This window comes from Arachis hypogaea, chromosome 7, assembly GCF_003086295.3.
Source record: "Arachis hypogaea cultivar Tifrunner chromosome 7, arahy.Tifrunner.gnm2.J5K5, whole genome shotgun sequence".
Lineage (NCBI taxonomy): Eukaryota > Viridiplantae > Streptophyta > Magnoliopsida > Fabales > Fabaceae > Arachis > Arachis hypogaea.
The window spans coordinates 12,204,498-12,276,586 of NC_092042.1; the positions used below are offsets into that span (position 1 = coordinate 12,204,498).

Below are 72,089 nucleotides of genomic sequence, written 5' to 3' on the forward strand. Positions count from 1 at the left end.
AAACCACAACCTCCTTGCCGTACTTCGACCGCGTCGCTTACACCGTACAGCTCGAGGGGATTAAGGTTTCGGACAAGCTTCTTCAACTTCCCAAGTCCGTTTTTGTTCCCGATCACACCGGAGCGGGTCAAACAATGGTGGATTCGGGTACCCAATTCACGTTCCTTCTTGGGTCGGTTTATACGGCGCTAAAGAATGAATTTTTGAATCAAACGAAGGGGAAGAGTATGTTGAAGGTGGTTGAGGATCCGAACTTTGTGTTCCAGGGAGCCATGGACTTGTGTTACAGTGTTGTGGGTGGTGGTGGGGGTGTGGCGGCAGAGGTGCCGGCGGTGACAATGGTGTTTTCGGGGGCGGAGATGAGGGTTTCCGGTGAAAGGTTGCTGTATAAGGTGAATGAATCGATGTATTGTTTCACTTTTGGGAACTCGGATATGTTGGGGATTGAGGCTTATGTGATTGGGCATCATCATCAGCAGAACGTGTGGATGGAGTTTGATTTGGTCAACGCTCGAGTTGGATTTGCTGACACTAAGTGTGACCTTGCTAGTCAACGACTTTCTCTTGCTTCTTAACGTTTTTACATACCAAATACTTTTCTATCTAATTAACCGTCGCATTAGAGAACTTTTTCTTTTTAATATTGTATTACTAGAGGTGAAATTCTTCATTATGAACCAAACTGTGTGTTAAACACAACTATGGCCATTTACAAAACGTCAGTGACGTTTTGTATTTTTTTAATCAAAATAATATTTTTTTTAACAAAACGTCAGCGACGTTTTGTTCTTTCATGATCAAAAAATTTTTTTTATTACAAAACGTCAGTGACGTTTTGTATTTTTTTAATTAAAATAATATTTTTTTAACAAAACGTCAGCGACGTTTTGTTCTTTTATGATCAAAAATTTTTTTTATTACAAAACGTCAGTAACGTTTTGTACTACTACCACAACTGTGTAAAACACCAAAATGATCAAATACTTTTGTATTTCACATTAAAATTATTCATATATAAAAATTTTAGCCTCGCATTAGATTGTTTTTTTACTTTTCCTTCTTTTTATTATTATTATTATTTTTTAACTTAGTTATGAAACTAGTTTTTTGGAGCATTTGAAGTATAACATTGTTAGAAAGATTTAGTGCGGCAACTAAGATGACCACATGTTTAGCGTTTTAGTTAAGAAAGAGTATAGGAAATTAATTTTTGAGAAAGTTTAGGAGCAGTAAATTTTGTAATTTTTAATTATTAATTAGTTATTAATAATGTTTTTAATGATGTGAGATTGTATTTAATGGTATAAAATTATTTAAATTTCTTTTTTTACTAAAAAATAGGAAATTCGAACCTGCAACCTCTTAATTGAATATGAAAAAACTGTCATATGACCTATTACTCATTTAAATTTTTTTTTATGGTTAAGTACTTACTAGAATTTAATAAAAGTACTGACTTCCTAACACTCCTCATAAATTTTTAATAGATAATATTAATAAATGTTTTATTGTAAAATTATTTTTTAATTTTTATTTTAAAAGAAATTATAAATAAAATTTAAAATATATAATTTAATATTTATAATACTGATTTAGTTGAAAAATTAATTCCTTGATTATACTCTTTTGTTAATATGTACACCCTCTATATCTATAAAGTAAATAAAACATTTTTTCTCATTTTTTATACTTTTATTTAACTAATAACTTGTATTTGTTGAGAAAAAAGGTTTGCTTATAAGATTTAAAGACTTATCTCCAGGTAATCTCTTGGGAGTTGGGACATAAAATATCATAGTTAGTGGTCAAGCAAAAGGACAACAATATTTAAAAGAAAAAAAAAGAAGAAGAAAAGAAAACTAATCATGTTATTGACCTTTCTTAGATGTTTGGTAGTAGTAGTACTGGTCATATCCTCATATCTAACCCAAAAAAAAAAATCGTTTCAACAACCTTGATTGAAAAATAAATTTGATTAGTAAAATAAAAATGATTATATCATAGTAATTTACTATTTAACTTGATATATTTTTATGGGATCTAAGAACTTCAAAGATAATCAATTTGTCAATCATTAATAAAGATTTATAGTTAGCAACTTTAGCATAGTTTTTTTATTTCTTCTTTTTTTTTTCATTAAAAAAAGTCTACGATGGAATAGTACAGGAAAATAGATTCTCTCCAATTCTTTTAACATTTGAGAGAATAAAATGTGATCTCTCACCTTTAATTCTATAAGTGGGATTAAAATTAAATATGAGAGAAAATAATAAAGAATTAGATTTAATATTGAACACCATCCAATTTTTTTTATTAAAAAAGATCCACTCTCATAGTACACTTATATTTTACACACTCACACACATTACTATGAGTAGTATGAATTCTTAACCAACACGGATTTAAACCCGTGCATATTTTAAGAAAGCAAACATAATTGGGCTAATTTTTTTTTATGAAAAAAATATTGGTATTTTTATTGAAAATGGGAGTCTTTGGTTTTTTTGTGGGAAGTCAACACATGGGGGCGTGGTGCAACACGTGGGGGCGTGGTGCAACACGTGGCAGTATTCTGGCCAACACGTGGGGTGTGGTGAATACGTGACAGCATCTTAGCCAACATGTGGAAGTGTGTTGACCAATACGTGGAGGCGTGTTGAACACGTGGCAGCATCTTAGCCAACACGTGGAGATATGTTGAATAATTTCTACAATATTATAATACACTTTAAATATCAATATTTAACCAAAACACTAATTCTCTTTTCATATTAAAAATAATTTCTGACGTAGTTGCCTCTAAACCAAATTTTGTGGTGCAATGGGTTATGTCTCCAAGGTAGAGTTTTCTTTTTTTTTTTTTTTTTTGGTATTTGAGTTTTCTTTTGTTTTTTTCGGGGAAGGTAGAGTTTTTCTTTAAGCTTTTCGGGTTTTGGTGAATGGTCCCAGAGTTAATTAGTTGGATCCATGGTCCACCGGTTCCGGTGATCAATTTACCTTCTCATGGTTGTGTACTTGTTGTTTTTCTTTTGTGTCTTTTTTATTTTTTTTTTTTGGGTGTCTTTTCATGGTTGTCTATGTGAGATATGGGAGATAATTTGGTACCAAATTAAAAAAAACTTGTTTAAAATACTAGGAATAAAAATTTATTTAAGAATTAATTTTTTATTTTAAAACAATTAAAAATAAATAATTTAGATTATTTTGAGAATTTTAATTCTTATTTTTTTATTTATAAATTAGACCAAAAGAAGTCTGATTTTTAAATTCATTCACATATTTTTTAAAATTTAAATTCAATTTTATTGATATATTATAGTTATTTTAAATTATTGAGTTTTAAATAAAAATAAATTCTTTTTTAATAAAAATAGAATTTTTTTTCTCATATTAAATTATTTCCAAACAAGTTTTAAATGATTAGCCGTTGGCACCACCAAAAACATTTCAGTTATTTTGTAGGCATTGATTAATTTGATAAGTTTCAAAGGTAGGTGAACCTGCTTAAGTGGCTAAGGTGGAGGCTCTAAGGGAAAACTACATTGATTTAATTTGTTCAATGCTTCAAAGCAAAATGTGTTAATGATGCGTACCCATAAAGCATTATTAGATGAACTTGATCATCATGTTGGTTCGGTTCTCAACATTGACAAATCAATCAATCCAACAAAATCTATCACCCAATACAAGAATTTTAAGAATATGTAAACATGTAATCTGATTAGGAAATCTAGGCCAAAAACTAAAATTTACATAATTGTAGGAATGACTACATAATAGAGTGGGGATGAGAAACAATTTTTTTCTTCCAACCTCGTTTTTCATGGTGGAGAAATTTTCCTCCACATCCTTAATAATACTTAGAAGATATATAACTTCAAGGATTTCTACGGGATTATAAATAAATAAAATTTTAACTATTTATATAATTTAAGTTTAAATATTAAATGATTAAATTTTAAACAAAGTATTAGCACCGATATTTTGTTTAAAATTTAATTATTTAATGTTTAAATTTAATATATAATGTGTTATTATAAAAAATAGTTTTTGATTTGGCTCAATCTTCGTAACGTTATTCTTACGGCAAAATTTTGTTTGGGTCATGACTTAATTTTATCTAATATTTGTCATCGGTGTCAGAATGGTTCTGAATCTATTTTTTATTGTCTTCGAAAGTGCTCTAGTGTCAAGGAGGTCTAAAACTTTTAGGCCTGTATTCAGATAACTCAAATTTACGTGATTAGCTCTACAGGTACAAGGAGTGGAGATATTTTTCTTTTCTTTTTGACCATCGAGTGGATTTGGAGAAACAGGAATCATAACTTATTCAATACAGATGACTCTTGGAGTGCTAGTAAAGTGGTGAGTTTGATTCGTAGTTCAATAAAGGAGCTCCACACTATTTTTGCTGTGCATCAATCTTTGTCTTCTCTTTCGCTTTGTTTGCATTGGGTTCCACCTCCAGTTCATTCTGTTAAATTAAATTGTGATGCTAGTTATTTTGCTCTTTTTGGCTATGCTGGTTTTGGTTGTATCGTTCGCAATTTTGATCGATGTTGGTTGAAAGGTTGCACTGAAAAAGTCGAAGTGTGCTGTGTTCTTTTTGCTGAATTGTATGCGATTTGGAGATGTTTACTTCTAGCTTGGGATAGTAGATTTCGTGAGATTAGTTGTGAAACAGATTGTTTAGAAGTTCTTTTCTTAGTAAACCAAAGAATACTTGGCAAGAATATTTCAGAATGAAATTTGACAAAACAGATACATGAGGTTATGAATTGGAATTGGAGAGTCTCTATTCTTTTAATTCAGATGAATGCAAATAGTGTTGCAAATTGTATACCTAAAGCAACTGCTTCTGACACGGACATTCATTCGAATTGGAGTCAACTATAAAGTGAATTTTAATATCTAACAGATTTAGATATGAACTTAACCAATTAATTTAGTTTTGTCTTTTTTTTTTCTGTTTAGTCAACAAAAAAATTTTAAACAAAGTATGTAATGTACTTTTACGGATAAAAAAAAGTATGATGGATATTGTATAATTTTCATTTGAAAAATCAAGTATTAACGTATGTGAGAAATATTAGGTGAACAACATTTTTGTAATTAAGTCTAATAAAATTATTTTTTTAAAAGAAAAAGAAAAGACATAAATTCATATGCACATGTGAAAACTTTTTATTGTGGGTTAATGCTTAAATTTGTTTTTGAAAGATCGTGTGATCTTTATTTTCGTCTCTAAATGATTTTTTTAATCAAATTAGTCACTGAAAGATAAACTGTTAGTCAAATTAGTCCTTTCGTCAATTGGATGATAACGTATCACGTTAAGTGTCACGTGACATGCCACGTGGCAGGTCAGTAACACATGGCATGCCACGTGTCACTTGACATATAAAAAAGTTTTTTGTTAGTCAAAATAGTCCTTGAAAGTTCAGACGTAAGTCATTTTCATCCCTCAAATTTTAAAAATTAGTCAAACTAGTCCTTATATAATTTTTTTATTTTTTCTTCATAAAATTATCTCTCTCATTTAATTATTCTCAAAATCTCTCTTATTCTTTTCTATTTTAAAACCTTTTCCTTATATTACTACATTTTACTAGAATATATATATATATATATATATATATATATATATATATATATATATATATATATAATTGAAATGTATGTATTTATTAACCTAAACAAAGTTATATACTCAAAATCAAAATTTATGTATGTTAACCTAAATAAAGTTATACTATTGTTTTTTCTACTACATCTTTTTTTCCATTATGATATTACTTATATATAGGATGTAATAGTAGTGATACTTAGAGTCAAAATTCAATAAAATCCACAAATTTTGCTTCAATTCCAAATTTTACAAAATATTAAAAATTTGTTGGTTAATTATTATTATTATTATTATTATTATTATTATTATTATTATTATAAACGAATTGCTTCTTAAGGTGCAAACATCATAATAAATTTTTGTGTATTTCATATGTTTGAGATAGATTATATAATTTTTCTTTTAATTTCACAAATCAATGAGATAAAATGAAATAGAAAACATTATACCTATACATAACACAGGCTACTCCGCACTAGTACATTATATAAATAGATATGTTTCGTATTAAAATAAAATTTTTTTTTGTTTTAAATGAAATATTTAAAAAATTATATTAGAATATTAAGATTCAAAAAGTGATTCCATAAACCAGTTTTTCAATTATTGAGTTTTACTATATAAATTAAATGATAATAAAAATTATAATTTTAAAAAATTTAAAAAATTTAAAATTTAAAATAATTACTATATTATTTAGTAAAATTTAAAATATTAAATTTTTAAATATATAATCAACAATAATTTGATAAACTCATTTAAATAAAAAAAATTCACATAAAAAATTATAATTTGAAAATGTAAAATTTTAAAATACAAATGACAAAATAACTTTATAAAAATTTAATTATTTTTATTATTTTATGTAAAGAGAATTTTGTTTATTAATGTTTAAAAAATAATATTAAAATTAGTAGTATAAAAAATATTATAAATTTAATATTATAAAAAAATTATATAAGAACTAGTTTGACTAATTTTTAAAATTTGAGGGATGAAAATGACTTATATCTGAATTTTCAAGGACTATTTTGACTAATAGAAAATTTTTATATATGTCAAGTGACTGCCACGTGTCACTGACCTATCACGTGACGTGCCACGTGTCACTGACCTGCCACGTGGCATGTCGCATTATCATGCCACGTGGCACTTAATGTGATACGTCATCATCCAATTGACGAAAGGACTAATTTGACTAATAGTTTATCTTTCGGGGACTAATTTGATTAAAAAAATTATTTGAGAACGAAAATAAAGATCGCGTGATCTTTCAAAAACGAATTTGGGTATTAACCTTTTTTATTATACTAATAAATTATTAAACTAATTTAGTTAAATTTAGTTACTGAAATGACTTGTTTATATAATTACGGTAACATCTTTATTATAAAAATATTATTGCTACTCCAGTAGCTCTATATAAAATACTTAATAATTCAAGAAAAATGATTAGAGGTCTCCATTAAATTAACTAATATATATAGTTATATTTGCGATATAAATCCTTACAATTGGGGATATATAGGAGTGGCAAATGGACTTAAATTTATCAGATTAATTTGCATAATTCGTTAAAAATGTGGGTCGAGCTAAAAAATTGAGAACGTCATATATTAAAAATCTGTTTTACTCGTACCGTTTAAACTGTGAATTTTAGTGAAACGACTCAATATTTTTTTTAAAATGTTCTAATTTAGTGTTTTAGATTATATTTTACGTTTAATTGATTATGTTTTAAATTTGTAGATGTTTAATTATATATTTATTTTGTTATAGATAATATTGATTTTATTATTTTATTTCAAAAAATTTGATTTATGATTATATTTATTATATATTTATAATTATAAAGACTTTAATATTTATAAAATTAAAAATTATAATTTTTTTATAAATTATAAATTTATTAAAATACTTATAAAATTATATATTATTTAATATTTAATAATAAAAAAAGAGACCAATCTACTAATTTACTATTAAACAAAATAGAATGAGATTTTAAAACCGTCTTATTAAACAAGATAAAATAAACTTAATAAGATAAGATAAAGTAGACTTTTAAAAAGACGAAATAGACTTTTTTTTTCTTACTACTCCTAAAAATATAGTTGTCAACCCCATTCTATATTTCTTTACAGAGAGATCTTTGTACTTATTTTACATTTCCCCAAAAAATATTTCGCACCATTCCTATTTTCCTCTAAAAATATTTTCACGAATATCTACGTCTCCAATTATTTAGGTAGCATTTGTTTTGAGATATTGAGATAGAAATTGAAAAACTGAAACTCAATATCGTGTTTGTTAGTTCAGTGACTGGTACTAAAATTTTTATCTTTATCTCTAAAATTTCAGTATTTCAATACTTCCAAAAAATAGGGACACAGAAGACTAAAATTTTTAGAGATGAAGACTAAAACTTTAATAACATTTTATATTTAAAATACTTTCATTTCAATTAATTAATTTCAATTTTACCCTTTATGCAAATCAAATTAAAATTTCATTCTTGTTTCAATTCCTATCTCCCATTTTGCACTAAACAGAATACTGAAATTTATTTCAATCCCTGTCTCTTTAGTCTCCGTCTTTCAGTCTTAGTCTTGCCATCTCTATCTCTCTACCAAACACTATCCTAGAAACACCACCTAGAGACATCAGGAAGCACACAGCAAAAATAAAATAAATGTATAGAAGACGAAAAAAGACCATATCTAAGTTAAAAGATTAAGGAATTAAGGTTGCATTTAATTCTAAAAACAGAAGAAAATAAGATATTAAAAATAAATCATAAAAAATAAGAATATAAAAAATAATATTTTTATATTTTATTTGATAATAAATTAAAAAAATATAATAATAAAAATATAATTATAAAAAATTAATAAAAATAGTAAAAAAATAAATTATATTTTTTATTAATATTTTTATATTTTTTATTAAAATAAATATAAAATATATTGATTTAATATTTCTGTACACAATATTTTTATTTATATTTTTATTAAATATAATTTTATATCTCAATATTTTGATAAATCCAATCTAAGTTTACATATAATCAATTTAAATTAATCAAGTAGATAATTTATATCTTACTTAAACAAGTATAAAAGTTCAAAAAAATTTTAGGCGTCTCAAAAATTTTCCCTAGGTAGGGACAAGAACTAAATGATAAGTACATTTGGGCCAAGCCCACTTATGTAAGGTCAGAATGGGCCACTAACTAGTGCATTAGATATGGCCTCATTAAAAGTAACTGAGAAACGGAGCCCTAAAAGAAACGCAGCAAAAACAAAAAAGCAACGTCATGATCTTTGTTGGTGGCGAAGTAGAATTGAATCGACAGGGATACCACAATCGAATGTTCCGTTTGTGATCGAAACTCTGTTTTCCGATCACTGCCTCAAATCCAAATTTGTAAGTCACGTCTTTCGCTCTGATTTCTAATTCGCACGCATCATCGCATCAAAATGCTTCATGATGATTCTTTTGGCCAGTAGCGGTTTTTGTTAAGGAGATTTTTAAGATGTTCAATCCATCTGAATTGCGATCTAGGGTTTTTTTTTGTTTGTTTTAATTTTTTTTTGAAGGGGTTTTTGTTCTTTTCGATTTATCTTAGGAATCATATTTTCGGTTGTGGTCATCAGTGTTTTTGCTTCCTTCATTACAAGTATAATAACCCGGAAGTGATTTGCCATTGTCATTGAAAATCACGCCTTTAATTATGTCTGTTTCTGTAATCCGTGTGTGGATAATTAGTAGCTGGCACCTTTCTAGTTAGAGATTTATCTTTTTGGATAAATGTAATTATTGAGAAGAAAATAGGTGGAAATTTTCATGAAAAAAGGACAAGAACAAAATCTAGCTAGAAGGGGGAAAAAATGAAGCATAGCTTTCCAGTCTCTCAATATGAGACAGAATTTTCCATGAAAACACTGTGTGCTTTACATTAAACTATCATATAATGCTATTCCAAAAGTTGCTTGTCTAAAAAGCTATCATATTTTAGTGGTGGAGAATCTGTTTGAATCATGTTGATTTATCATTTATGGTTGGATTTCTTGTGGTCTGACTATGATTTGTTTCACAATATTGGCAGGTTTTAATTGTAGCTTTCTGTTTAGTCAAGTGGTGAAATTTTAATTTAGGTTTCAACTCCATAAAGCCATGAGTTTTGTATTCCGGGGAACAAGAGCTGACATAGAAAATGGATTTCCAGGATTTATGCCTGAGCGACGTGCATTGGTATGTAACTTCTATACCAATTATCTGCATATGGATGTCAGTGAAGCTGACTCTTGTGATGATTTATTGCGTCTTTGTTTTTTGAATAAAGGGCTGTCTCATTTTTTATAAAACATTAACTGAAACCAAATATTAATTCCATTGTTTCTTCAGCGTGTTCATCCAGCACGTCCTAGTAATTCCAATTCACTCACTTTCCTCGTCACAGGTACTAAACTTCCGTCATATTATGCGGATGTTTTTCTTTTTTCCCTTTAATTATCTGTATACTGTGTCCTCATTATCCTATTCTGATCATATTGCCTACATTATTCAGTTCTCTTGTTGTTCATGATACTTAACTCGCACCAGATGTCACCAAATTTTCTGGTATGATCTTCTAGAATCTAGATGAGAAATGCAAATGTTTTCCATGTAAACTCTGATTTTAAATGATTAAAGTGATTTATGCCGTCTTCTATTAATTTCTGTCTGCAGCTCTGGTTGGTGCTTGGTGTTTTCTTAATGGCTACAATGTTGAGGATGTATGCAACATGTCAACAGCTTCAAGCACAGGCTCAAGCTCATGCAGCAGCAGCTAGTGGGCTTTTAGGCCACACTGAGCTGCGGTTGCATATGCCGCCATCAATTGCCCTTGCCACCAGAGGACGCCTACAAGGCCTCAGACTTCAACTTGCACTTCTTGATCGGGAGTTTGATGAGCTAGGTCGTGAAATTTTATTCATTTTACCACTTAGCTGTTTAGAACCTTTTGAATCTAATTCTGCAGAACTTTATCAAGGTGTATATTTCACATGTACTAGAGTTATGTAGAATGTTTTATTCATGTAATTTTTTTTACTTTGTACAGATTATGAAACACTAAGGGCTCTTGATTCTGATAATGTTCCTACTGCACCTTCCATGACCGAGGAAGAGATAAATGCACTTCCTGTACACAAATACAAGGTTTCTGGTCCACAAAAGTAAGTAACGGTCAGATTAAATTCTATCTCTAAGAGTAATTCTAATTAGATGTGAACCCCAGTTGTGATAACATTATTATTTATTGCATTCTTCAAAACTGCACCAATTGTTTTCAATAAAAAATTCTTCTAATCTTTATATTTTTATTATTCACCAATTTAAAGGAGCCTGTGACATGATTTTGCAAGATTCTATATACGCTTCTTAGAAATTATAAATTTATAATTCTGGTTTCTTGACAAGAAGCTGCATTTGCTTACAGCAGTGGCACTGGTTCCTCAATGCAACAGGGGTCTTCTTCCACTCCTGCGGAGGTAGCAACTACACCTTTGGTTATTTTGTTTTATTTTGGCTAATTGGCTTAAACAAGTGACATATATTTGCATCCCTTGACAATTCCACTTTTTTCTAGGAGTGTTCATACTTAATATTAGTGCTTGCCTTTCCTGTGCTTTGACTATATTGCATTACCATTATGAACACATGTCAATATCCTCACATTTGTCATTATTGACAACTTTATTTGCCAATTTCTTTAGATAGGTAGTATTTCGTGTATATAAAGTTATTAGGGAATGAAAATCCACTGCCTATATTGTGTATCAGTCTATATGATGCAATATGTTTTGTTCTCTTGTTTGATATATGTTTTTATATTTTTTATGGGGAGCTGATAACAAAAGCTTCTGATCACATGCTTTTCTAGCAAATCTCTATGGTCTGAGCTTAGTGTAGAGTGACAGATTGAAATAACTTATTGCTTCATTTGATTTGTGGCAGAAGAAGCAAGACAATTCAAATGTAGCTGGAAGCATGAAAGCCTCTGATGATGAGCTGACTTGCAGTGTATGTTTGGAGCAAGTTAACATTGGGGATGTACTTCGTAGCTTGCCCTGCTTGCATCAGGTTTATACAATCATCCCATATCTTTAATTTTTATTTGCATAGAAATTTTTTGTTTTCAATTGTATGTGCTTGAGTATCCAAGAGACAGAGAAAATGAGCAATCGGTCAAGGAGAGAAAATTCTGATCAACTGAAGCTGATACTTCAAAAATCTTGTTAAGAGTAAAGACTTAGTATGACAGGTTGCATTATTTAGAAGTGGAAGCTCACTCATCAATTCTATATTACAACCTGAGCTACTTCCTAACTCCAAAGTAGCTACTATACTAGACTAGGTGTATGGTACAGCTGGTGTAGAATGGATACTTAACTAACTATAACAGAATACAACTGCTACTTTGGCCTTCTGATCCTATGTTGCAGGCATAATAATGCTGAATAGTATGAGTTCCAAGACCCTGAGTCTATAAACCAAACAACAGCCTTGAGTCTGCTTTAATTTAGTTAACTCCAACCGGTCACCTTGACCTTTATAAGTTGCTAGAATAGGCTTTACATGTGGCCAACAATTATAATTGAGATTGAAAGTATATCTGATCTTACTGATAGTTGAAATTGGATATCTTGAATTATGTTGCTGGCATGACCCTTCTTGTTATATTGCTTTGAGTTTTTTCAATTTGAGCTGGGCCATTTAGATTGAGACATGGATACAATTGGATTGGCACTATATTTATATTGCTGGCATCTGGACATGTTTCTTGCCTTATTTAGATTTGATGTCCAATTTGTCTTGAGAGTTATTTTACTATGAAGAAAAATTATTTATGCAAAATTTCATTGAAGTTTATAATCTTTATATATATCTGAGGCAATCTGACTGATGCAAAGCTTGTGTTTTTGAAGTTTCATGCGAATTGCATTGATCCCTGGCTGCGACAACAAGGAACATGCCCCGTCTGCAAATTCAGAGCGGGATCTGGGTGGAATGAAAGTGGAGCTAATGATATTGCAGATATGGTTTGATGTCCTACTCTAATTTTTTTTGTGAATGAGGTTCTGATTGTTTTAAACAGCTGTAACTAACGTGAATGCATCAAAACAAGTGGCTTTATGACTAGTAGTTTTGTAATTACAATAGTAGGGATTTGAGGGTTAGCATGTAACAACTATAGAATATGAATCTTATGCTTGCCACTGAAATTACCAAGTTTCTTGGCCTGCTTTTGTACAGCCTATTTTTTACAGTTATTTTTTTCTTCACCTTCCTGGGATCTCTTTTTACGGTTGTTCGGTTAGAAAATTGAAATATACTGATATGGGACACAAATAAGCTTAGGCTATGGCCTATGGAGACTTGTTTTATCTTGTGTCTCTAAAAAGTGAAGACAATTATGACAATATATATACGGTAATATCATGCCATACTGTTGACATCAGCAAGGTTTTCAGCCGCTGATGACTCTCTTTATCTTGTGAGAGTTTTCTTATATAAATAAATAAATCTCAGTTTGATGTTTCTCTTAAGCAAACACATAAGTAGGGATGAAAATGAATAGATTAGGGTAGGGTAGAGTTTAAGTATTTCTAACTTTACAAACTTATTTTTATTTAAACAGACCGTTCAGTACTTTCATATTTTATAATAGAGTAAAGTATCGTTTTTGTCCCCAACGTTTAGGGTAAATTTTATTTGTGTCCCTAACGTTTAAATTGTCTTATTTGTATCTCCAACGTTTGTAAAAGTGATTCAATGTTATCCTGTCATTAATTACACATCATGAACGCTTTAGTTTGAGTTTTAAAAATCTTTTTGAAAAATAGCTCATCAAAAGTTGAAACTAATTCCTACAACATTTACATAATTCACTTTTTTAGGGACATAATTGAATCTAAACATAAATAGTGGGTATAATATTAAAATTAAACACATCTAAGTGAGATCTAATTGAAAATGAATACATACAAGTGAGAATAATTGAAAAATATAATCCGATTTGTTAGTATAATTGATAGTAGGATAACATTGAATCACTTTTATAAATGTTAGAGATACAAATATGACGATTTAAACGTTAAGAACACAAATAAAATTGACTCTAAACATTAGGGACAAAAACGATACTTTACTCTTTATAATATCAAATACTATTTATGTATGATTAGTAAATTGAATTACAGTTGTGTGATGCTAAATATTTGTGCAAAAAAAATAGAAATTTGTTTAAATTTTAACTCGCTCATCTTATGCATATTTGTTTTATGAACTTTTACATAATATATATTTTTTATTAATTTTTTTAATAATATAAGGTTAGATCAGTATTTTTTTTTTAAATTGTAAGGAAAACATTTTTTATAAACAATAGTGATAATACATTCTTATATTCTCTTCAACTTTTGTTTATGGCAAAAACAGGTCACAACCTGCTTATTAGAAAACGTAGAAAAACTGTTTATTTTTTCTGCTTCTCCTTTTTCAGAAACTTTTTTTTAAGAAACACTTATTTTATTCTAAAAAGTAAAAACACAAACAAATGAGGTCATTATGCATTCTCTTACTAGTAGTATTTGGCTCGCATCTTCCATTCTTTCAAAAGTTTTGCAAATAATAAATACGATTAATTGTTTAAAATAAAATCATTTTAACAAATTAATTTAAAGAAATACAACCAAGATGGAAATGGAAAAACTAAAGGAGGCCACTCAAATAAAGACGCTTAAAACGTCTTTTTTTAAAGATGTTTTCATATTGTGTTTTAATTGATTTCTGTATAATTTATTCGATGTTCCTCATCACATATTATTAAATTTCTCAAAAGATTTTCTTTCCAAAAACAATAAAAAATATTTAATTTGGACTAAAACAAAAAGGTAATAGATTAACTATTAGATTTTTTAAAAGATTATTTACATAAAAAATCATATCACATTTATCAATATATATATATATATATATATATATATATATATATATATATATATATATATATATATATATGTTCATACCCTGGCCCAATGTCAAAGGCCCAGGTCCAAATAAAGGCCTAATCTGAAGGATCAAGCCTAGCTAAGTACCGACCTCCACGTAAGTAGTCGGTATCAACCACGACTTGGTATAAAGAAGTCGGATGTGAGATTAGCTGGCAGATAAACACTCATTCAAATGAGTAACCGCCCCTAAAATCTCTCTAACCGCTTCGTAAAGCCATATCTTAACCTCCCCAAGATAATAGGGACGGTTAACACCCTAAAGATACGGCACTACTCCAACGGTGGTTATTGGTTCACCACTATAAATACACTGACACCCCTCAGGTATCTCTAAGTCCAATACTCTCTAGACCTGCTCACACTCTTGCTAACTTAGGCATCGGAGTGTCTTTGCAGGTACCACCCCCCATTCACTCGCGATCACAAGTCGGACGGAGCCTCCCGAGTTGCAGACCCATCCGGAGTTCTCCTCCTTCGCGCACTTGGGCCGTCAAACATCATCCATCTTATTAATCTCCGGTTACCCACCGTAACATTGGCGCCGTTGCCGGGGACCCGAGAGATCATCCATCGATGGCGGATAGATCCCACGAAGAAGGCCATGTGGAAACAGATTCTGAACAGGAGAATCTAGACATGGGGAATGACAATGAAGACATGGCCCAACACCAGGAAGATAACAACCAACACAGAGAGGGTACCTCCGGAGTGAAGAATCCGAAGGTAAATTCCTCGGATGGGCGTGAATCGGAAAAAGGCGGACCATCCCACGTAGCTGAATTAATGGGATTAGTCCATAGCCGCCCGGAACAGTTGGAGCAAGAGCGGGAGAAACAGAAGGAAACTGAAAGGTACCTCAAAGAGGAGATGGAACGGCGAAAAGAGTTATAAAGAAAACTCTTACAGCTAGAATCCTCCCTCAAGAACTCCCGCGACGAACAAGAAGACCACCTCTCGGGCGGAGAAGATCCTTTCAGCGAGGACATAATGAGAGCAAAAGTTCCGAGGAACTTTAAAAGCCCTGATATGGACCTCTATGACGGAACCACGGATCCAAAGCATCATCGAAGCAACTTCAAAAGTCGGATGTATCTAGCTGATGCCTCCGACGCTACGAGATGCAAGGCTTTCCCGACCACCTTATCGAAAGCAGCGATGAAGTGGTTCGATAGCCTTCCCCCGAGATCAATCACCAGCTTTGAGGACCTCTCAAGGAAGTTTTTGATGAGGTTCTCGATCCAGAAAGACAAGGTAAAACATGCACCGAGCCTCCTGGGAATAAAACAGGAGGTCGGAGAGTCTTTACGAGCCTATATGGAAAGGTTCAATAAGGCATGTTTGGAGATCCAAGACCTGCCCACAGAGGCAGTCATAATGGGGCTAGTCAATGGACTCAGAGAAGGCCCCTTCTCACAATCCATATCCAAAAGGCACCCCGTTTCTCTAAGTGATGTACAAGAAAGGGCTGAAAAGTACATCAACATGGAAGAGAATGCAAAATTAAGGGACCTGAGTTGGCGACCTGGACCCCCTCCCTCATCTAAGGAAAGGGAAGTCAAGAAGAAGGAAGAACTCGGTCTCGAGAGGCCCAGAAAATATCACTCTTATACTCCTCTAAAAACTTCTATAGTGGATGTATACAGAGAGATTTGCCACACTGAAAGGCTGCCACCCCCTAGACCTATTAAAAATAAAAAAGGGGGAAGCCGCAGCGATTATTGCGAGTACCATAAAATATATGGTCACTCCACCAACGACTGTTACGACCTCAAAAATGTGATAGAAAAGCTGGCTAGAGAAGGTCGGCTTGATAGATATCTCATGGAAAGGTCGGACGCCCATGGAAAGAGAAAGCGAGATGATATGGATAGAAGAGATCCCCCGCCGCAGACTCTAGAGAGACATATCCATATGATCTCAGGAGGATTTGCGGGAGGCGGCCTCACTAAATCCTCTCGCAAAAGACATCTCAAAAGAGTCTACCAAGTCGAGGAAGAGACACCCGACTTCCCCACTATCTCGTTCACAAAAGAAGATGGGCAAGGGATAATCCCCGGGCACGATGATCCCGTGGTGATAACTATGATCCTAGCCAATGCCCATCTCCACAGAACCCTAGTAGACCAAGGAAGCTCGGCGGACATCCTTTTCAAGCCCGCCTTCGACAAGCTAGGGCTAGATGAAAAAGAGTTGAGAGCCTACCCCGACACCTTATATGGATTAGGGGATACGCCAATAAAGCCACTGGGATTCTTGCCCCTTCACACCACTTTTGGAAGAGGAGAAAAATCAAGGACTCTGAGTATAGACTTCATAGTCATTGATGAAGGGTCAGCCTATAATGCCTTAATCGGCAGAACTACCCTCAATCGCCTCGGGGCAGTGGTATCCACTCCCCACCTTTGCATGAAATTCCCGACCCCAGGAGGAATAGCAACGGTGAGGGGAGATCAAAAATTGGCAAGGAAGTGCTATAACGAAAGCCTAAATCTGAGAGGAAAGGGCAAAGAAGTCCACACCATAGAGCTAGGCGGCACAAGGACCAGAGAAGAGCTGCGACCCCAACCGGGAGGAAAAACCGAGGAGATACAAGTCGGTGAAGAGGAAGGAAAAAACACTTACATAGGAGCCAACCTAGGGGAAACCCTAAAACAAAGGTTGGGTGAACTCCTAAGAGCTAATTCTGACCTCTTCGCATGGAAGGCTTCCGACATGCCCGGGATTGATCCCGAGCTCATGTCCCACAGGCTCTCGGTTTACCTAGGGTTCCGACCTGTACAGCAAAGAAGACGCAAGCTCGGCCCGGAACGAGCCTTAATAGTAGAAGAGCAAGTACAGGCGCTCCTGGAAGCCGGCTTTATTAGAGAGGTAAAATACCCAACGTGGCTAGCCAATGTAGTGCTAGTCAAAAAACAGAATGGTAAATGGAGAATGTGCGTCGACTATACCGACTTGAATAAGGCATGTCCTAAGGACCCTTATCCCCTACCAAGTATTGATACCCTGGTGGACTCCAGCTCGGGGTACCAGTACTTATCATTCATGGACGCCTACTCGGGATATAACCAAATCCCGATGTATGAACCCGATCAGGAGAAAACATCATTCATCACACCTAAAGCCAACTATTGCTACGTGGTCATGCCATTCGGACTAAAGAATACAGGAGCCACGTATCAAAGGCTGATGAATAAAGTGTTTTCCCCCCATCTAGGGAGCCTAATGGAAGTATACGTCGACGACATGTTAGTAAAAACCAAGCAAGAAGTCGACCTCTTATCCGACCTCTCACAAGTCTTCAACACTATAAGGTTGCATGGGATGAGACTAAATCCCTCAAAATGCGCCTTCGCGGTGGAAGCAGGAAAATTTCTAGGATTCATGCTAACACAAAGAGGAATCGAGGCCAATCCCGACAAATGCAGAGCCATCCTAGAAATGAAAAGCCCGACTTGTTTGAGAGAGGTTCAACAGCTCAATGGCCGACTTGCAGCCCTCTCCAGATTTTTGGCAGGATCGACATTAAAATCTCTCCCACTATTTTCCTTATTAAGGAAGGGATGCCAATTCGAATGGACTCTGGAATGCGAGGAGGCGTTCCAAGAGTTCAAAAAGTTATTAAGCCAGCCTCCTATCTTAACCCGACCAATACCGGAAAAAGACCTCGTCCTATACTTATCCGTAGCAAACAGGGCTGTCTCATCAGCCCTGATCAGGGAAGACGAGGTCGGACAACACCCGGTCTATTTTACCAGCAAGGTCCTGCAAGGCCCGGAACTAAGGTACCACAAACTAGAAAAGTTTGCCTACTCCTTAGTGATAGCCTCACGAAGGCTACGACCTTACTTTCAAGCTCACACAATAAGAGTCCGTACGAACCAACCCATGAAGCAAATCCTCCAAAAGACGGATGTTGCAGGGAGAATGGTTCAATGGGCGATAGAGCTCTCCGAGTTTGATTTGAGATATGAAACTCGGACAGCAATTAAAGCCCAATGCCTCGCCGACTTCGTTGCAGAATATGCAGGAGAACAAGAGGAAAAGCCGACTACATGGGAACTCTATGTAGACGGATCCTCCAACAAGACAGGGAGCGGCGCAGGAATAATATTGGTAGATGGAAAAGGAACCCAGATAGAGGTCTCCTTAAAATTTGAATTTCCGGCTTCAAACAACCAGGCAGAATACGAAGCCTTGATCGCCGGATTAAAGTTAGCAGAAGAAATTGGTGCTACAAAGGTGATGATATACAGCGACTCACAGGTGGTGACCTCCCAAATAAGCGGAGAGTATCAGGCAAAGGACCCCAATATGAAAAAGTACTTAGAAAAAACCTTGGAGCACCTTGGGCACTTCGCGGAAACCGAGGTTAAACATATAACTCGGGATCTAAATAGCCGAGCTGATGCCCTATCCAAGTTAGCAAGTACCAAACCAGGAGGAAACAACAAAAGCCTGATTCAAGAAACCCTCCAAAAGCCCTCGGTATCCAAAACGGAAGATAGACAAGAGGCACTTGAGGTAGTCGGTTCAAACCTCGGATGGATGAATCCCTTAGTCGAATACCTGAAATTCGACATCCTCCCTAAGGAGGAGAAAGAAGCTAAAAAGATCCGAAGGGAAGCACAACATTATACTTTGGTGAGAAATGCCCTTTACAGAAGAGGGATATCAACGCCATTGCTAAAGTGCGTACCGACCTCAAGAACCACCGAGGTGTTGGAGGAAGTACATAGTGGGATCTGCGGAAACCATCTCGGAGCAAGGTCGCTGGCCAGGAAAATAATCCGAGCAGGATTCTATTGGCCAACCTTGCAGAGAGATGCCACCGACTTTGTGAAAAAATGCCAACCATGTCAGATGCACGCAAATTTCCACGTAGCTCCACCAGAAGAGCTCATCAGTATCACTTCTCCCTGGCCTTTTGCAAAATGGGGAATGGATTTGTTAGGTCCTTTTCCCCAAGTACCAGGACAAGTCAAGTACTTGATCGTGGAAATAGACTACTTCACAAAGTGGATAGAAGCAGAACCATTAGCCACTATCACCGCTCAAAGAAGTCGCAGATTCCTCTACAAAAACATCATCAAAAGGTATGGAATACCTTATTCCATCACTATAGATAATGGAACCCAATTTACCGATGCCACCTTCAGAAGCCTAGTAGCCAGTCTAAAGATCAAGCACCAATTCACCTCGGTGGAACACCCACAAGCCAATGGGCAAGCCGAGGCAGCTAACAAGGTCATACTGGCAGGACTAAAGAAGAGACTACAGGAAGCAAAGGGAGCTTGGGCTGAAGAGCTCCCTCAGGTGCTATGGGCTTATAGGACAACTCCCCAATCCGCCACAGGAGAAACACCCTTCAGATTAGTCTATGGCGTAGAAGCCATGATTCCGATAGAAATCAATGAGCAAAGCCCAAGGGTAATTCTCCATGACGAGGTCGGAAATATACAGGGGCACAAAGAGGAGCTCGACTTGCTCCCCGAAGTCCGAGAAGGTGCCCAGATAAGAGAAGCAGCATTAAAGCAAAGGATGACTACCAGGTACAACAAGAAAGTCATTCGAAGAATATTTGCCTTAAATGACCTGGTCCTAATCAGAAACGACATTGGAGTCAACAAGTCAGGAGAAGGAAAGCTCGCCGCAAACTGGAAAGGGCCATACAAAATCAAGGAAGTGCTAGGGAAAGGTTATTATAGAGTAACCGACCTGAATGGCACTGAGCTACCAAGGTCGTGGCATGCTTGTAATATGAAAAGGTACTACAGTTAAAAGCGAACTCTACTCCCTGATGTACTCTTTTCCCAACTTCATGATTTTTTTCCCAAAAAGGGTTTTTTCTGGAGAAGGGTTTTTAACGAGGCATCATAGTAGAGGCTAAGGGAAAATAGGCTATCAAGACCCTTAGTAGCAAGAAGGTACCTTCCTAATCAATAAAGATCTTTTTTCATTTACAATATCTCTTATAATATCCTACTTTATTTTTTCTAAGTTTTTCTACGAAACGCGCCGACTTAAGCTCGACAAAACGTGAAAATCCCATGAACTGACCTAGATGGTCGTCAGGATAAAACGACGAGGTACAAGTCGGCGTAAAGAGGTTATATGAGTTGATCGTAAGAACTCAGAAACCATCCGACTCTTAAGTCGAGATGAAAATCCGAGTAAAACAAACTCGAAAGAGCTCCGAGTAAAAGAAAACCGAGCTCCGAGTAAAAGAAAAACGCATCGCAAAGATAACCTAAGTCATGAAAACTCATCAAAAAGCAAAGTTGAGTATAAAGGATACCAAAAAGAGATTGAAAAACCTAGGATCGAAGGTTACGTAAAAAGCCCTCAAGCTAAAGGGCTCGAAAAAGCAAGACAAGCCAAGAAAAAGGTTTTCAGAAAAAAGATCAAAAAGGGTTCTTCGAAATATCAAAAACAGAAAAGCATACACGCACAAGGTAACTTAAACCCTTATCCAAAAAAGGGCATTCACTTTTGTTTAAAAACCCTTATCCAAAAAAGGGCACAGATCAGAATATTTTGTTTACGGCCTTAAAAGGCCAAAGGGAAATTGTTCACACAACCACCAACAATGAATAAGTTTAAAAAAGGGGGGACCCACAGGCCGGGCCCCCATATAGCCATAAAAAACAAAGTTATCTTTTCAAGGGAGTAGAGGAATCACCACCGCCAGACTCAGGAGGGGCGCCACCAGGACCAGTCGGAGGAACGGAGGAAGAACTCGGAGCATCTTTAGAACGAGGAGGAGACTCAATAATCCTCTGCCCCCGAGTCTTCAGATCCGACTCAGAAACAACCTCGGGAACAGGAGGATCAACGATGGTGCCATCAATAACTACCTTGTCGGGATGTAAAGGAGAAAGATCCAGGTCGGGAGCGATAACTCTGACTTGTTCCAGGAAAATTCTCCAAGACTCCTCGGCCCCATCAGCAATAGAGTCCTCCAACTCGGCGTATGCGTTCCGAGAATTCACCAAGTCCTTCCTCACAGCAACAATATCTTGAAATAAACTGTGGTAGCTGTCTTGTGTTGTTTTCCTCAAATTTGCCTCCAAAGTGCATTGAGCCCGCAGCTTACTCTCCTCCTCCTTAAGGTGATCCCTCTCCTTCCTCAATTTATCTCTCTCCTCCTTCAACTCTTTCTCATGTTTTTCATAGATAAGAAGTCTCCCCTCCAACTCCTCAACCTTCGAGGATGCCCCCAAAGAGCTGAGGGGAGTCTTCTCAAAAATGTCCAAAAGTTTGCCACAAACACCCGCCGCCCTAAAACTCTCCTCGGCCAGAGCGGTGAGGTGGTTCCGAACAGAAACATCATCCATGCTTATATAAGGATAGATGTTCTTTCGGACGAATGCAAGAGCATCCGCCTTAACCCCACCATCCAAAGAAGAGCTAGACTCTGAAGTCTTGCGCTTCTTCTTCTCTGGCTCGGAAAGAAGTTGGGCAGAAGGGAGTGGCCGAGATAGAGTTGAAGAAGAAATTATAATAGGTTGAGAGGGAGTGCCTGTATTCTTAGGAGGAGGAGGAGGAGAGACGACTGCTTTGGCACCCCCGGACCTAGCCCGGGACTTCGCTTTAGCCTCCTGGACCCTTTGATAAGCCTCCTGAGCATTCTTCCTTGCCATATCTACAAGAAAAACAACTAACAATTATAAGTCGGCTAAACATTCAAGTCGATAGAAACAACTCGGAAATAAGGAATGCATGTACTACCTAATTGAGATTGAACAAAAGTCGGCGTTCCCTGGAGGATTTTCCTGGTATCCAAGTATGGGGCCCTCCCCCACGCTTCTCGGAAAAACCCCACAATAGCCGCCTCCACCTCATCCAGGTCATCTAGACCATACTTTTCACAAGAGGAAGGCGGCAACCAATAAAGGGGGAAGCGAGGGGAGGAATGCTCATCCAGGAAAAAGGGGTGGTGACCCTCTACGGCTTGAACTTTGAAAAAGTAGTTTTTGAAGTCATGAAAAGATTCGTCGAAAAGGGTGAAAATCCTCCGACCTTGTATGGCTCGGAAGGATACCCATTGCTGTTTGTTGTTTAGCCCACTAAAGGGCTTAGTCATATGAAAAAGAAAGAAGAAAATCCTCAAAGAGGTCGGAAAGTCCAGAGCGTGGCTAATAAACTGATAGATCTTCAAAAAACCCCAAGAATTGGGGTGAAGTTGAGTAGGGGCAACTCTACAGTGGTGCAAAACAGATATCTCGAAATCTGAGAAAGGAAGAAAAACACCCAAGCGGGTGATCATACATTCATACATGAAGAAAAAATGAGGGGCCGCCTCATTAACTCTCCCAAAACAGACCCGGTCTTCAGGACCCGGGATGATCAGTTCATATTTTGGCTCGTCCTCCTCCGAAGTACAGAGCCTGTGATGAGTACGAAGATGAGTGATAAACTCAGCATCGACCAACGGTTCCTCCCCAAGGACCGTAACATCAACCCACTGAGAAAGAACGTCTACGGAAGCCATTTTTTATATATAAAGAAAAGTGGCAGAAACCTACAAAAGGGAAAAAGAAAAAGAAAAATAAAAAAACACGGCCCCTAAAGAGGAGAGATACGAAGCTAGAATCTACAGGTCAACCTATCCACTCACAAAACAAAACATGCAAACATAAGGCATGACATGGAAGAAACAAAACTAACCTTTATCCGAAGAAATGAAGGCTGGAGAGAACGGAAATCTTCGAACACAAGAATGCAGCACGAGCAGGGAAAGAAAAAGTTTGAAAGATCGCAGAAACGGAAAAATGAAAGAGAGGGAAAGTATTTATAAACATGCTGAGGGGCATAATGGTAAAAGCGGAGCAGTCATTAATGAGATTGCACCGTTACCAAAGCCCTCAATGCTTCCCCAACGGACACAATGTTTGAATTGACGTAACTGTCAGAAACAAAGGGTCGCGAAAATCACGTCGGTTTCTAAGACCCAAGTTTCATCCAAGTAAATCGACTACAAACCCGAGTTAAATACTTGAACCCAAAATTTAAAGGAAATTTGGGCTCAAGTAGGGGCACTGTTCATACCCTGGCCCAATGTCAAAGGCCCAGGTCCAAATAAAGGCCTAATCTGAAGGATCAAGCCTAGCTAAGTACCGACCTCCACGTAAGTAGTCGGTATCAACCACGACTTGGTATAAAGAAGTCGGATGTGAGATTAGCTGGCAGATAAACACTCATTCAAATGAGTAACCGCCCCTAAAATCTCTCTAACCGCTTCGTAAAGCCATATCTTAACCTCCCCAAGATAATAAGGACGGTTAACACCCTAAAGATACGGCACTACTCCAACGGTGGTTATTGGTTCACCACTATAAATACACTGACACCCCTCAGGTATCTCTAAGTCCAATACTCTCTAGACCTGCTCACACTCTTGCTAACTTAGGCATCGGAGTGTCTTTGCAGGTACCACCCCCCATTCACTCGCGATCACAAGTCGGACGGAGCCTCCCGAGTTGCAGACCCATCCGGAGTTCTCCTCCTTCGCGCACTTGGGCCGTCAAACATCATCCATCTTATTAATCTCCAGTTACCCACCGTAACAATATATATATATAACAAGCTCTTAAAATTTTTATAAATAAAAAATAATTAATTTTTATTCGTATAATATATAAAACAATTACTATATTATTATTATATTATAGATTAAAATTTACTAATTTAAATTTTGTTTTTATTTTTAATATAAGCATTAGAAATAAATAGTTTTTTTATAACAAGATGTAATGTAACAAAATATATATAATATTAATTAGTTTTTAAAAAATTCTGAAAAGATGGTTTTTTTTTTCTAATAAAGTGTTATTAAAAAATTAACATTATAAAAACTAATTTCAACCAATATGATATAATAGGTTATTAAATATATTTAATAGAAAATACATTGAATATAAATTTTTATTGAGTTTAAATTTTAAATAATTTTTAATTGAATTTCGAATATTTTTATTTTAAAGAGTTAGAATATTTTAACATTATTTTTTTCGTATCTTTTTAATTGAGTCTTTGATTTTTTAAATTATAAACCTTATTTATAATTAAGAGTAATGTTTTAACACCACCAATTAGTCACACATATAAAAATACAAGAACAATTCTATTGTCATAATTATAATCTAACTTTATAAGAAATACAATACAATGAAACTATATATAAATAATATAACTAAATTTTATCTACATCTATAGTCACATTTCATAAATAATGTAATTAAATTATATTTATGTTTATAATTAAAATATGAATAAAAATACAAAAAATTATCAGAATGGTTAATTTGTTTCGTTCATAATTTTTTATTATTTTTGTTGTGAAAAGTTTAATTATTTTAATAATTAATTATTTTTTAAAAAAGATAATTGAATAACACAAAAAAGTCTTATTAAGAGTAATTTATTTATATATGATTAAAAAAATTGAATAATTATATACGGTAAAAAATTAATATTATTAAAAAATAAAAATAAAATTTATTTTAAAATTAAAAATAAAGTTTATTTAAAAATAAAATTAAAAATCATGGTTTTTTTTTTCAAAATTTATCTACGAGTAATTCTATAAATATTTTATGATGAATAAAAATATTAAACTCGTACTAAAATTTATTCTAATAAAATTTATTTTTATGCTACTAAACGTTAAATAAACTATTGAAAAGAATTTTGTTTCCTCCATTAGAGAAGAATGATAAACTTCCATACTTCTATTATGTTATGACAATAATTTGGCCTGTTATTTTTTAGTAATAATAATAATAATAATTTGTGCAAAAAAATAGAAATTTGTTTAAATTTTAACTCGCTCATCTTATGCATATTTGTTTTATGAACTTTTACATAATATATATTTTTTATTAATTTTTTTAATAAGGTTAGATCAGTATTTTTTTTTTAAATTGTAAGGAAAACATTTTTTTTATAAACAATAGTGATAATACATTCTTATATTCTCTTCAACTTTTGTTTACGGCAAAAACAGGTCACAACCTGCTTATTAGAAAACGTAGAAAAACTGTTTATTTTTTCTGCTTCTCCTTTTTCAGAAACGTTTTTTTTTTAAGAAACTCTTATTTTATTCTAAAAAGTAAAAACACAAACAAATGAGGTCATTATGCATTTTCTTACTAGTAGTATTTGGCTCGCATCTTCCATTCTTTCAAAAGTTTTGCAAATAATAAATACGATTAATTGTTTAAAATAAAATCATTTTAACAAATTAATTTAAAGAAATACAACCAAGATGGAAATGGAAAAACCAAAATACCAACTTCATTCCTTTGTTGTACCTAAATTCATAGTATACAAAAAAAGATATCATATGCTTAACCGACCGGATAATCAACTCAGCAACAGAGCAAGGAAAATTATGCTATAGGATCTTTTAGAATACTATTGCAATAAGAAAACGTCATTTAATGATTATTGTCTTTGTTCATTCTAAAGTACCAAAACCTATAATATTTTGTATCATTAATGTGGCATTTGATTCCTACATTGTTCAGTATAGACTCCTGGGTAAGGGATAAAAGACACTAGTAGCTATCTGATTAACACCCTACTTTCCTTTCCCTTTGCCCTTTCCTTTCTTGGATTCTAACTTGGCTTGCACACGAGCAGCAGCCGCCGCCTTTGCTTCTTCTCTCTTCTTCTTCTCTTCCTCCTTCGCAGCAGCTGCCATTTCTCTTTGCTTCTTTATCTCTCTTTCATTTCCATGTCAAATAATAGACACACCAAATTACTTTCCAAGAAAAACTAGCATACATCCTAGCCAAAATAGAAAGAAAGAAAAAACCAACCCTAAACTTTTGAGAAGTTCAGATGCAATAAAATGGTTGGTGTAACATGTGCTACTTACTCTAGCCTAGCCCTCTCCTCTGAAACACTTCCGAGGCTTGATCCCTTACGGGGTCGACAGGCAACTAGCTCAACTTCGAAGACTAGTGTCGCACTGCGATGCAATAAAAATAGATCATAAATTTGTATACACAGTTAGATGCAACTTCTCATGATAATCAAATTTAGATGAAAAACCAAGCTGTAAGAAATAACCAACTTTCTCTTGAATCATTGCAGCTTTTTCATTTCTCTTAGTTGAATGTTTCGTTAAAGAAAATATGTAACAATAGTTATGTACGCGAGCAAAACAATTTAAGCAAAATGAGGTTAGTACCCAGGGGGAATATCTGGTGGCGCTCCTGCACTACCATACGCATACTCTGGCTTGCATGTTATTTTTGCAATTTCTCCAACCTAATAAAACCAGCAAAAATCATAAGATGGTGAAAAGCTTTTATTTTAAGGTTACACCTCATGAAAAGTGTGTTTGGTTTAACCTTCATGGTTCTCACAGCAATGTCCCAAGCCCTGATAACACTGCCACTTCCAATCTCAAAAGTGAAGATAGAGTTATCCTCATGTGTTGTGTCAAATACTTCACCAGTATCAGCAAGTGTGCCTTCATAATGCACTGGCATGGAAAACAATATTACAAAGGTGCTCTAATAATTTTACTCTCGACAAGCCGATAGAATAGAACAAGTTATAAAAGTAAATTGCCAAAACTGCTTCTAGGACAACTATAGCAATAGAGAATAATCTCATCCATAGAAGCTAACCATGAGATATGTCTAAACCAATTATTTAGAGTAACATATATAATCATCAATCATCCAATATTGTAGTTGATAAAGTATGAAAGACAGAAAATCACTCATCACTTGATGAGTGGAACAAGGCTATGAATCAAGTATTAACATAACATTAACAGGCACAAGCATTACCATCAACAAGAGGAAAATCTTCTGTTGGAGACACAGCATCCAGCTTGCTTTTTATCAGAATGGTTTTAGTGACTCCTCCATCACCAGTCAAATCAATTGCATCACCCATGGTTTACACACTATTAAGATCACAAGAAAAAGAATAAAATAAGATAACAACAACGTATGGATAAGTTATGCACTCTCTTGCCCCTTACAAGAATTATAAGAATTTCATCCCAAAAGGTAAGCTCAAAGAGGGAGGGTTATCCCTATCACACTAAGCACAAATCACTGGGAATCATGCAAGAGAAAACAAAGGAAGAAAGAAATGGAGAGTCTCAGAGACAAGGGGATGAAACTTATCTACAGCATAGCAGTTTTAACCATATAAGCATATCCCTAATTCCCAATGAACTACATTCATAATAAAACTAAACTGCGCCACGCAATTAACTCTAAATAATAATAAAAACAAGAACATCATGCAATTGCAATCCCTCACAAGACAAATTAAAACTAATAGACATTAAACCTGTATTCCTATTCCTATTTCTATTCTAATATTCTCTACCAAGATTACGCAACTTTCGATTCCCAAATTTCAAAATTGAACTTGAATTTCACCATTCATACACTAAAAAGATTCAATCTTTGCAGCATATCAGAGCCATTCTCGCAAAGGGTAAAACCAAACAATTCTCAAGAACCATTAATAAAATATGACAAGAATTTAGCAGAGAGTGGCGAAGAGTCAACGATACCGAGAGTGATGAACCCCTTCTTCAGCTGAAGGAACAAGAAGAAAAAGTAGGAAAGGAAGAAGCCTCTGAAAGGAACCGGGTTACCGAATCGACGTTGAGTGATGAAACTGAAGAGTTTTTGAGAAGTTGTGTGGCCATATGCGTTCTTTGAAGCTATATACGAAAATGGAGCAAGGATGCCGTTAAATACCGCATTGGGAATCAGGGAATCTAGATTCCTCACGCGCATCATTGGCGCGTGAAAAAAGTGAAATGGAAAATACATTTTTTTTATTTTTTTTTTATAAAATCTTTAAGATATTAAATATGAAAAGTGATATTCTTCAACTAACGAAATAGTGAGAAACAGTGAGACAGGAAGAGCATACATTATTTTTCTATCATTTTAAGATAATAATAATAATAATAATAATAATAATAATAATAATAATAATAATAATAATAATAATATACAATTATTTTGCATCTCTTTTACTAATTTAACAATTATACAACTTTTTGTATATATCATTTTTATATTTTGTTATAGGAAAGTAATTGGCTGAATTTAGAAGGACAAAATAGAAGAAATTTTTAAGTTATTTATGTATAATAATTTTCAAGAGTTATCATTAACACTTTTGTTAAAATGATTTTTTGAGCACGAAATAATTATTGAATGTATTCTAAAGTTTCTAATTACAATTATTTATGTAAAAATTTACTTGAGAATCCTTTTTGATAATTGCTGAGAATTTAAAAAATAAAATTAATTGGTGGACTATAAATATAAAATATTTTTTATATATTTAATTATATAATATTATATAATAAAAATAATTATTTTTTATATTAATTGTGTAAATAATTATCTAAAAGAATATATATAAAATGCTTTATTCTTAGAAATTACTTATGGACTCTTTTTTATAATTTAAAAATAATTTCTAGTAATAACTTAGAAAGAGAAATACAATAAACAACATTTAAAGTGAATTTAATATATAAGTGGTTGTAGGTCAGTCAACCGTCCAAATGAAGTATCATACTACATTTCAACAAGTAATAGTATGGCTTTGAAAATAAAAATAAGAGTTAATAGTCAAAATCGTTCTTGAAAGATATATCGATCTCCATTTTTGGCTTCGAAAGATAAAGTTAATCAAAATAGTCACCAAAAAATGACAGAGTTATTTACGTTTGTCCTTCCATCATCTCTTTCGTTGAGTTGGCTAACGTTCGTTGACGTGTGACGTTAACTGCCAGCGTGGCAAACAACGAAAACCATGCAGTTTTGATTGAATGACCTCCAAGCCTTGATGTGTCGTCGTTTAGTGTCCAGAAGAGATTCAAAACGTTGCAAAGCCTCCATCTCTCTATGTTTTTGGCTCCAAAATGTTTCGTTTTCCTCAAGCTATGCCCTAAGCCTTTCACCCTGCATTTGAACCACGCCATCAACCTTTGTCAGTGTTGGTTGACGATTAAAGCAGAAGAGGTATCGCCACTGAATACAGAGTTCATCGTCTCTTGGAGCAACATTGATTGTGGAAGAAGCCATTTCGATGGTTAGAGGTAAGGATGAAAGCTTTTTCATGTTTTTTGAGTCATTCTGTGGCGTGATATCTTCCTAGTGGTGTGTTGTATGTTTTTCTCTGATTTAGGAAAAGGTTTGGGGTGACTAAGGGTTTGTGTGATTGTTCTTGAAGATTTTAAGTGTGTTAGAATGCTTTGCTTTTACTGCCATTGTGATGATTTTTAGTTATGGGTGTTTCATTTTAATGATGGTTCTTTTTCGTTTGTTGCATGTTAATTTTGGGTTTAGGGTATGTTTTCTTATGATTGAGAATAGCTAGTGACAATTTGTGGGTAAAGGGTATTTTTGTTTTTGTTATTGTAGATGGAAGGTCCTCCGATGACTTTTGTGTTTTACCATGGTGGATTGTTTAAAAAGAATGTGGATAGAGACATGATATATGAACCTGACAATACAGAGGTGTTGATGGGTGTTGAAGAAGACACGCTTGATGTGTTCTTTGTAAGAGGTTACTATAAGGAGTTGGGATACATTAAAGCTGGAAACTGTTGGTGGAAAACTCCTGGAGTTCCTTTCTCATCTGGGTTGAGAAGCTTAGTAACAGATGCAAATTGCTTGCAATGTGCAAGGATTATAGGAGAAACCAACATGTAATCAATATGTACCTTGAGAATTGTATTTTACAGCCATGTATAGTAGACAATATGGAGGAGGATATAGTGAATGTGGAAGCAAAAAGCTTGAAATAGAAGAAATCTTCCTAAGATAGGAAGTGCAATTCTTAACCTGCTAAGATGCCCTCAACAATGGTTCCTCAATCCAAGAAGCAAACCTCTCAACCTACTAGTGCAACCTCACAGCCCAATTCATAGCCCAACAAACTAACAATGAAGCCCAATTCTGAGCCCAATAAACCAACTATAAAGCCCAATTTGCAGCCCACTAAACTAGCCCATAAGCCCATGAAGGCTCTCGTGCAACCCATGAAGCCCGACCCTCAGCCCAAGAAGACTACCCACTAGGCCAATATAGTCCCACCTCAATTCGATGCATCATCACAAACAGCCAAGAACTCACAAGGGAATAAGAACAAAGAAATTAGCAGTGGCCGCAAACTCACCAGATTTGGAAGACAAATGAAAGAAGCTCATATCCAGGAAGATGACAGTGACTCTCATGACTCATATGAGAGTGTTGAAGATGAACTGTACAGACCTCCAAAAGTTCTAGGAGACAATCGGTATAGCAGTGATAGTGATAATGACTCTGGCAACAGAAAAAAAAAGTGCAAAAAGGGACATCAAGTCTGACGTCAGAGAGAAGCACAAGCCTCCTAAGGCCAGATTAGGTGATAAAGAAATAGACACTGATGACTCTAGCTATGAGGGTTCTGAAGATGAACAAAGCTCTGAGTTTGGTATGTTAATTTTCTTAGGGTTACTTGTTTATTGATTTATTTGGCAAATGTTAGGGTTACTTGTTAATTTCCTTATGTTTTGGATTTTTTCTTGGCAGATTTAGATGACAATGATGGTGCCTCGGATGCTGAATTATGACATTCAGAGGATTCAGACTCACACTTATTCAAGAAAGAGGAAAAATAGAGCTGCCACCCAAATCTGGACACTTTGTAAACTAGTACCTAAGCTTAGAAAATATCCTACCATGAAACATCGAGAGGTTTATGAATGGTTTGTCAAAAAGTGTAATGTGTATTTGAATAGCACATACATTACAAGAGCTTTGAAAGCTTCTAGGAAGGTTGGGGAGGGTGATGAGATACCACAATATGGGTTGGTGTGGGACTATGCTAATGAGTTATTGAATAGCAATCCTGGATCCACAATACAAGTAGGTGTCATCCCCATGCCTGAAAGTCCTCCCCTGTTGGATCGATTTTATGTTTGTTTTGATGCCTACAAGAGGGAGTTTAAGGCAGGTTGTCAACCTTTAATTGGGCTGGATCGAGCGTTTTTGAAGACATTACACGGGGGACAAATTCTAACATGTGGACAGGATGCAAACAACCACATCTTTATGATTGCTTATGTGATTGTTAGCGTTGAAAATAAAGATAACTGGAAGTGGTTCCTAAAGTTACTTCACAACAATCTAAAAAACTACAGGGAGAATAAATGGTGCTTCATCTCAGACATGTAGAAGGTAAGGATGTAATTGATTCATGATAACAAATTGTTAGGACTAATTTGATTTAATGATTAACATTGAAGGACCAATGTGATTTAATGAAAATAATTGAGTGACAAGTTTGATTTACCATCTTTTCGTATGTTTGCTTGGGTGCAGGGTTTAATACTTGCTGTTCAGGAAGTGTTTCCCAGAGTTCACCATCAATTCCGCGTGTGACATTTGTGACACAATTTTTCAAAATAGTGGACAAGCTATGAGTTAAAAGGCTTGGTATGGGAATGTGCTCGGTTAAGGACAACAAATGAATTCAACAAAAACATGAACAGAGTTAAGGTAATCAATTAGAAAGCTTGGGAGTATCTCGACAAATGGCCGAAAGATGCATGGACAAAGGCGCATTTTAGTGAAGTTCCAAAGGTGGATAACATATGCAATAATGCTTGTGAGTCATTCAATGCAAAAATCAAGTACGAAAGAAGCAAGTCCGTCCCGACCTTAGCTAAGGAAGTTAGAAGAATCATCATGAAGAGTATGATTGACAACAGGAAGAAGTTATAGAACTATCAAAGAATTCTCCACCCTGTTCAACAAAGTAGACTTGAAGCAATGACAATGTTGTCTAGCCATTGGACTCCTCAATGGTCCGGCGATGAAAAAGAAGAATTGTACGAAGTTTATGGCTGGCCAACCAATATGGTGGTTGACCTGGAAAAGCACACATGCAGTTGTCGGTTTTGGCAACCCACAGGTAACAAGTTCAACACTTAGTTATATTCATCTTCAGTCAAGCACGAATTTTAATTAATCTTTTAATTATCTTTGTAAGGAATGTCGTGTATGCATGTAACATCAGCAATACAGGATAAGAATGACAAAAGGGCTAAAGAGTATTGTCATGACTGGTTGAAGATGGAAGCGTACAGGAGAAATTATTATTTCAACATCAATCCGGTCAAAGGACAGGATCTATGGAAAAAAAACTCCACACCCAGCTCCAGTCTCACTCCCATTTAAGCCCAAACCTGGAAGATTAACAAAGAAAAGGAGAAGGGACAAGAATGAGCAACCAACCGGGTCAAAGACAAAGATGAAGAGAAAGTATAACCCCATCAGATGCATGTATTGTAGTGAGATAGGACACAACAAGAGAAATTGTGCAAAGAAGAAAGTTGTGGATGCTGAGGAACATGCCAGGCAGATGTAGCTGCAACTAGCAGTTGTTGCCCCTGGTGCAAATGGAGCTGAGCCTGAAGTAAACTCTGTCTCTGTTGAACATGATCCAGCTCCAGAAAAAATACCACCATTGCCTACACTTCCATCACCAAGACAGCCTCCAATAGTGATTGACATTAGCCAATCTGAAAGCATTCTACCAACCCAAGATACACAACAGGTTGTATAATCACTACTCAACTGTAAAAAATATCTGCTTTCATTTATAATATAACAAATGCATCTGGTATTAAATTATGTAGGAACAAGTCGTAGCTAGGCCACCTAAATTACAAGTCATTAAAGGGTAAGCCAGACTTAGGTCCTCTTCTAAACCTGCTATAACTACACCAGTGGCTATCTCTGCTGAGACAATCAAGGGACAAGTTCAGCCACAGCTAAGAAGCTAGCCAACTTTATGACCTTCGTGCCTACTCGAGGCTTCAAGCACCCAAGGAAGACTGATAAATAACTTTGATTAGAAAAAAATGTGTTCTGTTTGACTTTTTTTTGTATGGGGTTACTTTATGTTTTTTGCACAAGGCAAATGAAGTTCCATATTAAACATTATGATTGTCTATGTACTTAAAAGTTGTGTTGTGTCCTTTTATTTTAGTCTAGCCTTCTTTTTATGTTTGTATCCTCATGTAAAACCTTATGAATATGCTGTGGTATTTATCCTTAAGACAATATGATAATTAGCCTTTTATGAAAACACAATGTTAAGAGTACTTTGATTACTAAGTCTATTTATGGCTTAATATATCTTATAGCAACAGTGAGTCGATTAGTTTGCAACATTTGATGGATAGTTTGGTCTTAATCTTAAACAACCAAATGGAAACATCTATTCACATTCAAGCCATTCAATTTATTACACCATGACATATCAATAGAATTTGGTTTACTTAGAAGTACATAACAAACAGCAAAGGATCACATTAATGACAACTACCACAAATATGAAAATTATTAACAGTTTCAAAGCTTTAACTTCAGCTTCTAAGATGCCAGTCTCCATCCCACCTTCAACCTCCATTCATCGTAGTCACTTTCAACCTGAAAATTAGTTCTATAATCTTTCTTTGTTCCACCTTCAGCCACTCCTTGATAGTCATCATCATTGACCCACTTAAAGTAATTGTAGTGACCGCCCTTCTGCAAATTGAATAATCAGAAAAGAAAAAATAAAAAAACACCCAACAACACAGAACAAGATGAAAAATATTTAACTTTTTTCACAACACTCACCCGGTACCTTGGACATGCATGGAATAATCTATCTGGGTTCTCTGCTGTTCCAGATTTTTTTTTATCACAGCCTTTAACCCACAGAAACATGATTCCTCATGAGTTTTCCTCCTAGTTTGCATTGAAGTGCTAGAACCATTATTTCTGTTCGACGGAAACGACACACCACCGCTACGACCTCCATTTCCTGCCTCCATCCTCGCCAGGAACGAACAACTTCAAGTTCTACCCAAGTATATGGCTCTCTGATTGTTGACCGCGACTTATTTATCATCGAATTTCAGATTAGGGTTCAAACACTAAGGGGCTGATTTGAACTGTTTTAACATACTTACCTTGTCAGCAATAACATGGTACACTTAGGCGTCTGCCACGCTGGCAGTTAACGTTACACGTCAGTGAATGTTAATCAACTCAGTGAACGAGATGACGGAAGGACGAACGTGAACAATTCTATTATTTTTTGGGGACTATGTTAACTAACTTTATCTTTCGAGAACAAAAAAAATTGAGGTATCTTTCAGAGACAATTTTAACTATTAACTCATAAAAACAATGAGCAGCGTCTAGTAACCCATGATCCATGTAATAGCCTAATAGGATTAGCTACTCTCGTGTAAGCATTTAAATGCACGCTTTATAAACCACGAACGAGGAACGAAGCATCGTTATAGCGAGTCATCGGAAATTAAATTTATATTAAATCATTGATATTTTATATTTAAACTTCTTTTAGTCTGATAAAATAATCACTTTTACTATATTTCAAAAGTCAAATTTTTTTTCTTATAAAAAAATTTTGTTTCTGTTTTAATCATTGATTTTTTTGTTCTTTTTCCTTTAGAAGTTATCCGAATAAAATTTATAAAAAAAATAAATTCGAAATTTGATAATGTCATCATTTTTTTATTCGAAATCAATGTACCGTGTTTATTATTTTTATAGTGAGAATTGTACTTAAAAAAACTTCGTCGTTTAAATTAGTACAGATCACGAGAAGTACTAAATTAAAAGTCATACCTGAGTGCATATATTCAAAATAATACATATTTTACGAGATTATAATATTTTGAACTCATTTTCTTATATTATTCTGATACTATAAATTATCTTTTAAATTTAGTTAGTTTAGGAGAATGAATTATTTTCTCATAAGTTACTTGACATTTTGTTGTAGTATCAGATGAGTCACATTTTTGTAAGTGTATATATAATCAATATTGTAACTTCTTGTTTTAAGAGGGAATAATAGTTATAACGTAGTCATTAAACTCATAAAATAAATTATTAAGTATTTTGTCAATTGATGAAGAATTACTATCATCCTTGTATCATCTTCTATCTAATCTTCTTAGAATATGAGATAATAATCGAAAACGATTTTTTTGGACTTTATATACTCTTAAATTCGATTCTTAGTAATAATTAACTTAGAAAAATATTTTAGAACAAATCCTCAAATTCAATATGTCTTTCTTTTAAAAAAATTTTTTGAGTTTCAGATTTCAATCAAAACGTCTCATCCTTTAAAGTAAAACTTTTTATTTTGCTCATTTTTCTTATAAAGTTCGAACTCTAACATTAACTTCTATCGATCGTAGATTACTATTTCGATTTATGAGTTTAGGAGTTAGATTTTAAATCAAATTTTGCATATCATGATTCTAAGATCAAAAGTCGATGTTTTTATTACTTAAATTTCAGATTGATTTTTTTTATTTAAGAATTTTCCGTAATAAATACCCAACTCGTAGTTTGTAAACTCAAGTGTTTAAGTTTTTAAAATTTCGATAAAAATATATCAAAATAAATTCCAGTTGTCAGAATTAATAATCAATAAATTTCTTATGCATGGAATAGTAACTTAATTGTGGAATTTGAATTTAAGATAAAGAAATTATGTTCTCTTATAAACAATTCCATGAGTTTTATCCATTTAAGTGTAATCTATCTAAATGATTTTTTTATAAAAAATAATTGTTAATTGTTTAAACAATTAAATTATAAAATTTTTTAATTTAGATTAGTTGTTGACTCATGAATTTTTTCAATAAAAAATTATTCAAAAATTATTTCTTTACTTCTACGATTGTACCACAAATTTTCATATATATTTTTTAAATAATAATATGCTTAAAAATATTTATTCAAATTTAATTAAAATAAATCATACTTTTATGTGTCTAAGTATGAATGTAATTCACTTTTAAGGTGTTTAATTAAGATTTTTGACGTTATTTATTATTGATAGAGAATGAATTTTTATCTTTTGATTTTGTAAACTTCAACCTCTGAATGAATGTTAAGTAGTATTTTTCAAAGAATGAATCCTCTCATTTTTTTCTTTAATTATTTGATAAATTATGATTTCTTATTTACATTCTTTTAATGGGACAAAAAAATTATATAAAAATAAGATATTAAATAGTAAAAAATATACCTTATCAAATAATTAAGAAAAAACTGAGAATTCACTCTTGTATTTTTTGTAGTAAATTTGCAATTTTTTTATCGACCATCTAATTAGTCTGATAATTATAAGTCTTTGACGCATATAGTAACATAATCACAAATTTAAATTTATAAACCTTTTTCACTTTTTTTAATAAAATTTTTTGTATTATATGATTTAATGTTTACCTTTTACAATCATATATTTTTTGTTTTTTATTAAATTCCTTGTTGTCATAATTTATTTTGAGCTGTTATCATTTGCATTTAATCTACTACTTACCAATAACTTTTAGCATTCAAATGTATTTTGAAATCTTCCCATAATGCATTTTATTACTAAATACAAAGCTGAGATAATAATAAATGTCAATAATTCAAAAATATAACAAAATAATCAATTAGTTTGACAGCTACCCTTCATATATTTTAAGGATTTATTCATTATATATTTTTAAGATATACGTTAAATTTATAAATTAAATTTTTTTTATTAAAATTACAAAAATTTAAAATTTTAATATATTTATTTTATATTTATTAAATAAAAATATTTAAAATTTTTTATTATTAATAAATTTATCATGTGCCTTAACATATGTGAAGGTTGTGGTAGGCCTAGAGAAGGGGGAGTTGAATCTATGTCTTTTCTTTTAATTTTTGAAAAGACCTTTTACAACAATCTTTCATATCTGATTCTGTTTGAATACAGCAGCAAAAAATTTATGAGATAATTTATTTTTGTCTCATGAATATCAGAAAATAAAACACAATAAAGAAGAGAAAAGCTAACACCAGCATGTATCCTGATTCAGTTGCCTTGTGCTATGCAACCTACGTCCAGTCTCCTCCACAACAATGGAGGAATTTTCACTATAGTTAAAAGTATTACATACACCAATTACACAGGATTAACACAATCATTTCACACTCAAGTTCTAACCTAAATTGACATTGGCTATGCTAATACCTAACTCTTCACTCTTAGTGCTCACCCAACTAAGAAAGGGGTACCTCGCTCACTGGTACTGGATACAAGACACAAACTTACCTAAAAAAATATGAAAATAACTCTAGACTTTTCTCTCAAGTGTATCACTCAGCCTCTTTCCACTCATGGCTTTTACTTGAGCTCTCTCAATATGCCTTTTCACTCAAGAAATTACAGAAAAATAAACATAGAAAAGTACATTACAATCTGTAAAACATGAAGGAGATTAACTTCATCAACAGCCTCTTTGCTATGTGATAAATAAGATTTGCAAGCCTCTGATTTGGTTCTTCAATATTGGCCAAATGCTTCTTTAAAAGAAAGCATTATCCAAGTAGAGGACTTCTTCAGGAAACTCTTCACAGAACAACACTCACCAAGCACTGGTTTTCTCTCATTGGCTTCTAAATGAACAGCAAGACTTCTTTTATCTCTTTGCATGTTACTTTATTGCTCTTCCTAGATCAACTTCTTGAGCACTGTGCTTCACCAACCCACAAACTCACTTTTTTTTTTCATTAATCATCAGAGTAGAAACTTTTCTTCTGACCTTCTCTTGTTGACCGAAAGCCATAAAATAGCAACCACAAAATTCTTCTAATAGTAAACCGAATCTGAGCCATTGAGAAACTACTTGGTCCCCAAGAATCATTTGTGACCATAGATACACAACAGTGAGGAACAAAAATCAACTTTCCTTTGTATCCCATTTCAGATTGAGCATAGAGTTGGGAAGAGGAGAGAAGAAGATATGAAGCATGCATAAGAAAATGGGTTACCTTTTAGCTTCTGATCTTTTCTTGATGTGGTTTGAAATGGTTGATTTGACCTTACCCTTCCTTGCTTAACCTTCTCTTTCCTTCTTCTTCTGTGACTAGCTTAGAAACTAAGCACTTTCTCTTGCTTCTTTAATTTGATTGAGACAGAGAAAAAGAACGTTGCTTTGGAAGCAAGATAGAGGAATTTGCTGAAATCAAATTGGGCTTGGATCGGTTTCTACTCAAGTTCAGCCCGTTGGTTCCTTGCCTTTGCTTCTTAACGAGTTTTGCTTGAGATGGATGACTTGGGCTTGGTTGATTTTCACTTACCATTTAGCCCACCAGCAGATTTTTTTTTGTTTAACATTGGGCTGCTACAACACTTATTTTTGGCCTGCATTACTTAACCAAAATAATTAAAACTAATTGGATAATTAGCTCAATAATCAAATATTTGTCATCATCAATTATATTAATTAATTTTTTAACTCAACAATCTTCCCCTTGATGACAAACATGATTAAACATTAACCAAAAGAATTGAATTTTAGTAAAGTTGAGAAACTTCCCTTTGAATGATGTTACTTGCTTTTGTGTTGCTCCCCCTTTCCTTTTCAAGAGTAGCTCCCCCTGGGTTTAGGCTCTCCTCTTTGTTCCTGTTTTACATTGTACTTATAGAGAATACATTAAAGAGCTACACATATTTATCTTGACTAAGGGAGTTTAGACAACCAGTAACAAAAAATCTGGCCCAAAGTTCAACATGTTAAGTCAGCAAGAAAACAAAGCAGCACAGTTGCAAAACAAAATTATATGCTCAACACTATCATCAGCAACAACCAAAAGTTCACAATTTAAAATAAAAAAATTAGTAGCAGCAAATAAATAGCAGTACTATTACTCCCCCTTTGTCATCAAGGGTGGACATTAAGCAAGATAAACAAAAACAGTACCTTAAATTCTGCAAGAAAGTGTTAGATAACATTCCAAAATATCAACTGAATTTAAACTGAAGTGCAGCAGTATTTATGGTTATATGGTTATCCAGAAATAACAAACATAAGTTCCAAAGTATCAAACGAGATAGTTTTTATGAGACAAAAACAGCAGCAGCTTGATGAGACAATCCTAAGCATCAGAACCATTTTTCTCCGAATCAACTTCTTCATCAACATTAGTGGCAGGGTCTTCATCCTTTTGTAGGTTATTAATGAACGTCATGAACACAGCCACTCTATCTCTTGACTTCCGGAGGAAGTTTTCATGCTTGCTCGCTAGCTTCCTTTGCTCATTGCTCATGGCAATCATGTGATTTAATTGTGAGACAAACTCCTGGACTACATCTTTGACAACATTCAGCAGAGCAGATTTTTGTCCAGTGGAGATGGAAGTACATTCAGTGGAAGGAGAAGGAGATTCCTTAGGAATAAAGTCATCATCATCATCGTCTAAGACCACTCTCTCTGAACGAGTAGGTCCCTTTTGCTGTTTCACTGCACCACCTCCCTTTAGATATGAATGTTTATTTTCATAATTCTCATTGGTCAAGTCAACACCAAAATATTCAAATATGCAAGTTAGAAACATGTCGTAAGGAAGTGCTTTGTCTTTTTCCAAATAGAGTTAAACATATATCTAACCATCAAATATGCAAATGAAATTTCTGTTTTAGTGAGAAGGGCATATAAAACAAGTGTATCTATGTAAGAAACCCTTTGATATGAACCGCTTTGAGGAAGTATGATGTTTTTGACAATTCGGTACAACTGGGCACGTTCATATCCTAGGGCTTTGTGAGTGGGTGTGATGACATTAATTAAAGAAACATGTTCACAAATGTGAGCCAATGCATCATTGTAAGAAATACCAACACCTTCATCCCACTTAACTGAAGTGTAAGCACAAGGCCCAACACCAGTATACTTCAATGCATCATTGATTGTTTCATTGTTCAAGACAATGTCTCAACCTTTAACATAAGAGTGAACAGTTCCTTCATGATATGTCAGATTTGCATAAAACTCTTGAACCCATAGAGAATAAACAGGCTTTTTTATTTTAAAGAGATGATTCCAATCCAAAAATTTCAGATTTTCAACAAAAGGAAAGCGTTTCTTTTTCAAAGTTGGTAAGTCAGTAAGAAAAGATGGACACAGGATACGGTACTTAACAACTCCTTCAAAGAAATCATTGTTCATGGCAGACCTAAATCTATATGGATTATATTTAAGTGTGATGTCATGAAGTGGGATTTATGAGAAAATGTGTCAATATCTGGTTCTCTAACAGATTTGAGAGGAGGATGAGGTTTACCTCTTTGAGAACGCACAGGAACTGACCTAGATTTAGGATGAGTTGGCTCGGGAACTGGTTCCTCAGCCACTGGACGTTTGTCTTTGGATGAGCTTGGTTTTGAAGAACCAGGTTTTGATGGAGGAGCCTTTGGAGGTGGCGTCGGCTTGGCAGAGGCAGGATATCTGGGTGTTGTCTTGGTTCGTGCCATGGGGTCCGTTCTTGGAGGAGAGGTAGGAGGAGAAGGTGAGGGTGTGAAGGTTCGATCTTCAGAGCGAGTTGAAGCTTTTGTGGGAAGCTTGTAAACTTTTTCACGAGGAGGTCTTTTAGCAATGGTTTTCTTCCTCATTTGGTTAGTTTCGGGCTTTTGAGGGAAGAGACGCAGTAAAGATAGTGGAGGAAACCGAGGAGTTGAAGAGAAGTTAATGGAGGGAAGAGAGGGAGTGTTGGTAACCGTACCCAAAAGAAGTTTTTCACAAACCATGCAACTGCATCAGCTTTTGATATGACTTGAAAAGACATGACCTCATAAAAGAAAGATTTTATTTTATTTTAAAATAAAACAGGAAATTAATTTCAAATTTTGAAAAACCTTTGTGGACCAAAAAATAACCAGAATGAAAAACCTTTTCAAAGAAAACTTAAAAAAATATCAAGCAAAAAAAATTAACATGTAACATTCATATTGGGCCCAGAGATGGTTGGATTTAAGGAAACACATTGGACCACTCTAGATCTGATTTTTTACGTTGGCCCAGATCAACTTTCACTTGCAACAAGCCCAGAACATGCTGATTGAAGGAAACAAATCTTCACTTTCCCAGAATTGTCTCATCCCTATTTATGAGACAAAAATTCTAACAAATAAATCAGTAACTTTTGAACAAAGAATCATGGCTTAAAATTCCTAGACTAGTCCTAAGCATATATAATCTATCCTCAGCAAATGGTTTTGTGAAAATATCTGCTAATTGCTCCTCCGATTTAACAAATTGAATGCTAATATCCCCTTTTTGGACATGTTCTCTTATTGAGTGAAATTTCACTTCAATATATTTAGTCCTAGAGTGCAAAACTGGATTTTTAAAAATATTAATGGCACTCATATTATCACACAGTAGAGGAATATTTTTAGCATTTAATTTATAATTGGTAAGCTGTGTTTTTAACCACATAAGCTGAGAACAACAAGAAGGAGCAGCTATATACTCAGCCTCTGTAGTGGATAAAGCCACTGTTGGTTGCTTCTTGCTTGACCAAACATTTAAGGACTATCCAAGGAAGCAACATAAGCCTGAAGTGCTCCTTCTATCAACTCTATCACCGACAAAATCTACATCACAATAACCAACTGCAGAAAAATAATCAATCTTAGGATACCAAAGACGAAAATTGGATGTGCCATGAACATATCTAATGATCCTCTTAACTGCAGAAAGATGTGACTCTTTTGGTTTGGATTGGAACCTTGAACACAATCCAACACTTTGCACAATATCGGGTCTAGAGGAAGTTAAGTACATAAGAGAACCAATCATTTCTCTATACCTAGTCTCATCCACATCTTTCTCAGTTTCTCCCTTATCTAATTTTGAACTAGGGTGTATGGGAGTTTCCATGAGTTTGGCATTTTCCATACCAAATTTCTTAACTAGTTCCTTGGCATACTTCTCTTGATGAATAAAAAAACCATTTTTAGTTTGTTTAATTTGCAGCCCAGGAAAAAAATTAAGTTCATCCATCATACTCATGTCAAATTCACTTGTCATGAGTTTTCCAAATTCAGAACAAAGGAATTCATTGGCTGATCCAAAAATAATGTCATCAACATATATTTGGACTAGAATGAAAGAATCATTAGAATTCTTGATGAATAGAGTTGTGTCTGTGGTGCCTCTTTGAAAACTATTTTTCAAAAGAAAAGAGCTTAGCCTCTCATACCAAGCTCTAGGAGCTTGTCTTAAACCATAGAGAGCTTTTGATAATTTGAAAACATGGTTAGAATGCTCTTTATTTTCAAAACTGGGTGGCTACTCCACATACACTTCTCTATCTATCACACCATTCAAAAATGCATATTTCACATCCATTTGATATAATTTAAAACCACAAAACGCAGCATAAGCTAAGAGAAGTCTTATGGCTTCCATTCGGGCAATAGGGGCAAAAGATTCATCAAAGTCTATTCCTTCTTCTTGGTTATATCCTTGTGCCACTAGCCTTGCTTTGCTTCTTGCAATGCTACCATCCTCTCCTAGCTTGTTTCGAAAAATCTACTTGGTGCCGGTCACTTTCTTTCCACTTGGCCTTGGAACCAAAGTCCACACTTGGTTCTTCTCACTCAAAAAGCTCATCCTCCATTGCTTTAACCCAAGAGGGGTCATTAAGGACTTCTTTGACATTCTAAGGCTCCATTTGAGAGAGAAGAACAATGTTTGTCTCTTCATTGGCCTTTCTAGTTGAGGACTGAGTTCTAACTCCATGAGAGACGTCTCCAATAACAAATTCCTCAGGATAATTCTTCAAGAATCTCCATTCACAAGGTCTAGTTGACCTGGAGGCAGAATCAGTCACCAAGGGATTTTGGGTACTGCTGGTTTTAGGATCTCCTTCAGATTCATGAGACAAAATGGAATTGTCTCTCGAATTTTCAGCAGATGCAATTTCTGGTTCAGCTTGTCCAAAATTTTTATTTTCATGATTTTGTGCAGTTTCATTGTCTTTTTGAGCTTGATTCCCTGCATCATAGTCTTCCAAAATACTTTGCACCAAGTTAGTATCATAAAATGTAACATATATGGACTCCTCAATAATCCTAGCATCTGGATGATAAACCCTATATGCTTTACTAGTTGTGAAATATCCTACAAATAAACACTCATATACCTTTGGATCAAATTTTTCCAAATTTTCTTTGTTATTTAGAACAAAATATTTACATCCAAAGATATGTAAGTAGTCTAAGTTTGGTGGGTAGCCTTTCCAAAGTTCATAAGGGGTTTTCTTCAAAAATTTCCTTATGATAGTCTATTCAAAATGTGGCAAGCCGTGTTAACCGCTTCAGCCCAAAGGAATTTTGGAACATTGCTCTCACAAAGTATAGCTCTTGTCATTTCTTGAATACTTCTATTTCTTCTTTCCACAACACCATTTTGTTGTGGTGTCCTTGGACAAGAGAAGTTGTGAGATATTCCAAATTCCTCACAAAAGGATTCAAATAAATTATTTTCAAATTCAGTTCCATGATCACTTCTTATAGAAGAGATCTTCAAATCCTTTTCATTTTGAATTTTCTTGCAAAAAGGTTCAAAGGCCGAAAAGGCTTCATTTTAAAGTGCAAGAAATAGAACCCAACCAAACCTAGTGTAGTCATCAACAATCACTAAACTATAATGTTTACCACCTAGGCTTTGAGTTCTTGTTAGGCCAAATAAATCAATGTGTAGCAACTCAAGTGGCCTTTTAGTAGAGATGTCTTCCTTTGGTTTAAATGAACATTTTGTTTGTTTTCCCACTTGGCAAGCATTACAAGTGATGTCTTTGTCAAACTTTATCAAAGGAAGGCCTCTTACTAATATTTTCTTCATAAGTTTGTTTATTTGAAACATACTTACATGACCCAATCTCTTGTGCCACAACCACTTTCCAGATTCTTTATAATGAAAACAAGCTACATTTTGATCCTTGAGTTCATCAAGGGTAAGTCTATACACATTATTACAATGCTTGGCAACAAAAATCACTTCATTTGTCTTTTCATTTATAACACAGCATTCAAGCCTTTTGAAAGTCACCAAATATCCTAAGTCACACAACTGACTTATACTCAAAAGATTGTGCTTTAAACCACATACCAAAAATACATCATCAATGAAAGTAGATTGTTCATTACCTACTTTTCCAATATCAATTATTTTACCTTTTTCATCATCTCCAAAGGTCATAAAACGCCCGTCATACTTGTTTAGTTTGATGAAGTAAGTTGACCTTCCAGTCATGTGCTTTGAGCATCCACTATCCAAGTACCACATATCTTTCTTGTTCTTGGATGTTAGGCAAATCTGCATGAGAAACTTTAAGTAACCTTAGGTATCCAAATTAATTTGGATCCTTTGAAGTTAATCCATCTTAGTTGCCCAAGTGCATTAAAATCACAAACAACATTGTAAATTTTATTTCCCACAACTCTCTTTTTAATGAAACATTGGGCATATGAGTGACCAAATTTCTTGCAATTTACACAATGATTTTCTGATGTGTATTGCTGAAATTGAGGTGAGTTATTTTGCTGGAAATGATTAAAGGGTTTAAATTTTCTGGTTTTTGGAAGAGGTGCATTTCTTTTGAAAAATTGATTTTTATTAAAATTGTTCCTCTTTGCAAAAGCATTTTCACCAGAATTCTTTTTAACTTTTGGACTTTTCGAGTATAAGGTTTTGTTGTAAAATGGTGGTTTCTTGAAAGCAACCTCATTTTTCGAAATGTACCCCAAACCTGGCCTGTTTGAACTAGGTTCGGTTCTTGGTGAAGGCTCAATTTCACTTGTGTATACTTGATCAAATTTTTCTTCAAATGTTGGAATATATCCAATACCAGATTTGTTTGGTGTGGATTTAGTATTTGATGAAGAAACCACAAATTTCATAGGGGAATCATTGAAGACTGCACTTTCCTTGGCTATATAACCTAAGCCAGATTTTTTAAATAATGGTCTTTGGCTTGCAAGTAATTTGTCCAAGTTACTAGAACTTTGAGCAAATTTTGCTAAGTCACCATTCAATCTTTTAATCATATCATTTAATCTTTCATTTTCAGCAATTAACTCATGAGAAGGATCCACAATGTGCTTTTCTTTTAATTTTTCAAGTTTAGATTTTAGAAATTTGTTTTCTTCAATAATATCCAAAGAACATTCAGTTTCCTTCCCTTTTTCTTTTAAAAATTTATTTTCAGCTCTTAACACATCTCTTTTAGATCTGCACTCATTGTACTTGTCAAGCAGTTTTAAGGTGTTTAAAGTGAGATCATCAATAATAGCATGTAAATCATTTATAGACAAATCAAAGTAATTTACCTCATCAAAATTATTGTTTCCAGCCATAAAACAGTCTTTGTTTTCACCTTCAAAGTCTTCTTCCTCATTGGAGTCGTTCTCGAGATCCTCCTAAGCTGCCATGAGCACTCTCCTTTTTTCTTTCTTTCCTTTGTCCTCTTTCTTGAGCTTTAGACAGTTTAGCTTGAAGTGTCTAACCTCCTTGCAATGATGACACGTCACCTTGCTCAAGTCCATCTTGTGTTCCTTTGAGCTTGAACCCTTGTATTTGCCCTTGCTCTTCATCATCCTTCTAAATCTCTTAGCAAAAAACATAAGCTCATCATCTGAAATACCATCACTAGACTCACTCTCTTTTGGTTCTATTTTTGACTTGAGGGCTATTCCCTTTTTTTTTTAGTCCAGGTTTTTGTGTGTGGTTTCATAGGCAAGGAGTTTTCCTCTCAACTCATCATAGGTTATAGGGATTAGGTTGTTACTCTCGGTTAGGACAGTGGCAGTAGTTTTTCATTCTTTTGTGAGGCTTCTAAGGAATTTTCTCACTAGGATTTGTTCTGTGTAGTTTGTACCTATAGCATCAAGGTTGTTGATTATGATTGAGAATCTCTCAAACACTTCATCAATGCTTTCTCCATCCTTCATGTTAAACATTTCGTACTCTTTTCGCAGCATATCAATCCTCGTTTCTTTGACCTGTTTAGTGCCTTCGTGTGTAACCTAGAGTTTTTCCCAGATTTCTTTGGCTATCTTGCATCTAGACACCTTTCAGTACTCTTCAAAGCTAATAGCACAGTGAAGAAGGTTGATGGCTTTAGCATTAAGCTCTATCTTCTTCTTGTCGTCCTCATTCCATTCAGCTTCTTCTTTTGGAGTCACCACTCCATCAGCACTTATTTTTTGTTGGAATCTTGGGACCGTTCACAACAATTTTCCATATGTTGTAGTCAATGGATTAGATGAAGATCCTCATCCTCTCTTTCCAGTAGGCATAGTTCTTCCCATTGAAGAAAGGTGGCCGGTTGTTTGACTAGCCTTCAGTGAGGGTGTAGGCAACTATAATTGTGTCCAAGTTGTTTGCCATTGGATCTTTGCTCCAAGCAGTTAAGCTTGATTCTTGAGACCCTAGCTCCTGATACCAATTGAAGGTTGTGGTAGGTTTAGAGAAGGGGGGTTGAATTTATGCCTTTCCTTTTAATTTCTAAAATGACCTTTTACAACAATCTTTCATATCTGATTCTGTTTGAACTCAGCAGCAGAAAATTTATGAGATAATTTATTTTTGTCTCATGAATATCAGAAAACAGAACACAACAGAGAAGAGAAAAGCTAACACCAGCATGTATCTGGTTTGATTGCCTTGTGCTATGCAACCTACGTCCAATCTCCTCCACAACAATGGAGGAATTTCTACTATAGTTAAAAGTATTACATACACCAATTACACAGGATTGACACAATCCTTTCACACTCAAGTTCTAACCTAACTTGACATCGGTTATGCTAATACCTAACTCTTCACTCTTAGTGCTCACCCAACTAAGAAAGGGGTACCTCACTGGTACTGGATACAAGACACAAACTTATCTAAAGAAATGTGAAAATAACTCTAGGCTTTTCTTTCAAGTGTATCACTCAGCCTCTTTCCACTCATGGCTTTTACTTGAGCTCTCTCAATATGCCTTTTCACTCAAGAAATTACAGAAAGATAAACATAGAAAAGTACATTACAATCTGTAAAACATGAAGAAGATTGACTTCATCAACAGCCTCTTTGCTATGTGATAACCAGATTTGCAAGTCTCTGATTTGGTTCTTCAATATTGGCCGAATGCTTCTTTGAAAGAAAGCATTATCCAAGTAGAGGAACTTCTTCAGGGAACTCTTCACAGAACAACACTCACCAAGCTCTAGTTTTCTCTCCTTGGCTTCTGAATGAACAGCAAGACTTCTTTTATCTCCTTGCATGTTGCTTCGTTACTCTTCCTAGATCAACTTCTTGAGCACTGTGCTTCACCAACCCACAAACTCACTTTTTTTCATTAATCCTCAAAGTAGAAACTTTCCTTCTGACATTCTCTTATTGACCGAAAGCCAGAAAACAACAACCATAAAAGTCTTTCAATGGTAAACTAAATCTGAGCCATTGAGAAACTACTTGGTCCCCAAGAATCACTTGTGACCGTAGATACACAGCAGTGAGGAACAGAAATTAACTTTCCTTTGTATCCCATTTCGGATTAAGCATAGAGTTGGAAAGAGGAAAGAAGAAGATATGAAGCATGCATAAGGAAATGGGTTACCTTTTAGCTTCTGATATTTTCTTGATGTGGTTTGAAATGGTTGATTTGACCTTAATCTTCCTTGCTTAACCTTCTCTTTCCTTCTTCTTCTGTGACTAGCTTAGGAACTAAGCACTTTCTCTTGCTTCTTTGATTTGACTGAGACAGAGAAAAAGAACGTTGCTTTGGAAGCAAAATGGAGGAATTTGCTGAAATCAAATCGGGCTTGGATTAGGTTCTACTCAAGTTCAGCCCATTGGTTCCTTGCCTTTACTTCTTAACGAATTTTGCTTGAGATGGATGACTTGGGCTTGGTTTATTTTCACTTACCATTGAGCTTACCAGCAGATTTCTTTTGTTTAACATTGGGCTGCTACAACACTTATTTTTGGCCTGCATCACTTAACCAAAATAATTAAAACTAATTAGGTAATTAGTTCAATAATCAAATGTTTGTCATCATCAATTATATTAATTAATTGAGTATATACCCATTTTGGTCCTCAAAGAATTTCAGACTGGACACTTTAGTCCCCAACTAAAATTAATTACTCGATTAGTCCCTAACAATTAATTCCGTCAGTCACTTAGGTCCTTTACTCCGTTAACTTTAATGGAGGATAAAATAGTCCCTGACAACTCTAACAGGGGACAAAATGGTCCCTGATCTCCTCTGTTCGGAAACGACACTGTTCTCTCCCGATTTCCATCATATCTCGCATAACACTAGCAGTCTAACACTATAACTTCAAACTACATAATGCACACTCTATAAATTTAATGTTCACAAGAAAAAAAATCCTCAACTTGTTCTCAACCAATTCATATTCAGGAAATTAATGTCTATGTCTCTCAACTAGTTATCGTCTTCGATGGATCCCATGAATCTTGACAGCAAGTCTGATTTGTTAAGACCCGTCGTCGTCATTGCCATCTCCCTCTTCCTCTGCCCTATCATCACCATGACCACATTGTCCACCACTCCGATCTCTTCCTTCAACTTCTTCTCTGAACCAATGTTCAGTAATCGCTTCAGTTTCCATATGAGTGGCAACGGCGACATTGTTCGTTGTACTGATAGCTTGGATGTGAGGTCAAAGCTGTCTGCCAACTTGGACTCTGGAAAAGAAGGAATGAATCATTCGGTGTCTATTTTAAATGAGAATTTGTATATGATGTCGAAGGAGAATCTTCTCATGATGTCCTAATGTCCAACAATCTATATTGCTTGTCGGAGAGTGGAGAATGGTGTACCCTTGGAGTAGTTGTGGAACTTGGTCTTGAGGATGTCGTGGACGTGTCGGGGTTGGAGGTGATGTGATCGAAGACGTGAAAGTGGATGCTTTTGGTGGGTGAAGTGTAGAGGGGATGGATGTACGAGTCAAAAAGATTTAGGAAGTGTGTGGTCCATGACATGTTGAGGTAGGTGCGACACGTGTGACAATTACACCATGGCTTAATCTTGGAGTTAAAGAGGAGGAAGAAAAAGATGGAAAAGAAGACTGTGAAGGTGAAGAAGGAGAGTATGAATATTAGGATTATGCGAGATATGATAAAAATTGGGGAATAATAGTGTCGTTTTCGAATAAAGGGGTCAGGGATCATTTGTCCCTTGTTAGAGTTGTCAGAGACCATTTTGTCCCCTGTTAGAGTTGTCAGGGACCATTTTGTCCCCTGTTAGAATTGTCAGGGACTGTTTTGTCCTCCGTTAAAGTTAACGGAGTAAAGGACCTAAGTGACTGACGGAATTAATTGTTAGGAACCAATCGAATAATTAATTTTAATTGAAAAATAAAGTATCCAATCTAAAATTCTTTGAGGACAAAAATAGGTATATACTCTAATTGAATTTCTAATCTCAACAATATGTTAGTTAAATTTATATTTTAATTGTGACATTATAGGTTTAAAACCTTTCTACACCTTACACCTTCTAGAAAGCAATATTAAATAAATAATAATAAGAGTCGTTCAATTAGTTTCGGTCAACATATTATTAACGTAGACAAGCCATCACACTTTTAGAAATATCAAGTGTTAAATTTTGTTTAAATCTATTTTTTCTAAAAAAAATTCCATGAATTATCAAGGTCTTTTTAATGATGACGAAATCATAAGTATCTTTGATTTATTTTTATTTGAATAATCAATGTTCTTTTTTACTTTATTTATATTAGGTACATGAGTTTTTTTTTTTTTTCCATCGTAGCGCCGATCATTGTAGTTCTCGAGTTTCTAAATACTTGAATCCTATATGATTCCACAACCTCGGCAATGGCAGACAAAAACTTATCTGTCCAGAGTAAAATAAATACACAATAGCAGCAAAGACAAAAAAAAAAAAAAGGCATTGCAATTTTTTAAGGTTGATTCAACCATACTTTTTAATATTTTTTATATATTTAAGTATATTATTCATCTTATGAACATGTATTGTGTAACTCATTTGTAATGAGATATGATAATATGATATAAATTTTAATATAATTAAAATTATTTTGAGAAATTGATCTTGTTTGTTTTCTTTTATGAATTTTTTTAATTTTTAATAAAAAAAATAATAAAGATTAATTTTATACCCAAACTAAGTAATTTAAATGTTTGAAAATTATAATTTTTAAATCTTGGATAGAACTCAAAATGAAAAGATTGTGACAAACCACGCATTCTAAGAGACGACACCATTTAGCTGAACAAAATTTATAGAAAAACTCGGTTAGAAATATGAGATTGTTATTATTATCCTATTTGGAGCTTTTAATGTCTTGAGTTTATCATTTTCATAGTGAAAGTTGTATCTACAAAAACTCTAACGTTCAAGTTAGGTGCAAATTTATTTCGATTTTTATTGTTCTATTTATATATTTTTTTTCCTTCTTTATTTAAAGTTTAGATATGTGTATAAGTAACTTTATTTTTATTTTTAACTACTTATGAAAAGTTACAACATTAATATTAGATATAATTTTTAAAATTAACTTATAAGTTTTTAAAAAATCGTTTAAAATACTTATGGAAAAGTTAAAAAAAATACTTTTCTTATAATAATTTTTTTTATTTTTCTTAAAATAAATATTTTTATGATTAAAAAATCAAATACAAAATAACTTATTTATAAAATATTTTTTATTTGTAAGTTATTTTAAATGATAAAATTTACAATCCGGCAGGATTGTGAGTTTTATAGTCTCCAGTTCAATCAAGTGAATGATGAGAGATGACCTATAAAAATATTATTCTAATATTTAAGTCGGAATAAATATAAGAGGTAAAATTTTAAGATTGTGAATGTAACATATTTGGAGAAAGTTGTGGCTTCCTGCTGTCTTATTTTATCCTTGGGCTTGCTAAGATAAAAAAAAATGTTTAAATTTAAATATTGATTAGTGTTTTATGATTATTCGATAGGTTTCAAATTCTTGGACTGAAAGAAGACGAATTAAGCTCGAGAGTTAAATTGTCGTTGGACCATTAAGACCAAAATTTGAGTCCGTAACATTTTTAATATAATTTTTTATATTTTAAATTATTTTTTTTAAAAAATTTAATTAAATTGTTTATCGAAACTGTTACTTAGTTTTAGATTTAGATCCTCTAAAGTTTAAATTTCATTTTAGAGAGTAAAGTGTGATCTTCTACCCTTAAATAGTTTCTCTTTTATATTTATTTTTGGTCCCACTTATAAAATCAATAGTAAAAGATCATACTTTACTCTCTAAAATAAAATTCAAATTTTAGAGAATTCAAATCTCTTAGTTTTTTTCAGTTTAACGACCAAGTGATTATTCTATAAATAAAAAATTTTTACTCCACGAAAAAGGTTTTCTCTTTAAAAATCAATAACAATGGCTAAAATAACACAAATACAATAACCGATATTTAAATGCAAACTAAGTGCATATACTTCACACCATCTCAAGTTCTTGTACACAAGGCATTACTTGTAATAAGTGTATAACTAATTTGAGTTATCCAGTAGTCACTTTATTTGTTATCTTTAAGCAAATTTTAAGAATTTAAATTATTTTTTATATATGTAATAATTAATTGATAAATAATAATTTTTTAAATAAAAATTAAATTTATAATAGATTAATTCTTAACTTATCAAATTAATAAATATCATAAAAAACTAAATTTTCTTTAAATTATAATTATGTTAAAGTAGTAGTTTACATAAAAATAATTTCATATGAAAATAATAGCTTATATATAAATATATATTATGTTAAGTAATTTAGTTAAATATATCAAATTATTTAATTAATAATTTTTAATTATTATTTTTATGTAAAAATTATGAGAGTAGTTATGTTAAATAATTATTATATATTTAAATCTCTTTTATTCCAATAAAACAATTCCTTTAAAGATTTTTTAAACAATTGTAGGTATAGTAGTAGGTAGTATTGTAACGGTTAAAAACAAATACATAAAAAACACATTTAATTAGCTAGGTGTTGGTCAATACCCGACCATCCAAATCTCTTGTGGATGCAGCCATCCATGGTTGTTGCATTTGAATGCATTTGAATGCACGCCAAATGCACCATATAATATCTCAATTCATAAAAAAATAATTATTATATATTTATATATAAATATATATTATAATTTATTTTAATCAAATAAAAATTTTATTAACTATATTTATTAAAAAAATTTATAAAAATTTTAATATTTATATTTATAATTTAATAATTAATTTTTTATATATACGTAATGTATTTGTTGTGTATTAATGAACAGAAAACAAATATCTAGCCTTCTTGTAGGTCAATATCCGACCGGCCATATATAGTAAAAAATATATATATTGTTACGGTCCGACCCAGACCACTAACGGGTCGGCCCGACCCGTAGAGAACCCGACCCGAGCAATCGAGCCCTCAGCGCTCGCCACGGTGCCAGGACGGGCGTCCTCATCATCCCACCAACACAGTCAAGGAAGCTTCGGGGAAAATGGGCCTGTCCCCCCAGGGCCCACCTCTGACACGGTATAAATAGGGAAGGATTCGCCCTTCCCTCGAGGTATGTCACACTTTTCCACCTAACCATTTCCCCGCCTGCACACTAGCTGACTAGAGCGTCGGAGTGTCTTTGCAGGTGGCACCCCCCTCTCCTCCCGCAACGAGAGCCCGACTACCCGGCAGATCCAAACCCAGCACGGTCACGATTGAAGTGTTCTCACCACCTCAAACACCTACTCGAACTGTCCGGTAACCGACAACCGAACATTGGCGCCGTCTGTGGGGAAACGCTTAAATGGACGTCGTGCCGGGTCCCGGAGACCAAGGCCGAGGAGCCGGAGCAGAAGGGGCAGCCTCCGTCGCCTCACTAAGGGGACGGCGAGGGTCCCCCCGACAACGCACCGAACCACGCACAAGGACTCGACCTTTTGGGGGAACAGGCACCGACAGCGCCATAATAATGCAGGAGCTACGCCACAGGGTCCAGAACCTGGAACGGCAACTGGCCGACCAAGAGCACGACCGCCGGACCACCGATCCCAGCTACTCCCCATCCCTGAAAGCCAAGAGAGGGATTCTCATCGAAGCCGCCTACGACGCGCCTCAGCATCCCGAACGGAAGCGGAGAGTACTCGTGAAGAATCACCCATTCCGAGAAGACGAAATGACACAATCATCTACTTCTGGGGCAAGGAAACGCGCCGCTCGGGTCGAGGTCGCGAAGATGGGGAAGAGAAGTCCGAGAGGACACGGCAACCCGTGATAATGGGCGCCACCCCGTTCCACCGATCTATCCTCGAAGTCCGGTTGCCGAAGCACTTCGACAAATCAACGGACATGAGGTACGATGGAACTCAAGACCCCCTGGAACATCTAACGGCCTTCGAAGCCAGGATGAATCTGGAGGGAGTAGGGGACGAGGTGAGATGCCGAGCCTTCCCGGTAACTCTGGCAGGACCCGCGATCAGATGGTTTAACGGCCTCCCGCAGGAGTCCATCCATAGGTTTTCGGACATCAGCCGTGCTTTCCTAGCCCAATTCACAACACGAATAGCGAAGGCAAAGCACCCAATCAACCTTCTGGGGATAACCCAGAGACAAGGAGAGCCGACCAGAAAATACCTGGACCGATTTAACGACGAATGCCTGAAAATTGACGGCCTAACCGACTCCGTGGCCAGCCTCTGTCTGACGAATGGCCTCCTCAACAAAGACTTCCGAAAACACCTAACCACGAAACCGGTCTGGACGATGCACGAAATCGAAACGGTGGCTAAGGAATATATAAATGATGAGGAAGTCAGTCAGGTCATAGCCGCCAACAAACGGCACTACGGCTACAACCAACCGAGGCAGCAGGGCAGTGGGGAGAGGCAGAAAGAACAGGCCAAAGAGGGAGGGCCGGGCAAAGCACCCAGACCATTTCCCCGAATCGGGAAGTTCACAAACTACACCCCGCTCTCCCTCCCCATCGTGGAAGTTTACCAACAAATAGCCGAGAGAGGGATCTTGTCGAAGCCTCGACCACTCAAGGACCGTACGGGGGGAAACAAGAGCCTCTACTGTGACTACCACAAGGGCTATGGCCACCAAACACAGGACTGTTTTGACTTGAGGGATGCATTAGAACAAGCCATCAGGGACGGTAAACTTTCATAATTCTCCCATCTTATAAGGGAGCCGAGAAGGCGGCTTCGGGATCAGGACAAAGAGGGGAAGGCCCGGTCGACAAAGCGACGACAAGAGCCAGAAGAAAAAGACCACGGGCTCACCGTGATAAACGTAGTGACTGCCAAGAACGCAGCACCAAGGTCAAGGTCGGCACACAAGAAAGACGCCAAGATCCTGGCGGTCTCCGTCGTGCCAATGCGAAACTCCAAAAAGCCCCCGTCTATCTCATTCGGCCCGGAAGATCAGTGGTTCGACGAAGCCCCTGAAAACCCACCAATGGTCATTACAGCCAGGGTAGGAATAGGGCTCGTAAAGCGGATCCTCGTTGACACGGGGGCAGACTCCAACATCATGTTCCGCAACGTGTTCGACGCCCTGGGATTGAAGGATGCCGACCTATCAACTCACCAACACGGGGTCATCGGATTAGGTGACCACTTCATCAAGCCAGATGGAATAATATCCCTGCCGATCTCCGTGGGACAGGCCCACGGCCGAAGATCGGCAATGGCAGAATTCGTGGTTCTCCAAGATTCAACGGCCTACAACATCATCTTGGGAAGAAAGACGATTAACGATATTGAGGCAATAATCAACATAAAGTTACTAATCATGAAGTTTGTCGCCGACGACGGATCTGTAGGGTCCATAAGGGGAGACCTAGAGACGGCGGTCGCTTGCGACAACGCCAGCCTCTCCTTAAGGAAGAAATCCAAAGAAGCATCAAGAGTGTTCCTGGCCGACTTGGATGCCAGGGTGGACGACAAACCCAGACCAGAACCGGAGGGGGATTTGGAGAAGTGCAGGATCGGTGACACGGAAGACAAGTTCACCTTTGTCAATAGAAATCTTTCACAAGAACTGAAGGAACCCCTGGTAGAAATTATCAAGGCCAATGCCGACTTGTTCGCCTGGACACCGGCCGACATGCTGGGCATAGACCCCGAAGTCATGTCACATCACCTAGCCGTCAAAGCAGAAGCCCATCCGGTAGCTCAGAGGAGGAGAAAGATGTCATGTGAAAGGGCGGATGAGGTAGCCAGGCAGACGGCCAACCTCCTTGAGGCCGGCTTCATACGGGAACTAGACTATTCGACCTGGCTCTCGAATGTAGTGCTAGTTAAGAAGCACAACGGTAAATGGAGAATGTGCGTGGACTACTCCGACCTCAACAAAGCATGCCCTAAAGACTGCTTTCTCCATCCAAACATAGATGCGCTCGTCGACGCGGCAGCGGGCTATCGGTATCTGAGCTTCATGGATGCCTACTCTGGCTACAACCAAATACCGATGCACCGGCCTGACGAAGCTAAAACAGCGTTTATAACGCCGGGAGGAACCTTCTGCTACAGGGTAATGCCATTCGGCCTAAAAAATGCAGGAGCAACATACCAAAGGCTGATGAGCAAAATATTCGGCGACCTCATAGGCAAAACAGTGGAAGTTTATGTAGATGACATACTCGCGAAAACTGCGCAACCCGGGGACCTTCTGAATGACTTGAGAAGTGTATTCGAGTCTCTCCGACGATACGGCATGAGGCTCAATCCCATGAAGTGTGCCTTCACCATGGAAGCTGGAAAATTCCTTGGATTCATGATAACCCAGAGGGGGGTAGAAGCCAACCCGGAGAAATGCCAAGCGATACTCCAGATGAAGAGCCCAGGTTGCATCAAGGACGTCCAGAGGTTGGCGGGACGGCTGTCCTCGTTATCCAGGTTTCTCGGAGCATCGGCAGCAAAGGCCCTGCCCTTCTTTAACCTCATGAAGAAAGGAATAGCGTTCGAATGGATGCCCGCATGTGAAGAAGCCTTTAAACACTTCAAAGAAGTTCTAGCCGCACCCCCTGTTCTCGGAAAGCCAAAGAACGGTGAGCCACTATACTTGTACCTCGCCATAACAGGAGAAGCCCTGGCCGGGGTTCTAGTGCGAGAGGAAGGAAGAGCTCAACAGCCAATCTATTTCGTGAGCAGGGCGCTACAAGGGGCAGAACTAAGGTACGTCAAGCTAGAAAAGCTAGCTCTGGCACTCTTGACCACTTCGAGGAGACTAAAACAGTACTTCCAAAGTCACCAGATTGTCGTAAGGACGGACCAAGGAATCCGGCAAGTACTCCAGAAACTGGATCTGGCTGGAAGGATGATGACGTGGTCCATTGAACTCTCCCAATACGACATACGGTACGAGCCTCGACAAGCAATCAAGGCGCAAGCGATGGCGGACTTCCTAGTAGAGGTGACGGGAGAACCAGCCAAAGAAACGGGCACACGGTGGAGGCTCCATGTGGACGGGGCCTCTAACCAAACGTCCGGGGGCGCCGGGATCATCCTAGAGAGCCCGGTCGGGGTCGTGTACGAACAGTCGATTAAGTTCGAATTTCCCATTTCAAACAACCAAGCGGAATATGAAGCCCTTATAGGAGGCCTAACCCTAGCGGCAGAAGTCGGGGCAACAAGGCTGGAGATATGCAGCGATTTACAAGTCGTCACCTCCCAAGTGAACGGGAGCTACCAAGCCAGGGACTCGCTGTTACAAAAATACTTGGAAAAAGTAAAGGATTTGAGCCGAAAGTTTGAAGAAGTCACGATCCACCATGTTCCGAGAGAGAGAGAGGAATACACGAGCGGACCTCTTGTCGAAATTAGCTAGCACCAAACCGGGAGAAGGCAACCGATCTTTAATCCAAGGAATGATGAAGGAACCAGCAATCACCCTACACCTCTCGAAACTAAACCCCTCGTGGATGGACCCCATCACCGACTTCCTAGAAAACGGAAAATTTCCTGGCAACGAAAAGGATGCTAAGAAGCTGAGAAGGGAAGCAGCCAGATATGCCATCATCCAGGGTCAGTTGTTCAGGAAAGGTTTTAACCATCCCCTGCTGAAGTGTCTGCACCCCGACCAGACGGATTACGTCCTCAGCGAAATCCATGAGGGGTGCTGCGGTCACCATATAGGAGGCAAAGTCCTAGCAAGAAAATTAATCCGAGCTGGATACTATTGGCCAACGATGATGGCTGACTCCAAGGAATTTGTTAGGAAGTGTGTCAAGTGCCAAGAAAACGCCAACTTCCACCGGGCACCAGCCTCTGAGCTCAGCTTACTAACGTCCTCCCGGCCATTCTCACAATGGGGAGTCGACCTCTTGGGACCTTTCCCCGTCGGCCCCGGGCAAGTCAAGTATCTCATAGTCGCTATTGACTACTACACAAAATGGATAGAGGCTGAACCACTGGCCAGCATATCCTCGTCCAATTGCAGGAAATTTATGTGGAGGCAGGTCATAACGCGATTCGGTATCCCGGAAACCGTCATCTCGGACAACGGGACACAGTTCACCGATAAGAAATTCACAGAATTCCTCACCGGCCTGGGCATAAAACAGAGGTTCTCCTCGGTGGAACACCCACAAACAAACGGGCAGGTCGAGTCCGCAAACAAGATCATCCTGCTAGGACACAAGAAGCGGTTGGACAATAAGAAGGGCGCTTGGGCCGACGAGCTCGCCTCGGTTCTCTGGTCCTACCGTACAACCGAGCAATCCTCCACTAAAGAGACCCCCTTCCGATTAACGTATGGGTTAGACGCGGTGATACCCGTAGAAATCGGGGAGCCGAGCCCGCGACTACTCTTGAAGGGAGTAGAGGAAGCTGTGGAGAAGGACATGATAGATGAAGCCAGGGAAATGTCCCACCTGGCTGAGACAGTGCTAAAGCAAAGAATGGCCTTGCGATACAACGCCAAAGCACTCAAAAGAAAGTTCGAAGAAAACGACCTCGTCTTGAGGCGTAATGACGTCGGCCGGTTACCCCTGGAGAAGGCAAACTAGCGGCAAATTGGGAAGGACCATACCGAGTCAAAGAGGTGATCGGTAAAGGCGCGTACAAGCTAGAAAGACTCAACGGTAAGGAAGTCCCGAGGACATGGAATGCAGATAACTTAAGAAGGTTTTATTCCTAAGCTACTTACTTTGTAATAGCACCTCAATGTCCTTGTTACATTAATTAGACCTGTTCAATTGTCACATGCCATATTTGCCTATGTTTTCTTAATGTATTTAACTTTTTAAACGACCACTATGCAAATGAGGATACACGGCCCCGGGACTGATCACCCCGGGAGCCCTTCAGGCCAAAAGCATAATAAATGGCCATAACAAGAAAAAACGCCATGACGGCAAAAGCAAGTAAACCAACAGACAAATAAAACAAGCAATTAAACAAGCATGCAAACGATCCAACAAACCCATTTACGGGTACCAAAAGTTGCGATACAACGGTTCAACAAAAAAGAAGAATTCGGCATTACAAATATCATTTCTTCGATATGTCGACAATCTTCCCATCCTTGATGGTTTTGAAAACGCCAATTGCCGACACATCGAAGTCAGGAGCAACAATCTTCACTTGAGCTTTGAGGGCATCTTCAGTCATGAAAATCGCATTCTTGCCCTGCTCTTTAACCTCCTTATGCCTCTGCTTGAATATCTCAGCCTCATCCCGAGCAGCCTTAGCGGTCGCAACCGCTTCATCCCGCTCTCTCTCCAAAGCGGACACCCGACCTTGTGCGGCACTCAGCTGGCTCTTCAAGGTCATCTCTTGCTCCGTCAGACGAGATACAGATGCGTCGGCGGTTTTTAACTTCTCCTCTGCCGAAGCAGTCTTTTTCTCGGTGGCCTCGAGTTTATTCTCCGCCTTGACCAACCGCCCTTGAAGCGTTTCAACTTGGGTTTTGTACTTATTATTGGCAGCGGCTGCAGACTCAAGCTTCCGACGAAGCGAGGCCATACCCCAAAGCTCAAACTCAGCCTTTTGGGCTATGGCCGCGCCGCGAAGGAGGGTGCGGTACATCCACCGAGCCTGCCCTGAAAGGTCAGTGCCATGGAAATGCTCCTCTGTGCCCGGAAGCAACTGGGCATCTATGAACGCCCCGGCATCAAAGTTCCTTTCCATAACAGTCAGGACCCCCTCGGGACTAGACTGCGATCTCTGTCTTTTGGGAGTAGGGATAACAGACAGCTCTTCCTCCTCCTCCCGACGTGAAGAAGACGAGTGTCCAGGAATAGGCACTTCCGGAGGAATTGGGGACGCAGATGTCAGAGTGGCGACATTCGTGGTCACGACATCATCGGGAGGAGGGGGTGCCGTCTGGGCCGCTCCGCCAGCAGAAACCGCTGCCGTCTGTCCTCCAGTCTCCCCACCATCGTCCTCTTGAAGGAAGGTGTGGAACAAGTTATCCATGCCGGTTACTTCGGCAGAAAGTCCCACTACAAACAAAAATGGAAAATGAACAAGTTAGTGAAAGCAAGAGTAAACAGTCAGACGAACGGCTACACGACAAGAGAAACTCACGAATATAATCTCGGGCGGCCTCCCGGTTACCCATTAGGAGATGAGGATTCACATTATTTCTCCCAAGAACTGCCCACAATATGTCGGCTATCCGCCGATCCACAGCTGACATCCCCTTATAGGTAACCTTGATAAAAGGGTTAGACCCCGCCCCGAAGCTCCAATATGTCGGGATGAGGCGGTCCTTTTCTAAGGACAACCAAAAAGGGTGACGACCTTTAACTGGACGAACCTTAAAATACTTGTCCTTAAACCCATGGTAGGAGTCCTCGAACAAGCCAAAAATCCTTCGGCCTTGGGCAGACCGGAAGGACATGAACCCTTTCTTGTGTTTCCCCTCCTTCGAAGGGTTCGTTAGATTAAAAAAGTAGAGGAAAACGTCAACAGACACCGGCAATTCTAGGTACTCACATACCATCTCGAAGCAGCGGATGGAAGCCCAACTGTTCGGATGCAACTGAGAGGGCGCCACCGATATCTGATTAAGGAGGCTCATTTGAAAGGGGGAAAAAGGGATGCGAACCCCAACCTGGGTGAACATGGCTTTGTAAAACCATATCCAATCGGCAACCCGGGGGGCGTTGAAATTAATCTCATACAGCCGCTCGTGAGGGGCAGGGACATAAACGTCGTAATTAGCCTCCTCGTCGGTACCCCCACAAAGGTACTCAGCCTGACGAAATTCCGTGAGCTCCTCCTCACCCATCTGATTGGGGGAGTGCCTGAGGTCGGAAACAACCTAAGCATATGGGTCGTAACCCACGGCGGAACTAGAAGCCCGGCTAACGACACGAGGCATACCTACAGTGGGGGCACCACGCGGTTAGTCCATGAGGTCGGAAGCCAGGAAAAACCCAAAAACCCACACGCCATAGCTAAAAGGGGGATTGAACAAAACCAAGGCCAGAACAATAACAGTAACCCCCCCATGGCACACCATAATCGATGAAAAGAAAGTGCGTCTATACACAATAAGCAAAAACAAGCACGAAAAATGCCTACAATGAACATGCAAAAGAACCATTGAGGCAGAAAGAAAACAGTGGTTACCTGGATTATCAGGAAAATTCGAGCAGGAACGAAACACGCTGGAGCGATAGAAAGAACTTCTGGACGATGAGGAATGCAAGAAGAAGGAAAAGCAATATGATCAGAAGAAGCAAGTAGGGAAGAGAAAAATGTGAAACTGTTTAAAACTGCTTTAAGGGAAGCGCAAAAGGCCTGGGGGCAAAATAGTCTTTACACACCGGGTTTTTCCAATCTTTTTATGAGCATTTAATGTCCCGCGCGAGAAACGAGGCGACAAATGAACGCCCCGAATCGCGAACGGGCACGCATGCGGGTAGCGCGTCTCCCACACGAACAACCGACCTAGCGACGACAAGGACGAAAAGAACTCGCAGCCAACAGCCTATACGGCTGATTGTCGGCGCGTGGGGGCACTGTTACGGTCCGGCCCAGACCACGAACTGGTCGGCCCGACCCGTAGAGAACCCGACCCGAGCAATCGAGCCCTCAGCGCTCGCCACGGTGCCAGGACGCGCGTCCTCATCATCCCACCAACACAGTCAAGGAAGCTTCGGGGAAAATGGGCCTGTCCCCCCAGGGCCCACCTCTGACACGGTATAAATAGGGAAGGATTCGCCCTTCCCTCGAGGTATGTCACACTTTTCCACCTAACCATTTCTCCGCCTGCACACTAGCTGACTAGAGCGTCGGAGTGTCTTTGCAGGTGGCACCCCCCTCTCCTCCCGCAACGAGAGCCCGACTACCCGGCAGATCCAAACCCAGCACGGTCACGATTGAAGTGTTCTCACTACCTCAAACACCTACTCGAACTGTCCGGTAACCGACAACCGAACATATATATATTAGATGATAATATAATAGAAGTAGATATATTATTAGACGAAACATTTCTTTGACAACGAATTTTTAAATAAATTAGAAAAAGGCCCAAAAAACTTCCATTTTGCCAAACTCAAGTGTTTGGAGTAATATATTATCATTATTTTTTTTAGCCAAATGAGTTGCTATATTATTATTTGTGAGAATATATAGTTATTTGATATTCTAGCATTGCGGAACTACTCTTGGAATAATCTAAAGTTAGATCAATTTTATTTCTAAAAAAGGATGAATTTTGTTTACCTTTTTAGTGTGATAACAATTATTTAGATTATATAAAAGCTAATAAAAAAGAGTTGTAAAGAAATAACAACTCATCTTTTTATAATAAAAAAACTAATTATATTCATGGCAAGTTATTAGTAATGGTAGAATAAATATAAGGAGGAGTGTTAGGGCCATTTAACTAAAAAGAAATTGAATGATTTTACACTATTGGATGCAATCTTACACCATTAAAAACATCATTAATGATTAATTGATGGCTAAAATTTACAAAATCTTCTGGCCCTAAACTTTCTCAAATATAAGAGGTGAGTCACAGAGAAGTGTAGCTTAAAAAGTGAATTAAAAGGAACTGAGTCAGTAGAGAAGTCTCTAGAAAAAAATGAGTTAGTAGAGTTAGTTATAGGAAGTTAGATTTTGTTATACAAGTATGATAGGTGTGACTTCTGTTAATGAAGTGTGATAAACGTGACTTGTAGTTTTAGAAAACTCTATAAATAAGTTGGTATATTAGGATAGTGTTAGTCTTTGTAATGTTCAGTTAGAAATGCATACACAGTAAACTCTATAAATAAGTTCTCTTTCTACTATCTCAGTTTTATCTTCGAATTCTCTTTTCTCTACACCTGGATCTAATACCTTCTTGGTATCAGAACTCTGTGTCTGAAAAGTCAAGAGTTCAATTATTGGTAAATTCCAAAAGTGCAAAAATAGTATAAGGCAAATAAGGGGAAAAAAAGCCTATGTAAAAATCAAACAAACCCAAAAAGGCTCTTATTTGAGGGAGAGTGTTAGAGATATAACCATTAATGTTGCCTTCTCCTATCAACTTAAATTTTTGCATGAATTGTTTCATGACATGGTATTAAAACTAGGGTTCCTCAGCTTCCATGGCAACTGCTTCTTCAGCTTTTATGGCAACTGCTTCAGATCTAGGTTTTGCTCCAGGATTCACATCAACTCCAATTTAAATGAAGCCCGACGATGAGAACTACCTCCAATGAAAAGATCAAGCGGAGTCAGCAATTGAATGAAATGACCTACTGAATCATCTCCCTGGAGAAGATATTTCAGAGAAGTTCCTCACAGCATTAGATGCAGCAGCTAGATCTGTGAATCTAGAGTATAAGCAGTGGAAGAAACAGGATGCGTTACTAAAATCCTTATTGTTGGCATCAATGTCAAAACCATTCACTACAAGATGTGTCTATACACATGAAGTTTGGAAGAGATTAAAAAATCACTTTGCCTCTCAAATCAAAGCAAAGATAATGCAGTTGAGGAATCGACTAAGCAACATCCAAATCGGTTCGTCTATTAGTGGCTATGTACTTGCAGTCAAGAGTACAATTGATGCATTAGCCTCCATTGGAGAACTGGTTCAAGAGAGTGATCATGTTAATGCCATTTTTCATGGCCTAACTGAGGAATATACTCCTCTAATTACTTCTTTGCTAACTTGGCCACAAAAGTATCACTGTTGGAGAGCTAGAAGTAGTACTTATGGCAAATGAATGCATGTTAGAAAGGTTCTGAGACCTGAGCAGTTTGTTCAAGCAAACTTAGCTCAACACACTCCATACAATACTCAAAGAGAAAGCACCTTCAACAACAATTTTCAATCACATGATAACTTCAGAGACATCTATGATAACTTCAGAAGTGGATACCAAAAAAGGAGAGGATGCATGGGTAGAGGTGGTAGAGCTCAGTTTAATGCTAGCAGAGGAGGTAGATTTGACAACAAAGCTAAAGTCTTTTATGCTAGTGGAGCAAACGAAAATAATTTTCAACGTTTTTAACATAGTGAGTAGAGAGAGCAGTTTTGTGGTGGGCGAGGAGACTTTTATGATAGAGCTCGGGCAGAGGCAATTCTTATGGGAGAGTCCAGTGTCAAGTATGTCGAAAGTATGGTCATACAGCACTAAATTGCTGGCAAAAATTTGATGAAAACTACAAGAATAGTGGTGACAGACGAATGGAGGAAGCTAGTGCCAATTTGAGCAATGTCATTGCCACACTAGCCACCATAGATGACCCTAACTGGTACCCAGACAGTGGAGCAACTCATCACATGACATCCAATGGTCACAACCTCATGGAACAATCTAAGAGGAGTATGGAGGGACAAATCAAGTAGTGCTTGGCAATGGTTTAAGTTTGCAAATTCATCATGTTGAAAAATTGATTTTAAAATATAATTTGAGCTCAAAATCTTTTCTGCTTAGCAAGTTACTGCATGTATCTGAAATTATAAAGAATTTGTTAAGTGTGCATCGTTTTTGTTGTGAAAATGATGTATATTTTGAATTTCATGCTAGTGTCTACTATGTAAAATCCGAAAGCACAAAAGAGTTGCTATTTAGAGGGAAGGTGGACAAAGAACTCTATAAGTTTCTTAATGTCATCACTTTAAATAATGCACCTGCTGCTCTAATGTCAGCAGTGAGCAATGGCTAATTCTTTTTATGACATGCAAGGCTGGGCCATGCAAATAATAGTGTAGTGGTAAAAGTACTTAGGAGCTGCAATATTTCTTGTTTAGTGAAGACAGATTTGTGTAGTGCATGTTGTATAAGAAAATCACACTAACTTCTATTTTCAGTTTCCACTATAATGTATGATAAACCCTTACAGTTAGTGTATTCGGATATTTGGGACCCAACTCTTGTTTCTGATAGTAATGGAAATAAATATTTTGTGAATTTTATTGATGCTTGCACAAAGTATACCTGATTATATCTAATCCGTGCTAGAAGCCAGCTCAAATCAATTTTTAATTATTTTCTCAATATGGTTGAATTGCAATTTAATCAGAAATTAAAGATATTCTAAAGTGATAATGCTGCTGAATATTTACAATTGTCTAAGATGCTGCAGGAAAGAGGCACCATTCACAGATTCTCTTGCCCACATGTACACCAGCAAAATGACAATGTCGAACGTAAGCATCGGCATGTGGTTGAAACTGGGTTAGTGTTATTAGCCGCTGCAAGCATGCCTATCAAGTATTGGGGAGAGGTCTTCTCGATTACAGTAACTATAATCAACACTTTACCTACTCTTACGCTTGACAATTGTTCACCTTATCAAAAAGTATTTGGTTCGGTGCCTAAGTATGATATTCTAAAAGTCTTCAGGTGTTTGTGCTTTCCAGACTTAAGTCCCTATAATTGTCACAAGTTGGACTTCAGATCAGCTCCTTGCGTCTTCATTGGCTATAGTTCCAGGCATAAAGGGTACAAGTGCCTCATTAGTGCTAGTAAAGTATTTGTAACTCGTAATGTACTATTTTTAGAGGGAAGCTTTCCTTTCAACGATGAGAACTCAACATTTTAAAAGCTGCTACATCTTGCACTAGTTGTGGACAAGTCCACTCCAATTCCATCAATCCCTATTATGCCCAAAGCTCGTCAACTGCAACAGCAAATACCTACTCTTCATATTTCGATTTCAAAACTACTATTTTAGATGTGCCTGAGCCCACTGATGCTCCACCTCACACTCTTAATTCCCATCCAATGATCACCAAAGTAAAGGTTGGGATTTAAAAGCCTAAAGTTTTTCATACTAAGGTCGAACCAAGAATGGTCAAAGAAGCTCTAAATAATCCACAATGAAAGGAGGCAATGGATGCTAAGTATGATGCCTTACTTTGGAACAATACTTGGAGGTTGGTATCTCTGCCTGAAGGACGGGAAGTTATTGGCAATAAATGGGTATTTCGAGCTAAGTACAATGTTAATGGCACCCTACATAAGTATAAGCGCATCTAATGGCTCAAGGTTTTACTCAACGGCCTGGTTTTGACTTCAATGAGACCTTTAGCCCAACGGTGAAACCCACTTTCATTCGGCTGATCTTATCTTTGGCTTTGGCAAATGCTTGGCATATAAGACAGCTGGATGTGAATAATGCTTTTTTGCATGGTGATTTGGGAAAGGATGTGTATATGAAACAGCCACTGAATATGTCAGGGTGATTCTACACTGGCCTGCAAGCTCACGAAAGCCCTCTATGGACTTAGACAGGTCACACAAACATGGTATCACAAACTAGCAGCTAGACTTCGCTAACTTGGTTTTACTCCGACCAAGTTTGACATTTCTATTTTCATAACTTCACAAACGGTATTAAGACTTTTCTCCTTGTATACGTTGATGATATTATCATCACAGGTGACTCTGATGCTGTGATAACTAACATTATTGCAAAGCTCAATTTGAAGTTTGCCTGGAAGGATATGGGTGAACTCTAATATTTCTTTAAGATTTAAGTTACTCATTTGGCTTTAGGAAGAATTCATCTTTTGCAGCAGAATTACATTGTTGATTTGCCTAAGAAGGCTGAAATGTTCTAATACAAACCACGTCATACTCCTCTTTTTCAGCTTTTGGGCATAGAGGGTTCCAGCTTTGCTGGTTCTCAACTCTATCGGTCTGTGATAGGTAGTTTATAATTTCTTATGGTTGCACAGCCTAATATTACTTACTTTGTCAATCGAATGTCTCAATATGTATAGGCTTCTTTGGACTCTTACTAGCTTATGGTAAAACGCATGCTTCGCTACCTTCATGGTACTGCCTCTTTTGGTTTGATGTTGCAGCGCAAAAATGACATGAGAATCACTACTTATAGTGACTCTGACTGGAGTGGCGACCCGGATGATCGAAAATATCAAGGGAGTTACTGTATTTATCTTGGCTATAACCTTGTCTCGTGGTCTTCTAAGAAGCAATCAGCTGTGGCCCGCTCAAGCACTAAGGTTGCGTTTCACAGTATGACAGATTTAATTGCAGAGCTTGTCTAGATTAAGAATTTATTGGTTGAGCTTCATGTCTCTCTTTTTAATCCTTCAATGATCTTTTGTGATAAACTGAGTTTTGTGTTTCTTGCAGTAAATTATATTTTACACTCCAAGTCTAAATATTTTGAAATGGATATGCACTTTGTCCAGGACATGGTTATCACTGGGGTGATTCGTGTGAGCCATATTCCTGGGTCAGTTCAAGTTGCAGATACTCTCACGAAGGTTGTCCCCTCTATAGTTTTTCTTTATTTTTGGGACAAACTCAAGGTGCAAAGTATTTCCACCTTGAGTTTGAGGGAAAATAATAGTAGAGTAAGTATAAAAGGTGAGTCACCAGATAAGTGCAGCTTAGAAAGTGAGCTAGAAGGAGCTGAATCAGCAAAGAAGTCTTTAGAAGAAAATGAGACAACAGAATTAGTTATAGGAAGTTAGGTTCTATTATGCAAGTATGATAGATGTGATTTCTATTGTTGAAGTGTGCTAAGCCTGACTTGTAGTCTTAGAAAACTCTATAAATAAATTGGTATATCAAAATAGTGCTAGTTTTTGTAATGTTCAATTAGAAATGCATACACAGCAACAACACTCTTAGTTCTCTTTCTACTATCTTAATTTTATCTTCCAACTCTCTGCTCTTTACACCTGGATCTGTTAGAATCTTATATTTGGATAATGGATAATATTCAATTTCTCTTTTCTATTTTTTTTATTAAAAAAGCTAAAAAGAAAGACAAAGCCAGCAAAATATATATATATATATATATATATATATATATATATATATATATATATATATATATATATTCTTAAATAGATAAATAAAAAATTAATTTAAAAATAGCATTAAATTTTTAGTTCAATCATACCATTGTTCAAAACTAATATATATATATATATATATATATATATATATATATATATGTATGTATGTATGTATGTATGTATGTATGTATGTTATCAACTTATTTATAGAGCATTTTTTTTAGATTTTTTGTTGGTATGATCTTTGGTGGATTTAGAGAACTAAAAATAATAAAAATTTTAATCATCATGAACTTTGGCCTCCATTTAAAGTGGCTAGTATGGCTTTCGTCTTGGAGAAAGGATTTCGAACTGCTTTTGAATTGCAATGAGTATTTATTTCTTCTTCGATCAGTTGCTCTTAAGTTTCTCCTTCGATAGGTATTTTTAAGATCAATTATGATACTAGTTATCCAAATTTTAGTGATTGAATTGGTTTTGCCTGTGTTAGCAAAGATTGGAATGGAAATTGACAACGAAGTTATTTCGGAACAATTGAGAGCAGCAATATTCTTTAAGGAGAGTTATTTGCTATTTGGAGAGATTTTCTTTTAGCTTAAGACTTAGGGCAAAGAGATGTGATTTGCGAAATATATTGTCTGGAGGCTTTCAATCTTGTTACTAATTTTTATGATAATACTGGTTGTGTAGATTCTTTGGTGTTTAAAGTTAGAGATATCATACCTTAAAAGTAGTACATTGATACTCATTTGATTTTGAGATATGCAAACATAATAGTAGACACCATGACAAAAATGACAATGAAAGTTCATTTACAGTATATAGAGCTTCAGTGCCTTAAAAGAAGTATCCAACAGAGCTATTTTGTACCTTTTTAGTCCCTTAAAATTTTATTTTTTCTTCTCTATTTGGTTGTCTTTTTTAACTTTTCAATCAACAAAAAAAAATAATTATTCAATAATATTTTATAAAATTATTTAGAATGAATAAAAAATAAATGAATTAGTAGAACATAAATTTAAAAAATTCTAACAAAAATATAAACTAATTAAAAAATTTTATGCATCACACGAACATCGCATGGATATTTATTCTAATTCATATGTATGTTAGATTTTATTTTTTTATTTTTTCCATTTTTGCAATAATACCTTCGTGTATGATAACTGGATATTATCAAAGCTTCTAATGAGAGAGAAGGCTATCATGTGTGTTGCACATCACCTAGTTCCTCTTTTTCTTTGAGAGCCCCACCTTTAATTTTTTATTTATTTAATGTTTTAATCTAATAATCATGCTTCTAATTTTCGATTGATAAATGTCAAATTTGTTATAATTATTATTATTATTATTATCATAGTTTTTATGATTAAAAAAATTGAATATTGATGAAATTTTTTTTCCTATTTTTGTTTTTTATTCCTTTAATAAATGATTGAGTTATTTAAATAATAATTATTCATAAGTTTAAAAATAATTATATATAAATTAATGCAGAAACATGTTATCGTAGAGAAGATAATAAAGTTTAATGAGATCGTGGACGAACTTTAGAACATTATCGTTCTGTTCATGGACCAGTGTTCATTGGTTTCAGGCTTTTAGTTTTGCTTCTATGGAGTCTCCGCACACCGCTCTGTATTACCTGGAGTACGATGTCATGGTTGAAACAGTGGACTTGGCCATCTATTAATCTGTTCTTTCCTTTACATTCTTTGAAAAGAATCCTTAAACTTCTCAGTTCTGCGGAGGCTTTATCATTCATAAACTATTCAAGCTCTAGGTTCCATTCCAGTCAAGAGAATATCTTTAGTTGTGGAAGATTTGACACAAACAATGGTGTGCATAAAATTAAAAAAAGATACCATTATCTTCAGCAAACGTTTGCACAATGATAAGATTTTTGGCAATATTTGGAACATGTAAAAGATTATGAAGAGCAAATTGAATATTAAAATTTGGAGTCATAAGTTTAGAGTTACCAATATGATGTATCCGAATACCTGTGCCATCACCTATTGAGACCTGATCATTACCATGATATTCATAACCAGTGAGAAGATTTTGTTTATCATGAGTGATGTGATTGGATGCGACAAAATTTGGGTACCATGCACTGTCTTGGATAGTGGATGGAGTGGCAATGAGAGCTTGTGGCTAATGAAAAGATGCAGGGGGTGGTTGAGCGATGGACTTTTGAGAAGTAGAGAGGAGAATGGGTTGTTGAATGATTGATCAAAACGGAAATAACATTGCCACACACCATGCCCAAGATGACCACACAACTGACATTGAATACGGTTAGAGTTTTGCCAAGAACTACGGCCACCGCAGAAAGAACGTCCTCCTTGGCCCCTGCGTCTACCATAGGCCATAGCCATGACCAAAAGGATGATTAGAAGGTTGTGATACAGGAGCATCCAAAGATGGTTGAGCATTGGTGTAATTTGCTTGGACCAGAGGAGTCTCTTCCTTATTGAGTTGATCTTGCATCTCATCTTGAGTCATGACGAAAGCTTCAAGTTCTGGAATTGTCCATGATTCCTTGCGTCCCCACAACAAAGGCGCGAAAAGCATTATAATCAAAACCAGACCATCAAGAATGGTATCAACGTGTTCATCAGTTGTAAGAGGAGACCCAATAGCGGCGAGAAGATTCACAATTTTCTTTGTTAAGATATAATTAGGATCAATTAAATCAATTAACTATATTTAGTATATCTAAATATTTATTATAGGATATTACATCTTTATTATTTTCATTCTTTTAACACTTATAAATACTCTTTTATATTGTATCATTCTACAATAATTTGAATACACAAATTCTTTCTTTATTTCAAAAAAAAAAAAAATAGGTTATTTTTTCTTCTAGTAAAATCACCGTATTTTTTTATATTTTTTGTATCATTTTTTCCTTTTTCTTTTATCCTGATACTATGTTAGAAACGTAAAAGAGAATAGAGAAATGTTTTGTGTGTATTCCAATTGTATGAAATGATACAATATAGAAAAGTATTTATAAGTGTTAAGAGAATCGAAATAATAAAGACGTAATATTTTATCATAAATATTTAGATATGCTAAATAATGCTAATTGATTTAATTGATCTTAATTATACTCTAACATATAGTTTCTCTAAGAGAATATGTAAGCAGCTGATAATAGTGGTATTTGATTCATTAAACTTGAAAAGATACAAGACGCAGAGAATAGGCTAATCGATAAAGTGAAAAACATCAAAGGAGTGACAAAAGGTAAAGAAAAATAACATAGAGAAAAAGTGGAAAAATACGATGATTTCATGTGAAGAAAAACAATCTATTATCTTTAAGGAGGATACTATGACTCTAATACCATATTATAAAGGATAAGAGAGAATAGTAGAAAAAATGTTTGTGTATATTCTAGTTATATGAAATAATATAATATAGAAGGGTATTTATAAATGCTAAGAGAATCGAAATAAAAAAATAATATCTTATAATAAATATTCAAATATACTAAATAATGCTAATTGACCTAATTGATCTTAATTATATTTTAGCAATTTAGAATAGAAACAAGTTGGTTCTTGTTTGTGGAATCAATGGTAGCAATCATGACAGAAAGAAAAGAAAAAAAGAGAACCAAGATGGAAGAAGAAGAAGAATAGCCAAGAACAATGGATTGGCTCTAAATACTATAATGAAGATTATATATATATATATATATATATATATATATATATATATATATATATAATCTAGAGAAAAGCTAACACACTTAATAGATAGTTAAAGTTTATATTATTTTTTGTACATACATAAATACATAAATAAATAAATAAATATAATCACAAATATACACATATATACCTAGATGATTTAGAGAGAAAAAAGAAGAATGAAAAAAAGAAGGCATAATAACGACAGTGACAATGACAAAGAGAACAATAATAAAACAATGATAGAAGGAGAGAGAAAAAAAATGAGAGGATAAAATGTAGGAGAAAGATTTGCAAAGAGAATTTTCAATTCAAGAGTTGAAGTTGTTTAGACTAAATTTTTTGTTTTATTGTTTCATGGTTAAATTGTTGGGGAATCGTAGGATTGAAGCTAAGATTTTAATGTTAGAATTTCTTTTTCAAGTTAGAGAGAAAATTTTAAATTGAATTAAGTTTAATATCAATTCATTAATTTTTGGATTAATCTCTACATACAA

General features: G+C 35.9%; 4 protein-coding genes across 7 annotated transcripts in view; 3 read left to right on the forward strand and 1 right to left on the reverse strand.

Moving 5' to 3' along the window:
• Positions 1-1,034, forward strand: part of LOC112702488 (aspartic proteinase PCS1) — a 2,397-nt gene extending 1,363 nt beyond the window's left edge. Inside the window, exon 1 of the mRNA XM_025753539.3 lies at positions 1-1,034. This exon is cut by the window's left edge and continues 1,363 nt beyond it. Coding sequence (XP_025609324.1) covers positions 1-575 — 575 coding nt within the window. The 3' untranslated portion in view covers positions 576-1,034.
• Positions 1,035-8,894: 7,860 nt separating this feature from the next.
• On the forward strand, positions 8,895-12,957 carry LOC112702489 (E3 ubiquitin-protein ligase SDIR1). 4 transcript variants are annotated; one of them, XM_025753540.3, is made up of 9 exons: positions 8,895-9,055; positions 9,738-9,883; positions 10,037-10,091; positions 10,200-10,252; positions 10,361-10,589; positions 10,734-10,848; positions 11,112-11,163; positions 11,630-11,755; positions 12,601-12,957. In XM_025753540.3, exons 2-9 carry the CDS (start codon positions 9,806-9,808, stop codon positions 12,718-12,720), a joined length of 828 nt encoding a protein of 275 aa, XP_025609325.1. In that variant the 5' UTR covers positions 8,895-9,055; positions 9,738-9,805; the 3' UTR covers positions 12,721-12,957. The 4 variants fall into 4 exon arrangements, with proteins under 4 accessions (XP_025609325.1, XP_072056069.1, XP_025609326.1 ...); XM_072199968.1 differs by having other exon boundaries at positions 11,633-11,755; XM_025753541.3 differs by having other exon boundaries at positions 11,115-11,163.
• A 13,149-nt stretch (positions 12,958-26,106) lies between these two features.
• On the reverse strand, positions 26,107-28,489 carry LOC112702490 (peptidyl-prolyl cis-trans isomerase FKBP20-1). Its single transcript, XM_025753542.2, has 6 exons — positions 28,238-28,489; positions 27,495-27,613; positions 27,048-27,181; positions 26,885-26,964; positions 26,570-26,662; positions 26,107-26,414 (listed from the first exon to the last, which is right to left on the reverse strand). Exons 2-6 carry the CDS (start codon positions 27,601-27,603, stop codon positions 26,270-26,272), a joined length of 561 nt encoding a protein of 186 aa, XP_025609327.1. The 5' UTR covers positions 27,604-27,613; positions 28,238-28,489; the 3' UTR covers positions 26,107-26,269.
• Positions 28,490-53,923: 25,434 nt separating this feature from the next.
• LOC112701141 (uncharacterized) lies at positions 53,924-54,817 on the forward strand. The gene has a single exon (XM_025751938.1). It carries the CDS (start codon positions 53,924-53,926, stop codon positions 54,815-54,817), a length of 894 nt encoding a protein of 297 aa, XP_025607723.1.
• The last annotated feature ends 17,272 nt before the right edge of the window (positions 54,818-72,089 follow it).

What these genes read in the sequence shown, in the direction of transcription:
- LOC112702489 (XM_025753540.3), top strand. Translation starts at nt 9,806, where the DNA reads ATGAGTTTTGTATTCCGGGGAACAAGAGCTGACATAGAAAATGGATTT. An exon ending in AAGGTTTCTGGTCCACAAAA is followed by an intron (nt 10,849 to 11,111) that starts GTAAGTAACGGT and finishes ATTTGCTTACAG; the next exon opens with CAGTGGCACTGGTTCCTCAA. An exon ending in GCTTGCCCTGCTTGCATCAG is followed by an intron (nt 11,756 to 12,600) that starts GTTTATACAATC and finishes GTGTTTTTGAAG; the next exon opens with TTTCATGCGAATTGCATTGA.
- LOC112702490 (XM_025753542.2), bottom strand. Translation starts at nt 27,603, where the DNA reads ATGGGTGATGCAATTGATTTGACTGGTGATGGAGGAGTCACTAAAACC. An exon ending in AGATTTTCCTCTTGTTGATG is followed by an intron (nt 27,182 to 27,494) that starts GTAATGCTTGTG and finishes TTTCCATGCCAG; the next exon opens with TGCATTATGAAGGCACACTT. An exon ending in TTGCTGTGAGAACCATGAAG is followed by an intron (nt 26,965 to 27,047) that starts GTTAAACCAAAC and finishes TGGTTTTATTAG; the next exon opens with GTTGGAGAAATTGCAAAAAT.
- LOC112701141 (XM_025751938.1), top strand. Translation starts at nt 53,924, where the DNA reads ATGGGCGCCACCCCGTTCCACCGATCTATCCTCGAAGTCCGGTTGCCG.